General features: G+C 40.8%; 2 protein-coding genes across 5 annotated transcripts in view; one reads left to right on the forward strand and one right to left on the reverse strand.

Annotated features, from left to right (window-relative positions):
* Nucleotides 1–12,784: 12,784 nt before the first annotated feature.
* On the reverse strand, nt 12,785–44,638 carry G3BP1 (G3BP stress granule assembly factor 1). 4 transcript variants are annotated; one of them, XM_089528213.1, is made up of 13 exons: nt 44,500–44,638; nt 28,749–29,017; nt 27,117–27,230; nt 25,357–25,438; nt 24,692–24,865; nt 22,358–22,448; nt 20,263–20,356; nt 19,463–19,670; nt 17,927–18,028; nt 16,109–16,220; nt 15,521–15,646; nt 15,293–15,423; nt 12,785–14,318 (listed from the first exon to the last, which is right to left on the reverse strand). In XM_089528213.1, the coding sequence occupies exons 3-13, from the start codon at nt 27,209–27,211 to the stop codon at nt 14,112–14,114; spliced, it is 1,422 nt and encodes a 473-aa protein (XP_089384339.1). In that variant the 5' UTR covers nt 27,212–27,230; nt 28,749–29,017; nt 44,500–44,638; the 3' UTR covers nt 12,785–14,111. The 4 variants fall into 4 exon arrangements, with proteins under 4 accessions (XP_089384339.1, XP_089384355.1, XP_089384329.1 ...); XM_089528229.1 differs by lacking the exon at nt 28,749–29,017 and having other exon boundaries at nt 15,293–15,402; XM_089528203.1 differs by lacking the exon at nt 28,749–29,017 and having other exon boundaries at nt 44,500–44,637.
* A 20,178-nt stretch (nt 44,639–64,816) lies between these two features.
* LOC149321765 (copper transport protein ATOX1-like) overlaps nt 64,817–72,089 on the forward strand; it is a 16,810-nt gene continuing 9,537 nt past the window's right edge. The window contains exons 1-2 of the mRNA XM_089501948.1: nt 64,817–64,918; nt 71,032–71,107. Coding sequence (XP_089358074.1) covers nt 64,913–64,918; nt 71,032–71,107 — 82 coding nt within the window. The 5' untranslated portion in view covers nt 64,817–64,912. The remainder of the gene's footprint in view (nt 64,919–71,031; nt 71,108–72,089) is intronic.

Genomic DNA, 72,089 nt, shown 5'->3' on the forward strand with positions numbered 1-72,089 from the left:
AAAGCAACTGCTTCCTTAAGAGTAAACATTTTTACATCATAATAAACCTGTAACTTATATGAAGTACAGCTTGCATGCACATACACAGGGGGAAAAACATTCAGATGTCAATGGCAGATTATTTTTTTGGCTTGTAAAAATAAATTTTAAGAGGAAAAAATCTATTTCAGCAGTTTGAAGATGGAATGTAAATTTCTGTTAAGTGTATATAATAGTATATTTATTCAACCATACATTCATGGCAATTCCAATTAAAAACAAAAATAAACATTTTCTGACAATTTTGTTTTTGTGTGTTGCTTGGGGAGGGGCTATGGTTGTGGTACACCACAGAGTAAGAATTATGCACCCTTCACATACTGTCTGGCAAACTGCTAGTGACATATACGTAAGTTCACCTTATGCCTGAATCTGCCCCTTTCTTTTTTTCCCTTCCCTTCACAGCACGCTAATAAAATATCTTGACAAATTCTCACTCATCCACTGTTTTCAGATGCAATTTCTTTTTTCACTTGTCTTACAACATATGATCAAAACCAAACAGATAAAAAATGTTTTCACACTTTCAGGTTCATAACAGAACCATTTTCTAAGGTTATCTAAGGCTTTACAGATCAAACAAAAGCTTGTTAAATGGACAACTAATGTAGAGAAGAGTGGAATTGCACATTTCAGTTACATCCTTTGATCATCTAGTACCTGACATCATTCATCTCCAATGAAATTTACCAGGGTCTTTCAAAGACAACGGCCATGAAAATCCAGTCTGCTAGAAGTAACGAGAGCAAGGATCACTGACACCTGGATCAATGTTCTTCCACAAAGATCATATAGGGGAAACTACCCAAAACTGTTTAAGAAAAACCTCTCCTTGCCAATGCCCCCCTTCTACTGCATAAACATTAGAATGTGGAGGGGGGCTTGCCCAAAGACTAACCTGAGGAGGCTGAGCACTTTCCCTACGATGAACTGGTAAAATGGAGCACCAAGACTCCTATGTAATTGAGTCCCCTCAGTTATTGTCCATTAGCAGTGTACCAAATGATCAAGCAGCTAAGAAATATGAAGACAGGCATTGTCACTGAGCCCTCCCAAGAATAATAAACACTGCCTGTAAACTGTCCTATTACTTACTTGGGTGTAAGCAATACTGAACACAAGGAGATCACTTTTAAGTACACATTGTGTTTGTTGGTCTTTAAGGGAGGCAGCCACCAGAAGAAGGAAGGGAAGCAGCCAGCCACAAGGTAAAGCAGAATCTAGTGGGACAAAGAGAGAGAGGGGAGGCAAAGTCCATCTCAACCCCCATTATAGTCCCACGAAAGGAAAAGGGAAGCAGCCGACCACAAGGCCAAAGGAGAGATGAAGACAAGACAGAACAAGAGAGTCCAGAGGAAATGCAAAAAGAGCCCAGAAGACAGCTGAGGAAAGAAAGAAGAACATGAGGGGAGAAGGGAAACAAAGGGAAGGAGGAGGAGACGGGTAGAGAATCAACCAATTCAACAACAAAGGGGTGTGTAATAGGAAATAGCTATTGGGCAGCAGCAGTGGTGGTGGGTGTTACTAAAGAAAGAGAACAACAGTGACACCATAGCGAACACTTGTTAGCACTGCACAGGGAGGTGAAGGTAGTCCTCCTTGATTAACTCCCTCACCTAACAAACCCTACGATGAGACATCCCAAGTGATACACAGGCAGGATCAGAGCACTAACACAGAAATAGGAAAAAAATAAAGATAGTGAGAAAAGTAGTAGACATACTCAGAAAGGCAGCTGTAATCAGAAGCATCACTACACATAAAATAGGGACTTGGAATGTGAGAAGCATGAGCCAAGGGAAGCTAGACATAGGAAAAATGGAAATGGAACGCATGAACAAGGCGGTACTGGGGGAGAGTGAATTAAAATGGGCAGGAATGGGCTACTTTGAATCAGACAACCACGCAACGTTCTATTCAGGGAATGAAAAGACATGAAGAAAGGGGGTAGCTTTCACATTAAAGCAGTCATAGGATACAATGCAAAATCAGACCGAATCATCTCAATAAGGCTACATCGGAAACCAATGAATATCATCATAATTCAAGTATATGCACCAACCACAGATGCAGAACAAGAAGAAACTGATAGATTCTATGAAGGAGTACAGGAAGAAATTGACAACACATCAGCACAGGATGTCAAGCTGATTATTGGAGATTTGAATGCCAAAATTGGAAGCAAAGAGGAGTCAAAAACAGTAGGCAGATTCAGATTAGGCATAAGAAACAAAGCAGGTGCATGTCTGACAGATTTTTGTGAAGCCAACAACCTATTCATTGCTAACACAATTTTAATCCAACCAGAAAGAAGATTATACACATGGACATCAACAGATTGCCAACAGGAAAAAAACAACAAATAGATTATATAACTGGAAGCAAAAGATGATGAAACTCCATACTGGTGTCCAAGACAAGACCAGGTGCCAATTGTGGTACAGATCACATATTACTCATATCAAAAATAAGAACAAAACTCAAGAAGAAAACAAAACCAGTCATCATTCCAAAATATGATATAAACAATATCTCCATCGAATTCATCGATAATGTAAGGAACTACATTGTACTACTAAATATAATTGACCAAGAACTGGAAGAGTTTTGGTCTGAAACTAAGGACATAATAAAAGAAGAATGCAGACAGACACTTCCAATGGGCAAAAAGAAGGAGAAGAAACCATGGATGACAAGTAAAATGTTACAAGCAATAAAGGAAAGAATAGAAGCAAAAGAAAAAGAAGATAGGAACAAGCTAAGAACCATGAATGCAACAGTACAGCGGCTAGTGTGTAAAGATAAAGAAAACTACTACAATGAGCAGTGCAGAGAAACAGAAAACAACAACAGAAAGGGGAGAACGAGAGGCCTATTCCACAAGATCAGGAAAATCAAAGGAAAGCTCAAACCAAGGACTTGGACACTCTATGACAATAAAAATAACACAATTCAAGACCAGGAAGGAATAAAAAGGCCATGGATACAATACACAGAAGAGCTATATAAAAGAGATGACAGAATTAAGGACACATGGAACAAAGAGCTATATGAAGATGCACCCCAAATTCTAAAAATTAAGGTGGAAGCTGCAATAAGAGAAATGGTGAAAAACACGTCACCAGGAACAGATGATATTCCAATTGAGCTGCTGCAATCCACACTGACAGAGTTAACTATAGTGCTAACTAAGAATGTCAACAGATACGAAAAATAAAACAATGGTCGACAGACTGGAAACTATCAATATTCATCCCCATCCACAAAAAAGAAGACAAAAGATTGCAGCAACTAAAGGGCCATAGCACTGATCTCCCATGCAAGCAAAATCATGCTCAAAATTCTACAACATAGACTCCAACCATACATGGACAGAGAAATCCCAGAGGTCCAAGTGGGGTTCAGGAAAAGAAGAGGCACAAGGGACCACATTGCAAACATATGATGGATAATGGAGCACACCAGGGAAATTCAAAAGAAAATCAGCACATGCTTTATAGACTACAGCAAAGCCTTTGACTGCATAGATCATGAAATGCTTTGGAACGCCCTTAAATACATGGGAGTGCCAACACATCTGATAGTCTTGACGAGGCATCTGTACTCAGGACAAGAAGCAACTGTCAAAACAGAACATGGAGAAACAGAATGGTTCTCAATTGGCAAAAGAGTCAGACAAAGCTGCATCTTATCACCCTACTTGTTCAACTTATATGTAGAACATATTGTAAGAAAATCAGGCTTGGACACAGAAAGAGGAATGAAAATAGGAGGAAGGAATATTTATAGTCTGAGATACACAGATGACACCATAGTACTAGCAGAAAACCTCAAAGACCTGGAACAACTACTAAGAAAGATCAAAGAAGAAAGTGCAAAGGCAGGCCTATTGTTGAACATAAACAAAACAAAAATAATGACCACAGAGAACCTACACAAATTTGAATTAGACAATGCAGAAATAGTAAAAGAATTCTCATACCTGGGATCAAATATTGATAGAAATGGGGACTGCAGCCAGGAAATCAGAAGAAGATTAAGAATGGGAAGGACAGCTATGAAAGAACTAGAGAATATCCTAAAATGCATGGATATACAACTGAGCACAAAAGTTAGAATCATACAAGCATTGTATTCCCTGTTACTTTGCATAGATCTGACAGCTGGACAGTTAATAAGGCGGATAGGAGGAAAATCCATTCATCTGAGCTGTGGTGCTGGAGAAGAGTGCTAAGGATTCCATGGACAGCCAAAAAGACAAACAAATGAGCCCTGGGTCAGCAGGGTCGCCATGGGTCAAGACCAACTGGAGGGCAGTTAACAACAAATCTTTAAGGATGTTTGAGTGATAATGGATGGGAAAAGTGATTTCCCCCCCACACACACACACACATTGTAAGTCAAATAGGTAGAATAAATAAATAATGAACTGCCTGCTGATGTTGAGCCCCACTCCTTCCCCTCTCCTGCCTACCAATATGTCATCTTCATTGGTTTAGAAGAATGAAACATGAGTGGTATGTCATTAACATACAGATAAATAATTCAGCTATAGACAACCTCTTACAGCAGTTTCATGGAAATGTTGAACAACACAATATGGAAACCTTGCCTGTGGCTACTGGAATAACAATATCTCAATAGCATCTCCCAACTGCAGCACTTGTTAAGATGGCATTCACTGAACTGATATGTTTTCTTTATATTTGCCTCTGTGTTGTGTCATTTTACAACGGGGCTCCAACCAGCTCTAAAAGGAATTTGAATCACCAAGTTGCTAGAGCTTCCAGTTCTAGGATCTAACCATGATCTAGCACAAATACAGCTTCCAACTGTGCAATGGACAGATAATAGAGATTACAGCACTATGCTGCTTCAGTGGGAGAAGTTCCAAAGATCTCCTTTACATGAACCTTTTAAATATTGAGACTTCCAAGCAATTCTGGTCAAATTAGACACAGATGATCAAAGAATAAGTGGTTTTGCTTTTGCTTTGTGATTTTTGCTTCTGGAATGACCAACACTGTTGTAGTATTATGAGGTGTGTGTTTGTTTTTATGAGGATGTAGGAGCTTAAATTTGCATTTGAAAACCTCAGATATTTTAGGAATAAATAAATGAACACTAGTGAAACTAAAGGTCTGTGGGACACAAATATCCTTCCTAATTTATTCCAGATTATAAAATTCATGCATTTTATTGCGCATTATTCAAGATCATTTTGTAAAACTATTATCATATTTAATAAACCTTAAAATATTTCAGCTTCTTTCATTCACAAAGTTAGATCACATTCCATTACTCAAAAGTAAACAATACTATTTTCTATTAAACATTATGGATGCCCTTTGCCATCAAAGGTCTATGTATTCAGTACAAGAATAGGTTTTCAGCTTTCCTGTACCCTGTTTGTATTTTCAGCAACTACCCACACTTAGAATAGTATGGCAGGATTAAATGCACTATTTTGGACACAGCCTATTAGATACAAAAAGCTTTAAAAACTTGAGCAGGAAATGATTAAGCACCTCCTAGAATAGTATTTGTTCAGCCTTGCTCAGAGTGAAATGGGAGAGAACCAAATTCCAACTCAGATAAACTTTTGAATCCCACACATTATGCCAACAATAGCTGCTATTAAGTCAATTATGACTAAGATTTTTGCATTTCGATTTCCTATGGCCCTGTCTATTATAATCCCATCCACTCTAAGGTGTATAGAATATATAGTATGTGCTAATTCAGATAATACTTCATACACTGGATGAAACAGCAGTGGCTGTGAGAGTTTATTCTATCATAAATTTGGTTAAGGTGCCACAACCAACATCTCACGATTACTACCTTTCCAATCTTTTCATTGGCAAAATTTCAGACCCAAATTGTGCTGCTTTTTCATAAAAGTTGTCAATGGCTATTTATAATAAGTAACTTGAACTGGATTCTGCTTCTTTCCTCTGAAACATAACTCAGTCCAAAATCCTAACTGGTAAACAGACTGGCTTTCCATCTTAAAAGTTGTACTTCTGAATGAGCTAGCTTAAAGTCTTAACACTGTCCTCGAGTCCTCATTCTTTTTGGAAACTATTTTTTAAAAATGAGCAGAATCTAGCAGAATCTACTCAGGGTTGTGTTAACTCTTGCAGGAAAGAGATTCCTACAGGACTTCTTGATGTTTCTCTAAGTTGCAAAACCCAAGAACAAACATGATCACTATTTAGTGATGCACAAAACAATGAAATCCCCCCTCTCCATAATCACTGGAGATTTGGATGAATCATTAGATCATGCTTGGAGCTGGAAGTACCACTCTAGAGGAGTCTGGACTGAGCCTATTCCAGAAAGACCTGGCCTCTCCACTGTTCCTGAATCTAGAAGTTCTGAAAGAACAAAATCAGTATCTCTTTGTGAAGTCAAAGACTTTCATGGCCAGTATCCAGTTTTTTGTGGTTTTGTGGGGCTATGTGGCCATGTTCTAGAAGAGTTTATTCCTGACGTTTCGCCAGCATCTGTGAAATCTGAAGATGCCAGCCACAGATGCTGGAGAAACATCAGGAATAAACTCTTCTAGAACATGGCCACATAGCCCAAAAACCCCACAAAAAAATAAGCATCTCAAATTCTTGGTGGCCTTTCTTTCCTCCATATGGGAGAAGTGTCATCTCTTTTTGTCTCAATCAGTCGTTCACATTCTACAAACACAATTATGCTCCAAGATGCTCTCTTTGTTCCACTTTGACCATAGATGTGAGAAATGTCACACCAGGAGCTAGTAGCAATGACCAAAAAAGTGGTAGTTATCTAGACTGGCTGTGGCAATGATGGCACACTGCCATGGCTATGTTATTCATGTCATAAATGAAAGTTTATTGTGTGAGACCTCCTGGATTTATTCCAGAGGTTTCTCAGTGTTAAGGTCCTGCAAATATAAAAGTAGCCTTAGCTTTTGTAAGGATGGTATCTGACGAGTCACTCTCTGCTTCTCTTTGGGTGTCTAGGATTCTGTAAGGAAACAGTATCATCCCTAGCTTCAGACATCACTGACCCTGAAACTGAGGCAGCTACTAACGAAACCTTGAGTTTTCATTAGTTTCTTGGAAAGGCTACATAGCTTCATGATGATTCTTAGAAACAATGGGTTTTGATCATTCACTATGAATCAAGTCTTCAGTGGGGAGTATGTGGGGGGGGGGGCTTTCAGGTGGTCTGTCTTCCCATGGTCATTTACATTATGGACCTTACAATCTTTATTAATCAGACATATTGTGAACTGAAAATTTTCAGTGGAAGCTGAATTGTGCTATTTTTTTTCTTACTCCCAACTATGCAAAACAAGGCCTCCCAACTCTAAGATTCTCTGAGTCAGGACACCCTACCTTAACAGACTTGAGAGCTGGCATCTTATTTGCCAATTACCTTCCCTTTGCAGATACAGGAATCATACAGTCCTTTGAATATTAATGGACTGCAACTCCCATGAACAAAGAATACTGGGGATTGCAGACCAACATTTGGAGAGTTGCAGACCAATACCTCTCAGACTGTATTTCTCCTATCTCTGGAAAGTTTGTTCTTTACTAGTCCATTCAATGAACTCCACTCCTCATAGTTTTGGTCTTGATGATGTCAGCCTTCCCTAATTCCCCTCCAGATGTTTTTAAACTATTGATCCATTCATTCTTGACTACTGACTATACTGGGTAGGACTAGCAGGAGCAGTCCAGAACACCTGCAAGTCACAACATTGAGAAATGCCAGTAGGAAAACCCCCAGGGAGCCATCTAGTTGGGGTAGGGAATGGAAATGCAAAATTTGTATTGCTTTTAATTTTGCCTCCCTACAATCCACACATTGTTGAAAGGTAAGACAGAGTGTTTCCCCTAAGTGGTTTTCCCATATTCCTGGGCTGGGGACAGGCTGCTCCAGTCCCATAGAGGTCCCGCTCGATACTGCCCTACTGAGAAAAAAAAATCAGTTTAGACCCCCAAGAGGCACTGTTACTCTGTTTTTCTTCTTCCCCCTTTCACCCATGCCAGCAGGGATGTGGCAGCATGTTGCTGGATTGCAACTCCCAGTAGCCCCAGCCAGCCTAGCCAATGGGAAGAAACGCTGGGAGTTGTAGTCAAACAATATCTGGAGGATCACACAATTGGAACCCCAGCCCAGTGGGTTGAGGGTAAGCCAACCCATTATCTAAAAAGCAGACCTGAAAATATAAATTGATTTGTTAAAAAGTCCATGTGTTACCTTTCAACCCATTAAAAATTTCAACAAGTATAAATTTTGTTATTTTAATCTGTTAAATGCTAATATTACTTTTGAGTAACAATTAGCAGTTCCGTCACTTTGTTACCAGACTTCTGAGTAAATTTTAAATTTTTTAAACCGTTTAACAAATCAACCAATAAAGTAACAGCTCATAATCCAATTAACAGGAATAAATTATTAATTACACTAAACCTTCCAAACTATAGTGTGTGTGTGTGTGTGTGTACACACAACAACAACAACAAATTATGTTAAGTGGTCACAACACATTCTGAAATCTTAGTTGCTCCTTTAGAATAAAGCAAGCTGTAGGCCATGTCAAAGGAACAACAGTTCAAATGCCATTCTTTCCTAAAAAGATAGAAGACTGAAAGCTTTTACACAAAGAATTCATCTGATGCAGACTTTAAAAAGCTTATGCTATCAAAGTCTGTCTCTGTTAGCCTCAAAAGTGCTACAAGATCCCTTTGTACACTGAGAATATAAGAGTTGTGCTGGATCACATCAAAGGTTTATCTAGACCAATGTTTTCCTTTCGGTTGTCACTTAGATGCCTTAGAGCTGGGGAAAAGACTGAGCATGTTAAGGAGAAGTACTGAAAGGAAACATAAAAGTTTATTTGGATACAATTATAATATTTTGCAGGTGAAAATACTTTTTTCCTTTTCCTCCTGTTTTGCTGTCATCTTAAATTATTTAAGAAGTAACAGGAACAACACTCCCCCTCACCTTGCCACCTCAGACAAGCTCCATATTGCTTCCAATTCAAGATGGATCTAGTCCACAAGTGTTCAACAAAGGCAACCCAAGAGATCAATTTTCTACATCTGGGACACTTCAGGGCCCATACAGTCTGCCAAAATTAAAGAGAAAAAACTAGAATCCATTTTTATTTATTTTTTGGCCAGGGGAGGGGAGTATTGCTTAATGTTAAGTAGTGCAAGGAAAGCTGCAACCTACGTAAAAAATGAATTGCCACTCCAAGGAGGAGCAACTTTTCTTTTTTAAGCCTGAAAAAAAGCAGTCCAGTCTGGAAGTCTACAAACGTTGTTGAACACAAGAGACAGATATTTAACTGTGAACCACCACAGATACCATCTCATTCATATTCTACAACTAGGAAGACCAAAAAGAGAAGAAAACTGCTTATGAATAACCATTTGGGGAGGGGGGGGGAATTCTCCTGTTTGGTTTGTAACATCTTGCCTGATGAAGCCCATGGAGCTTCAAAAGCTTGTAACAAGTATATTGTGCATTTTAGTTGGCCGATAAAGGCACCACTGATGGATTTTTATTTGCATTTTTGTTAAATGGCCCAGACAGCTAGCCCAGCATGTTTTCTGTATTGTGAGATACCGCATTATAGCTGCAACAGGGGAACCATGAAGAGTGGCCTGTGGACTGAAACTTTAACCAAGGTAAAACATTTTTCTTCTTAAATTTGGGCTGAATTTGCATGTTCTACCTCTATACCTCCAAAATGTTCCTGGTGCAAAACCATGGAGACTTGTTGAGGAATCCATTGTTCTCTGCCTACAAAGAGGCCTGTGACCTCACTGGAATGGAGACATATTGCATTGCAAAAGAGGGGTTACTGTTGAGATGCAAATGGACCTTAGATTTCCTGGTTTTTGAAAATCTCCCTATTGCCCCATGGCCAGGAAGAGGGGGAGCCTGTCTGCACAAAATATATCCTCCCCACTATACCATCTTTACTAAGGATTGAAACAACATGCAGACATCTGACAAACATCTCCAGTTGTTTTTTTCTCTCCTGTTTGGTCCATAACATCTTGCCTGATGAAGAAGCCCATGGAGCTTCGAAAACTTGCAACTAGTATATTGTGTATTTCAGTTGGCCAGTAAAGGTATTACTGATAGATTTTTTTTGCATTTGTTAAATGGCCAACAGAGCTACCCCACATGCCATTTAAAAAGTTAGCTATTCAGTCACATAATCAGCTTCTGGGTGAACCTATACACAAGCACCTTCAGAACATTCTAGAGGAAAGAGGTTTTTTTCTCACTTTTGACAGGAAAAACACAACCCAGTATGTTGCAAATTCCCATCAACTCTAGCCACCATAGTCAACTATGGGAGTTGGAGTACAAAACATCCACAGGGGAGCAGGCTGTGTACGAAACTTAGACAGGAAAAAGGCTGGAGATTCTAAAAGTCTAACTTGAATTAATAAAATTGAATTTGGAAACGTGTTCTATTGCAGCAGTGGGAGCTGCAACGTGATATACTGAAACTGGGTCTAGATACTCTGACAAATTCCAATACTGGAGAGAGCTTTCTTAGTGGCAACTATAGATAGGTACTGAGGCTGTAACATGATATGGTATGGATGCAACTACCACACTGAGCACACAGCATCTCAACCCTGAAAATCAAAGGAACAGCAATGCTTAAAATTGTGCTACAGCCACAAGGTTGCAAGGATTATTCAGCTGATATACCCTATTCCACCCCTGGGAGCAAGAGTGGTATAATAGATCGACTGTTGTTGGACTAGGGCTCTGTAGACTAGGGCTCGGTTGTCAGCTTGGCTATGAAGCCACTGGGTGACCACTGGCAGGTCACATGCTCTTAGACTTAAGTCTTTAAACAGAGGTCATCTGTCGGGGATGCTTTGAGATTTCCTGCATGGCAGGGGGTTGGACTGGATGGCCCTTGTGGTCTCTTCCAATGCTACGATTCTATGATTCTAAAGGCAATGGCAAAGCTCCTCTGAACAAAGCTTGCCAAGAAAACCTCATGATAGGTTTTGCCTTAGGTTCACCTTAAGTCAGAAATGACTTGGAAGGCACACAATAACAACTATGCTACCCTATACCATTCCAGCCAAGAGATAAGGGTGGCAAGGAATTGAAAGATGAAGAAGTTTCATAAGTCTGGCTCTCATTATACAGATCAAGCCTTCTAGCCCCCTGCCTTAGGCAGTTTTCTTGCTATGCCTCTATATAGTACAATGATTCTCCCGCCAATCTTCCCACCCTCAAGATCAGATCTGTCATCCACCACCAAGGTTGCACTGCATCTCAGAGCTGCTGTGTGAGATCACAGAGATCAGACATCACCTCTTTGGCTCCAGCAATCACAACTTTGGGGTTGACCTAACCTAGATGATCAAGTCAGTCATTTAGCATCTAGTTGGCAGTGCTAGTAAGACATCTTTCCGATGTAAAAGTAACAAAAATGAATCAATTTTGTGAAGGAAACAAAATTAAGACATTTCATGATATTTTGAGATCTAGTTTAGTCTAGCCAGTGATCACAGAATCATAGGGTGGCAAGAGACCACAAGGGCCATCCAGTCCAACCCCGTCATGCAGGAACTCACAATCAAAGCATCCCTGACAGATGGCCATCCAGCCTGCGTAAAAACCTCCAAAGGAGACCACCACCCTGAGAGAATGTATTCCATTGTCAAGCAATTCTTACTGTCAGGAAGTTCCTCCTAATGTTTAGGTGGAATCTCTTTCCCTTTAGTTTGAATCCAGTGCTCTGGGTCCTATTCTCTGGGTTAGCAGAAAACACGCTCGCTCCATCCTCAATATAACACCCCTTCAAATATTCAAGCAAGACTTAAATAGATCAAGCTGTTCTATTTCAGTACAGTTGGCCCTCTGCATCCACAGATTCTTTATCCAGAGATTCAAGCATCCAGGGCTTGAAAACATTTTTTTTAAAAAACCAAATTCCAGAAAGCAAGGCTTGCTTTTGTCATTTTATATACGGGTTACCATTTTACTATGCCATTCTATTTAATGGGGCTTGAGTAAACATGGATTTTGGTATCCACAATTTCCAGCGGAGACCAAGGGCCCACTGTACACAGTACTAAGATTTTATATCAATAGAAGTATTCAATGAACTACAGAAGGATATGAAGCACATTTTTTAAAAAAAATTACTTACCCGTAACTGATGTTGTAAACAAATTTTACCAGTTCAACCCATTTTAGTGCCATTCATTGACACTTTCCTGTATTTAACAGTAAAATAATCTAAACAAACCTTTGTGTTTATTCAAATTTCAAGACCCCTAAATTTTCCTTATTAAATAATTCTGTAATGGTGCCTAAATCACAGACACATATAACTCTGATGCATAACTCTCAAATAACTAAGCAGTTCAAAGAGGCTTACGAACAGTGTTAAAAAAGACTTGGCTTAAGGTCTTTTGAAGTTTTGAATTAGTTCACATTATTGACTGCAGAATGTAAACATGACTGAGCTGCAACATGTCAGAAATCTGTCACCCATTTCATGTAATGAAGCAAAATGTTGATTAAACTCAACTGAAGAATATAAACCACAACACTAATTCTTTTCACTCATACCTACCCTAATCTGCTGGAATCAAGTCAATTTCTAAACTGGTTTATTGCTGCTGCTCATCCAGAGGCCATGCACACAGTACATTCTAGTCAATATATACTGCAGAAGACTATCAGGCACTCCAACAGCTGCAATGTTGTTCTGCATTTTATTTTGTTATTATATACATTCAGCAAAGACAGATGTCCCATAGCTTATCCAATGCCATGAATATACTCAGTGAAACATGAATATTCATCAAAACTAAGGATTTATAGTTTCACGCTTACTAGAATGGCATTTCAAAGCCAATGATGACTAACATCACAGCAACATACATTAAATGAACATGGCATACTGTAAAGATTGATGGTTTCATTTCCCGTAGTCACATAACTCTGGAAGGCACTCACTTTGGAGCTAATGGCATTGTCAATACATAGTTGGGCCTTTGAGCCTCCTCAAAAAGCATTATACAGTGTTACACATTTCCATAAGGCTGTTAAAAACAAAGAGGTGCAACTCTGTAACAAATGTCAATGAGGAAGCTCTGAAGGACAAATAAATTTCTTCAAAAATTTCAACATACAAAGACTTCAACATACTCCAAAACTGGATAAAGCAAATCTAGACTTTTTTTATTTTTTTAACAATTTGCCAAGACTGGAATGAGAGATAAATAGAAGGCACAACAATTTTGTTTTTGTTTTAATACAAATACAAACTAAACATGAAAAAACTTCCCTATTTCAATAAAAAAATTTTCACAAGTTCAGGAAGAGTGTTTTAAAGAGTCAAGTTATAGACATTTAAAACCTATCCCACAATCCTTGTAAGTGGTAAAACAGTAGTGAGAATTCCTTTTCGTGATCATGTACCAAAAGAAACATTCTACAGATACCCTTTATTCCACTTTTACAGCGCTACCAAGAAAAGGGTAATGTCGATTTTCAAGCCGCAACATCTCCAGATCCGTGCTGGATAGATCATAGGACCTCACTTCCTAAGGAATTAATTTATTTCCCTGCCCTTGAAATGTTTGTCACGTGCTAAGTTTTCCTACAGGTTCCTGAACACATGCAGCTGAAAAGGATAATTCCACTGACTGAAGCGCACCCCCGTTTCAGTAAGGAAAGAAAAAAGAAAAAAAGCGCCACGCATTCCATTAGGAAAAACCATTGGTACCAAAAAAAAAAAAAAAAAAAAAAAGAACCCAGTCCATATTTCTGCAGCAAGCAAGGATTCTGTTCTCTCTCTTTTTTAATATCCACTTTTTCCTGAAATATTGTTCCACAAAGCTGGAATCTGGGACAAGGACTAGGGGGAAAAAATCACAAAACCAAACACAAACAAAATGGGCCAAAATAGTATCAAACGTAGCAGTCTATAACAGGGTAGGGCCACATTCCAAGATACCCAAGGCTGAAATTCACAAATCTGCAGGAAGAAGGGTTTGTCGCATTATGTCATCCGTGAATCACTGACGTTGCCCAATGCCCCTTCCAGTGCCAAATCCTGGTTTCTGAGACATCCCTCCACGTGGAGGACCTCGGATCCCACCTCCCAGCCCCCCACGGGGGCCACCAGGCCCACGGGGTCTGTTGTCTCTGCGATCACCCTCCCTGGCTGCTCGTGTTTTTTTCTCTTCCACATTCAAGCGCACTTCTCCTCTGAACATGACTGGCTGTAAGAGAAAAGTGAGAAGTTGAAATCAATACACAGGTAAAATGACATTGTGACAACTCACAAAGAATGAAGAAGAATATATAGAGGTGAAGCCTAATTCATCTACACCTCACAAACCAGTAGGTGTGCTATGGACCATCTATTTGAAATATTTGTAACATCCATTTGAAGTATTTGTAACATATTTTTAGGTGAATTACCTCATAGTCCATTCCTACCTCATGTACAAATACACTCTCCTGTGGTTTATCGTTTCCACCTCTGCCTTTTCAATTAAAGCTAAGTAACTATGCTACCAAGGATCCCACATAATAACTAAAATGAAATGAACTTACCTAAAATGAATAGGTAAGTTAAACAATGTGATCTTGATAGTAACTGGGGTCCATTCCCAGCATCTTCTCAACAAAAGGAAAATATATTTTTCGTAATTTTCCCTTCCCCCTATAGGCTACTGAAATATACTGGACCTTTTCACATTTTTCACTATTACCATAGTATTTCAATTGGGCATTTTGTTTGTTTCTCTAGTGTTTTCTCTTCCTGAGTTTTGTGATATCCCTATATAGTTACTAACAGTAATTGCATATTGAGGTCCACTGTACTGCAATAGTTATTTGTGTTCAGAGTGTATTTTTTGAGCATTTTAAATAAAAATCTAGTTCGAAAATCTACTTATTAACTTCCTTTCTAACTAGAACTCTAAAATGGCCCACTGGCTCACACAGAATATGATTCTGTTTGAAAGACTATACATGAGAATAAGGGTATTATTTTGAAGAGAGCGAAAGAAAAACAGATTCTCATCTCCAAGATGCAGTGTTACTGTTTGTCCAAGTAATTAACTCACCATCGTCTTAAAGCAGGAAGTTTTAATTAAACATTTTTTCCTGCTTTATTTCAGAAAAAAATGTTAGTATCTCTCAGCACAAACTATGTCACTTAAACATGACTCATTTGAGCTTAATGTACCCTATTCCCAAGGATCTTCTGAACTGGTTCTGGATCATCAAACACCACAAATCCAAAGTTAGGGAGCTTTCCTCCACTGTTGATACGCAGTTCCACCACATTCCCATAACCTGCAAGAGAGTTTCCAAGTTCTTTGATCACACATTAGACTGCTCTACAGAAAAAGGCATGTACTTTTAGATACAATCCCCAAAGCCCACCCACAGGAAAGCAATATTTGTGACTTACTTTGGAAAAATTCCTTTAGTTCCGATTTATCCACATCATGGGGGAGGTTTCCAACAAAGAGCTGATGGCTGTCTGGGTACCTCACCATCCGTCTAGTTTCCATGTCACCCTGCTCTCCTTCCCGCACTTGAATTAAAATGAGACGGGGAAGGAAGGGGCGAGAGAGAAAAAATAATAGACTGCAGATGCTTCTTTTGTTAATTTGAACAACAGAAAAAGCACTTTGTTATTGCTGACTCTGCTATAAAAATTTTAATACAATCAGACAAGCAAAGTTCCATACAAAAGACATAACTTAATTACTTTATCCCCTTCTACTCACAAGCTTAAATCATTAAGATATAAGTGGTCCACAACTCATTTCTTTAAACTATAATGAAATAACCATATTAAACATTAAGTTGTGGTATGTGAGATGTCACAGCACCTGGTTTTATTTGGTGCAAAATTTTCCCTGCTGTTAAGGAACACTTCTTACTGTACAGAATCAAAAGCAATCTTTAAATAGGAATACATCTGTAGAAGGTAGAATATTTCACTTTTCATCTCAACACGAACTACACTTTTGTTACAGTGAGGTTTTCTTACTTGGTCTAGGGCCTCTTTGTGGGGGAATGTTCGTCCGCTGTTCCCTCACTCTCTGGTCCCGCTGAGGTCTCTGCGGTGGAGTTTGGGATTCTGGTTTAGATTCAGGGCGGGGCTGCAAAAATGCACCAGCACAAATATGATGAGCAGAAGTCAAGCAAAGCTTTATCTCAGAGAGAAAGGAGAGGAAACGTGTTCAAGAGTACAGAAGGAAGCGCTTCCTAAACTTGGCATGTCATTTTGCTGTGGGAGATATGAGGTAACTGTCTGGACAGGAGTCACAGTGGAAAAAGCTGCTTCTTCCTGACAGCTTTCTGTAATTTCTACAATAGTGCCAGTATGTTGTTGGTCCAAAATCCATGCAAGTGCTTCTTAAAATTCATAAAGGTGGCTGGCACTAAGCCAGGAAGTCTGTCAGACACTTGTGTGAATTGTATCAGTGACAGTGATTATATTCAAAACACTGAGCCCTTCCTTCTAATACTCAGAGTATCCACTTTGTTAAGAGTGCAGATTGCAACACTAGAAATTTCTGGTAATAGCCCATGAAGAAGGCCAACTGGTGACAAGTATGAAACAAGTTGAGCTTTTTAAGGTAACGGTTTTGGACCATCACACAGTATGTGGGACTTTGTTTCCTCGTACTCTCCTGTGAATACGTGCTTTTCAGTTTTTTGTTCTGATAATGCATCAACTGTCAGCCTTAGCCAACACAGCCAATGGTGAGGGTTGATAAGAGACTGCAGTCCAGCAATATCTAGAGAATCGGAAATTTTCTCCAGTCCTGACGTATTCTTTCATCAGGCTTCCTCTGATGATTTTAGAAATAGCCTAAATACACTGGCTGGCATCCTGTTCAGTAATTATGTTTTCATAAGCCTGATGTGTTGTTGTTGTGTGCCTTCAAGTCATTTCTGACTTATGGCAACTCAAAATGAACCTTTCTCAGGTTTTTTTTTTAAGTGTGTGTGACTTGCCCAAGCTAACCTAGTGGGGTTCCATGGTCAAGCGGGAATTCAAACCCTAGTCTCCAGAATCACAGTCCAATGCTCAAACCACGCCACCATGTTGGCTCCAGATGTACATTATTTTAATTACATTAATTCACTTTTGGTCATTGTGATAATGCAACAATTGTAAAATTAGCCCCCCAAACCCTACCTTTTAATCTATGCAGCCCCACCCCACAGACATTTCCAAGGCATTGAAAACCGAGTGGTGATGACCCCGCCAGCCTTCTTCCAGTAGCAGGGTGTGGTGCAGTAGGCAGTTGTGGCAGGACCCCAAATTCCTCTGTGGGGGGCTGTATGGCTTAAAAGCTAAGTTTCTTGGGTGCAGCATCAACTGTAGCCACAGAGATATAGCTAGGTTGCCACAGCTACGCTTTCTGATACCAGATCTTGGCTAATTTTTTAAATTTATTTATTTACTCTGCTGTTGCTTTTTTAAATGTTACAAGCTACCTCTGGACTATATTTAATGCAATAAAAAAAGAAATAATATTTCCCAAAATCATCTGGGTACTACCAAGGCTAGTGATGCAACCCCATTATTAACCATGAGCAATATCATTATGTATTAGCAGAAAGTGTTTGTAACATTCTTGCCAGAATCCCATCACATGCAATTAATTTCAACAAAAATGCATCTTCTTCAAGAAATGTTCTAACTAAAGGAAAGATGCTTGGCACAACAACTGATCATGCACTATATAACAAAAAGGCTACCTAGTGCTATTAATACAATCAGGCTGCAATTACTGTAATCTTAATTGTATATCACCATACTGAGATACATTAGCTGGTTTAAAAATATTGCTACCTGTGATGCTGGCAATTTGACAACATGGGGTGGTATGCCTGAAACAGGAACAGCTCCACTGGGTGGTAGGTTCTTACTAGTTACAGAAGCCCAGGATGATGTCTAACAGAAAGAAACAAGATCTTAGTTTACTACTTTCAGGTATCTGTGTTCTTCAAAATGACACCAATTATCTTCCCACATTAAAGTCCTAGCATCTCTCTACCAAGAATTCTACAGACATATTATTTATGCTATAGGTCATGTAAAGAAATTTGTTGAACATCTGCCCATCTTTTAGGATTTACCTCTGATAAACATCAACATCCCTTCAAATTATCCCCAAAGCTAGGATTTTCCAAAAGCATTTGTTCTTATTTCTTAGAACATCAATCAGCAGAAGGTACAAATAAAGCTCACCACTCTAAACTCAATAAAGTGGTTAACAGCTACAGCTACTGTCACTGTATAACCTGCAGAATATATAAACAGCCAATTGCTAGTCTTTTAGCACATCTCAATGCTAGACAAAACTTATGAACCCCAGAAATAGGAAGATTTTTGAGCATATAAATAACATACTAATGCTGAGAACAGGCACTTTAACAGCTGTATCCAAGAATGGCAACTCCATAAAAAGGCAAATAATAATAATAATAATAATAATAATAACAATAATATAATTTATTTATATACCGCTATTCCAAAGATCATAGCGGTGAACAGCAAATAAATACAACAATTAAAAGATCACAGACCCCAGCACCCCCAAGATACACAATATCATATCACAATAAAACAGTTAATACTTAAAAACAATTAAAACCATACAAACAACCCCATACAAATGGCTGAATAGATGGAATCCACCAATTACATCGCCAGGGGGAAAAAGATACCAACAGGCTCATGGGGGAAAAGCCTGGCAGAATAAGAAAGTCTTCAGATTCCTCTTAAAACCATCAAGGGTGGTGACTGTACGGAGCTCATGGGGGAGAGAGTTCCAGAGCTGAGGGGCCGAGACTGAAAATGCCCTCCGAGATGAATTATAGCGAGCATCTGGAACTCTTAAAAGATGTTTCCCACCCGATCTGAGAGTGCGGGGCGGATTGTATGGGGAGAGGCGGTCCTCCAAGTACCCTAAACTAAAGGAGGATCTTTTCAGCAGTTCTCTCCATGCATTCCCCCACACTCTCCCCAAATCTGGTCCAGAGGGTCCTTTCTGCCTAAGGATACTTACCATCAGCAGCATGACCAGCAATGGATGCAACACTGAAACTCTACAACTCAGGAGATATAATACAGCTTGTCCTACTGCTTTGTAATCATACAATACCATACATCTATATCTATAAATCTGTTTATAAAGCAATGTATCAACTACAGACTTTCTGGTAAAAAATAAATGCCGTTTCATCAAAACAAGAGCTGCATGATTCATATAGGTACAATCTTTTGACAGTTCTTGTAAGGTGTCTGTCACTTGACTCTTGATTTAAAAAATAAAAGAGTATACCCAAAAATGGAAGGACATAATGGAGAAAGTCACTATGTTACCCTAGAGTCTTCTTGTTGTACAGCAGGAACTGGATCTGCAGGAACTGGAGACGGACTCTTCTCTACAGTCTCCTCAGGAGCTGTTTCTTCTAGCACTAACTCTGGTTTTTCTTCCTGCACCTCTGGTTCAGGCTCCTGCTCAGGTTCAGGCTCAGCTTCTTGCTCTGGCTCTGCAACAGGTTCCTCCAACTGTTCCTCTAAGTCATTGCTGTTTATGGAAAAATATTTTCATTACAGGTAGCCACATGTCTCTACAGCATCTCAACATCTAGATACTCTGCTTCTTTTAATCTACATCCTCACTTGACAATGGTTTGCTAACAGTTTAAATCAGCAATGTCCCCTGAGGTCCTATCACTAGATCTCTATAAACAAAGTTGATAATTACTCAGTTTCTTAAACAACAATGATACACATGCATTGCCCCCCACCTGCACAGGCATAGCTGGATGCCTAAATCTCAACACTTCCTTTACCACAAGCTTTAAGAACTGACATGCTTTTCATTATGCTAACACTAAGACTGCAGTCACTGATGAACACTAACATAATATCAATAGTGCAGATTGCTAGGAACTGCACTTAAACATTTGAAGGGCTAAATCATTCCCATTCTACCATAAAGCCTTGGGATCAAACATTAACAGAACATTTCTATTAACTGTTTGCAGCACTAACACAGAAGGACACCACTGTTAAAACAGTGCTAATTTCAAAGTTAATAATGTTTTTCAAAGAATGGCTCACTCCCACATGTCATTCAGTGGCATAGTTACTGCTCTCTGTGCATGTGAATTTACCTGACAGACTGGTCATAGTAGGGTGATGAATCATCAGCAACTGCCTCAGGAGTCTGTTGCCTTTCCTCAGGTTCTTCTGCCTCTTCCTCAGATTCTGATTAAATAAGTAATTATTTTTTTCAAATGTTATGTACTGTGCTATGTTCAGAACGTACACTAAATGTATTTACGTGTATTAGGTCTATAGAATATATATTTTAAATTAATGTTTATTATATTAAAAATACATATAGAAAACATACACACAAATAGACACTGATTATCTTAAACTAACATAAATCTTCCTGAGCTCTGATAGTTCCTTCATTTTCTAATCTTATAGATAATTTTTTTACTTACTTATTCTATATACCTAGGTAAGTAGATTAGGTATATAGAATTTTTGAGCTAGCCTTCACTGTTCATTTGTTTTAACAATATAATAATCCAGATAACACACTGGAAATACTTTAGACATACCATATTATTCTCTCACAGTCCTAGCAGACCATCAGGAAAACTAATATTATCCTTCAAATGCAGGTGACAGGTGAAGCCAAGAAGGAAAAATTTGCCTATGGCCACTCAGTGAATTTATAAAAGGATGTCCTGATTTGTAGCTCAGACTATTAGCCACTATAGCAAATCAGTTCAAAGCAATATTCTTCCATTAGCTTGAGAACAGATTCCCAACTCTAATAGTTATATTTTATGCACTGAAAGACTTAATCCTGGTTCCAAAGCTCTTAAAATACAGTACAATGGGTACTCCCTGTCCAATAGGGTAGCTTTAGGATTTCAACCCTTTATAGAGATAATGTGCAGATCATTAATCCTATTTAGGATGACTGGGAGTAAGGAAATGGGAGACTGATAAACTGTTACCTGCTGGGGTTTCATATGCTAACAATCTAGATATCAGTGTCACTGTACAAGGCAGTATATCAATATATAACTCAGTACAGAGTCATGGTTTCAACTAAAACCACCAAATGTTTTATTCATTCCAATATAAAGCACACTGGAGTTCTATATTCTCAAAATGCATGTATGACACTACTATGTTAGAAATGACTACAGCTCCTTAACCAGCAAAACTTGACTGCATCTTTCTCAGCATAGCCATTGCTGCAGTATGAAGAACTAAAGGTTTTAGTGACTAGCAAACCTACAGATCATGACTAAAAGAGGAAAAACTTGACTGAAAAACCAACCAATTGCTCATAATGTTTTAGGCTAGGATCCAATGGGCTAAATCTGGTGAGAAAAGTGCTTCCTTCGGTAGAATTGGGACTATGGCCATCTTCCCTCATGGCAGCTACCCCCCCCCCGCCCCCACCACAGAAACCTGCTCTAAAGGATTGGGAAAACTTCAAAACCTGGGTTTGGGCCAGTGCCCAGGGCTGACAAGGAGAGAGGTGAAAATGTCCATCATGCTGATGCAACAGCACCAGTACAATAAGGTCTTCTGGTCAATTTTGCTATATAGCATTAATAAATTTCTCCCTATTCAATTCATAGCTACAGAATATCAGGCTGACTGGGTCAAAATGCTTTTTAAAGAGAGAGAGAGAAATTATACAGCAATCTAAAACAGCATGTTCCTATTCCTAAAGAAAGTATTACTAATTAAATTGAAATCAGCAATTCATAACCAATCATGGCTAGTCACAAGCTCTGACTAAATTCTTAAATTTGACTATGCAAATATTCAACTTGTGTATTGATAGAGGGAAGAGTTCAGATTTGGCTGATTAGACAAACACAACATGACATGTGAAAGTAGCAAAGCCCCCAACCACACTTCATAAGATTTTTGAGTGGATCTTATAATTTCAGCGATTTTTCAGTTTAATATGCAAGTAAATCAAATTGGAATTTCCTATTGGATTATCAAGTACAAAGTTCAACTTTTAGACTCCTTTGTCAGAAGGGATTGAAGCTTGATCTTATATTTTTTTATCAGTTTTGAGTGCTGGTAATGTTCTGCTGTGAGGAATCTCACTGAGCTGAGTATATATATACTTAGGATCTAATTATTCCAACATTTGGAACTACTCTGGAAGGAAATGTGCTGTTAGAATCAAGAAGTTATACATAGTAATATGAGATTTACCCTCTGGAGGTTCTGCATCTAAATCACCAAAAACTTCATCCTGGTAGCGGAATATGTCGTTATGCACATAAAACTTGTTTGCAACAGACCCCTGCAGATGACAAAAGTGAAAAATAAAATTTAGCTATTCAATCTGATTATACTTAGCAGTAATATGCTTTTGAGTTATAATTTGCCACTCATCTGTGTTCTGAAACAGTCCCAACACTGCTTTCCCAATCTGCACAATGCAAACAACAGAGGGATGCTTCCGTCACTGATTTCATAGAATCATAGAGTTGGAAGAGACCACCAGGGCCATCCAGTCCAACCCCCTGCCATGCAGGAAATCCAAATCAAAGCATCCCCGACAGAAAACAGAAAGATATTCTGGATATCAACGATAAGGAAACAAGATCTAGAGTACACGAGTTTTGGAAAGTACAGTTATGCTAGACTTAATACACCATGACAGTTCAGTACTGTCAAATTAAGAAGTAAGAAGGAAAGATTGAGATCATTCTGCCCTCTGCTAAACTGAAGGGCATGACTTTCTGGTGCTAAAGGGAAAACTATTCCTAATCTACTGAAGTGGGGAGGGAGAGACAGCCACAGGTTGCTCTCTATTTTGCACAAAATCTAGAAATCCACCCAAGCAAATGTTCTCCCCACTTCTATATTTTCCTGCAATTTTATGAACATTTTCATAAGATTGCATGCCCTCAGGCAGTCATGTCTCAACATGTCTGCAGGGGATTTAGGGTGTTTACCATGCAGGGTTAGCATTCTCCCACTATTCTCATTCTCTCCATCACAATTACCATACACACGGATAGGTTTTATGAACATACTGCATTTCAAGAACATTTTAAAAAACTCACTACGGAGAAAACAAGGAAAACTTTGTGTCTTTAACTCTGGTGTTTATGACTGAAGAGTCACCTAGAATTTAACCTAGTTTGCCTGTGCTGGACTACAGCTATTGGCAAAAATGTTTGCATTGCAAATGGCTGTGCTATAGTAAAAATAAATGTAACAGATAGATATCTGACACAGAATATGCAAGCACTAGAACTGGGAGGGGCAAGAGGAAGCAAATCATAATGTGGTATGTGAAGACAGGACAGGTGATTTATGTAGATTGTTCAGAATACTTAAAGCTGATTGAAAGCAGATTTATGTATTACCATTTAATGGGTAATACATGGGACAGGTGCACTGATGGCATCTTACTCCCAATGAAGAGGGGAAAGGGAAGTATGCAGGACCACCATCCCACACACAGAACAAGAAGCTCATGTAACCCCTTCCGAGATTCTTTCAGCTCCAGGGAGCAGAAAGGATGTAGAAACAGCAATACAATAATAATTTCCAAAGCTGTTAGTCACTCCTCTCCAATAACGTATTTCTGAGGAAACAGTAACTGAGCAAATGGCAGACAGTTCCAGAAGTTATATGGCATTCATGTCATGTAGACAGATTCAGCAAATGAATACATTTTGCAATGGCCCAGTTAAGGGTTGTTAAATTGACACAAAGCCCTGTCATGAATTTCCTCTTGTATGGCTGTCTTTGAGAAAAATAATTACAGTGTTCCTTTGCCTTATGCAGGCGATCTGTTCTAGATCCCCTCCCCCCCAGCATAAGGCAAGGTCTGAGTATGTTCGAGCCCCATTGAAAACAATGGGGCTCTTGCCCATTTCCTGTATGACGCAGGAGCACTGTATAGTATGTTCTCTATAAAAGTAGAAGTAAAACAGCTTACCTCTTTCCTAGATATCCAGGGCAATTAATACGTTCTAAATTAATTTTTATTGGATGAAACATTAAGTATAACTTATAAGTGAGCCTTCAAATTAAAAACATTGCAATAATCTACAATATTTACATTACTGAGAAACTATTTAACAACGGTGGCCCCATAGAGACAGGCCAAAATAAAGCTGCTTCGGGTCACTTTGGAGGTATGCTGTTTAAATGATGCATGCGTCCTAAGAGTCTAGAAGCTGCACCAAAGCTGTGCTCCTGTCTTTAGGAGTGGATTGTGGCTTTGCCATGGCTTCTGGACTCTTAGGACACGACATCATTTAAACAACATATCTCCAAAGTGAGCTGAAGGAGCTTTATTCTGGCCTATCTGTATGGGGCCAATGTTTCCATCACCAACAGCAAGGGTACTATCTTGGCTCCAAAGCAACAGACAGGTATTTCATAGTTGTTTGAACTCAAAAAATAAAATAGCGCCACGTATAACAATAGTCAATTCTACCATCCCCATGCCCTACAGTCTTGATACATAGCATACTACTTCATGCACATATTGCTTCACGTACATATATTTCCCAGGCTACATACCTCAGGGGCAAGCACAAATGTCTGCATGAATCTCCGCATTGGCTGAGTGTTATTAGAGAGTTCACCCATGACCTGTACAACAACACCATCATTAAGAGTGGCATGAGCATCCACGTGTCGGATTTTTGTGCGGCAATCCTTAAAGTTCAGTGACAGCACCTTCTTGTGGATATCCTAAAAAACATGTTTTTAAAAATATGATTTGAGGAGAAACCTAAAGGATTTAAGTAACAAATATGAGATGTAATGGGCAAGGTAAAGCAGAGAATAAAAATTCAACAAAACACAGGTCCAGCATGTCTAGACTCTTAATACATTTGATTAAGTCAACCTTTCCTACAATATATTTTAAAATTACTCTATGACAGCTTTTATATACTTTAATTAATGCCCTAACTATCCATGCCATCTTACTTCAATATCGTCTATCAACTACATTATATATTAAACCCATCCATTGGAAGGCATGCAAGACCCTATGTAAATTACACAACAGTAACATTCAAAGACTGGAAAATGGCCAAGAACTCCTCAAATGTTCATGCCGTTGCCCAGTTACTTACAATATTTCACACTGGATGGCCAGCACAAAAATCTGATCCCTTCCGATTCTCAAAATTGATTAATTGGTCAAATAATTTTACAGACATTTACACAATACATACTGCCTGCCCGTGGACTGCATCCGCTGGTTTCCCACTTGAATCCAGGCCACCATGGACATAAGAAGAATTCTTTCCATAAAACCTGTGAAAGGAACACTTTATATATATCATAGTTGCTTTATTTGGATGAATGCAAAGCTATTTCTGCAACTGTTCACTGGCAAAGAAATGTACAACTGGCCCTCTGTTTTCACAGGGGATCCGTTCCGAAACCCACCCCCCATGAAAACAGAGGCTCACACATATTCAAGCCCAATAGGGTTGAATGGGGCGCGCCCCTGTGCACACGGCCCAGGTGTGCACACCATTAAAAATAGCGGAGGTCGCCCCTCTGCAGATATTCAAGGTTGCAGATCTCAGATCCACGAGTTAAGAGGGGGCGAATGTATTTTAAAGATCGGCCTATACGACATAAAAAACAGAAACATTAAATGCCTCTATCACTCAGGCTGTAGCATTAATTAACTGCCAGGTCATAACAAGTAACTAGAAATTATCTTCAGGCGATCACATTTGGACAGATTCCTTAATTTGTTATACAATATAAGGCTCCTAATTTTATCTTTAAAATGAAAAAAGAAATTAATTCACTAAACATGTTCAGATATCTTATACAATTGTTAGCCAGTCCTTTCATACCAGAAGCCTCCTGCTGTTTTGCAAAAGAGCTCTGCCAATTATATCATTTTTTCTGTAATTCAAAAAACAATAAATTAAGATGATTTAGCTAGCAGATTGCCTTTGGAAAGAACATTAATCTCTATTTTCCTAGCCTAGAGGCTGAGTCATAAGGAAGAGGCTAATGGCACCTATTAAAGCTTCCTTAAAAGAAACCACCATAGAAACTACATTTGTATGGAAATGAAGATTACATGTAAACATAGATTTATTTTATTTTAAAAAGCACATTAACATACTAAAACTATGTCACACCAGATTCAAATTTTGATCCTTGATTCTCCAAATTTACATATCAAGTTAAAGAAAATGGAAACACAGAAGAGTATAAAAGATGTAGATAGCGGGCACACAATCCTTAATTGTCTAAACTAAGACAGTCCTTAATAGTCTATATTAAACTGAACTAAAATTTAGTCTAAACTAATTTTTCTTCTGTCATTAGCAAATCTGAAAGTGAAGCAGAGGCTATGATGAAATATCTACACTTGTCCCTCCACATTTCCAGGGGCTAGGGGCAGAAGCCCCCTGCAAATGTGGAAAAATCGTGAGTAACTTCCACCACCATGCAGAAGCCAGGTAAAGGGACAGGAGGGGGGGGGAGGACAAGGTGCCTGCCTGCTTTTTTCCCCCTCTGCCTTTCCATGCCTTTTACTGGCTTCAAGGAGTCAGTTAAAGGGACAGGGGCAGGGAGAAGCACAGGCACGCACTCTTCCTGGCTGCTCCCTCCCTCCTGGGCTTTCTTTTTTTCCCCCATGGAGAAAAACCTGAGAGGAAGGAGGAGGAGGAGGCCATGCCAAAGCGGGTCTAACATTTGCGAATAATCAAAACCGTAAAAGTTACGTCCGCAAATACAGAAGGAGAAGTGTTTGTTGGGAAATTGACCTCATAAAGTGTTTTAAATGTATTAATACTAATCTGCTTTTAAAAAGAAAAGAGGTGGCCTATTATAAGGAAAGAAAAAAATGAAGAAAACACAGGCAAACAGGCAACAATGCAAGTTTCAATTTATGCTGTTTGTTATAAACATTTTTCACTTTATAGCAAGAAAAGGAAAAAAGGCAAATAAAAGGAGACTTTACCTGTGCAGATAGTCTGGTGCCTGATTCAGCAGAGTATAATACTGCCTCACGAACTCCCGCCCAACAAGCAGGGGACTTGGCTTCTCCATCACCATTTCTTTGGTCAACTGAAAACTGAAGACCAAAAGTTTCAGAAAATGTGAACATCATGGTCAACTGACATCTAGATGAACTATAATTTCCTCAAATTTTTAAGCACAGCAGTACTAAATCAATGACAAAGCAGTAAGAAAATCCTCTTGAGGAATTTAAGAAGTGTTTAATGCCAGCACTAAGTCCTGTTTACCTTGTCTGATTTCAGAGTTGCCAACTTGAAATTCTCCATCAAAAAGCGGTAACCATGACCTCAAGATTACTCTTATACCATAAGCCAGTGGTTCTCATACAGCTGGGTGTGAGACTTGAAAGCCCTGATCCCTCCTCCTCCTCAAACTTTTTAAGTGTAAGATGTACACTACACATGTGTTTACATGATTTTGAATTTATTTAAATAAATCTATTCTATTTCCTCATAAAATGTTAAAATATGAATAGACATGAATATACAAAGGAAAAGCTGCACAGTAAACAACGTATTTTTATTCATTTACTATATCAGGGGGGAGGAATGTCTGCATATAGATGTAAAGGGGTTCATCAGGGTTAATAGTTTGAGAACCACTGCAGTAAGCCATCTCTGGGGGTTCTCTGCCCCCATTTACAAGCCACTTCCTAATAGACTTCCTAAGTGTGACAAAAAGCCTAGGGAAGCCTATGCAGATTCCAGCATGAAATTTGAGCAGCCACTGCCTACTGGAAAAGCCCCATGTGAAATGAAAATGCTACTACAGTATTCTCCAAACCCTAAAGAAAAGAAAACATTAAAGAAAACATGAGGAGAAAAGAGCGTCTCATTTTGCTTCACATAATAGTTAGGACAAAAAGCAGTGCAAATCCTTCTCACAATTCCTTCTCTACAGCCTTTTTCTTCATCTTACAACACAAGGGTTCCCTCCTTTTCATGTGGGCTGGCTAATCCTTCATTTAAAGATCTCTTCTCTCCCCATATTTCATCTTGCGACCAATACGTGAGGACCAAATGCAAAACACAAACTTTAAAAACCAACTCTGTAAACACACTAGAAAATAGAGCAATGGGGGGAGGGAGGAGTTACACAAAAAGCCCCTGGAATAGCAGAAGTTGAATATATCTTCTCAGTGGCATCTTTTCCCCAGGTAGCCTTTCCAGTAACATTAACATGTTTATTTGTAATTTATCTTTTCTGCTTTAAAAAAAAACAGGCTTTTTGTGCACATAAGCATCTCCCATCCCATCCAATTGCATATCACAATCAATTCTACAACAGTTCTCCAACATGTCACCATTCAACGTTTTAGCACAGCAACCCCTTATTAACAATGCACATTTATTTACAGAATATTTATCCCACCCATAACTCAAAACAGCTCCCAGGACAGATTACAAAAATGCAGTAAGACTGTTCTTCACCACAGGCTGATAGTTTTAAAGTACAAGCACAGAAAAGAGTGAGGGGGCTGGGGGAGGATGGACAAAAATTAGGTTTTACATCATTATAATGACACTATAATATTAATACTCCACCTCTTAACCCAGTTGTGAAAGAAAAATACCTGGCTGTTCTTCATCTGTGGCTAAGCAGAGGCAGCTGGAAGCTGTAACAAGGGGCAAGCAACAGCATCTCAGCCCAGATGAAGGGGTTCCTGCTGTTGCCTCTTCCTCCTTTCATGCCCTCATACATAAAGCTGAATTGGCAACACTATTCTCATCTTCGCCTCCATGCCAAAGATGAACACAAGGAGGAGATACTAGCTTCTATCTACTGACCCTTCCTGCAATCACAATCAGGGTTTCCAAGAGTTTGCACAGATCCAACAGTTCACTGTAAGGCAAAATAACAACTTATGTCAAACAGTCCAACAGTGTTATGGATGCTGCTCAATCACTATGGCTAAGCTTCACCCACAAAGGGAGCTGCTAACAGCCAAGCGTCTCACTGTTCCTTAGATAGGCAGAGTTTGTAGTGTGTACATTATGAAAAACAAACTGTCAAGGGAAGGTACGCATTTTCTTTGGCCACTACCATTTCCAGGAGGAACTAAAATGGGAGCAATCAAGCAAGTGCGCACCATATGCTGGCTCATTCTTTAGTGTGACAAGCACCGTATATACTTGTCTATAAACTGAAAAAATTATGCCAAATCCTGGGTCGATTTATATACAGGTCAATATGGCAATCCTGCTCAGAAAGTTCCTGAAAGAAATGCTGCTCACCAGCCCGTTCTCCTTACTTTGACAGAGCTGTCCAGACAAGAAGACAGACTGTGTGCATGTTTGTTGCTGGTTTGCTAGGGAGATTCAAAAGTCCTGGTGGATCTGCAAGGAAAGGGGGTGTGTTTTTTGTATGTGTATGTGTTGCTAGTTTGCTAGAGAGATTCAAAAGTCCTGTTAGATTTGCAAGGAAAGAAAGTGCATTTTTCTATGTGTGTGTATGTGCACATTTGTTGCTCGTTTGCTAGAGAGATTCCAAAGACCCACTGCATTGGCAAGGAGAGAGAGTGTGTGTGGTGACTGGTACTTCACTGATGCCCTTGTTTTGTCCTTTACACCCTTTGTTACATGCCCCAAATTGTACCCTTTGCCTTATCAAAACCCCAAAATTGGCCCCAAAATTATTCAACTTATACATGAGGTTGACGTATAGACAAGTATGTACGGTAAACATGTTGTATGTAGGCAGCAACTGTACTCATGTACAGCCTGTTCTCACTTTTACCAATGCCGAGAGGTCAGGGGATAAGCCCAGACAAAAGTGCAAGGCTAAGTATGCATTAAAGATAGGGATTCAATGCTAAGGTGCTGGATTTTCTAGGTGCCTCTCTGGCAGTCTGAGGTGCTAACTGCAAACTAATTTTAAAAGAGACATACTACTGTGAGGAGGGCGAACTGGCACAAGTATCTTTGTTTCTACCACAGAAATGGAATGACAGGCAGGGAATGTCACATTTATTTATTTGTTTGCTTGATTTACATCCTGCCTTTCTCCCCAATAGGGACCCAACATGGCTCACAAATAACCCATTTTAATTTAGTTTGGCAATTCCAACATTTGTGGTAAACAAACTTTACAAGTAAACTACAACTTATAATGAATCCCAAATATTTGGAAAAAATCAATTATGTAAATTCCAATCACCAAAGAAAGTTTGCAATGATATATGCAGCATACTAAAATACCAAGAAAATTAAACCTGCATCTCCTAAATACAACCAGGGGGCACCTCATATATATGATGCTGAAGGGATAGCCAAGACATTAAATAAAGGCTTTTTCGCGGTCCCACTACCATCCCAGGCTCACTTGGTGAGGACACGAGAGAGCCTTCTCAGTGGCTGCTCCCACCCTGTGGAACTCCCTTCCACAGGAGACTAGGCTGGCCCCCTCACTGCTGGCCTTTCACAGGCAAGCAAAGACATTTTTGTTTAAACAAGCCTTCTGAGATCTGGCAGGCTTGGTTTTTATTGGGAGATTAGAGGATTGGTCTTGGATTGCTAGTTTTAACTTTGTATGTTTTAAATTTTATATTTGTAATTTTTATATTTATACGATTTTAATTGTACAATTTTAATTGTTGTGTTTTGTGTATGTTAGCCGTCTTGGGTCCCGCTTTGGGAGAAAGGTGGGATACAAATAAATAAATAAATAAATAAATAAATTTAGACCTGCACTCAGGAGTTTATCACACCAGGCACTTCCCGTCACCCAATCAACAAACGGGGCAGAAGCCTCCATGGTGTGATCGTGCCTGGCACTACAAAAGAGAAACGGAAGCGTTTCTGTCATGGAATTGCCAGGAAAACAGCCCTTTTTTATTAACGGAAATCCTGGCGATTCCATGACAAAAACGCTTCCATTTCCCTTCAGTAGTGCCAGGGACACTTTTGCCCCATTTTGATGACATTTGGGTGACAGAAGCACCTGGTGTGATAACTGTGCACTGTAGCAATTAAGATCAAGGCAGCACACAGATTGTTTTGTTGTTGTCAACCACCATCTAGTCAATCTTGACTCACAGATTAGAGGTCTACAAACGCTGAGTAAGCTTACTTCCTTCTCCATGCAGGCAGAGATACTTGCCACACCTCTGACTGGATCTACTTAACAAAGAAGATGACCATGGAAATACAGCCTAGATTACTAGGCAATTGCAAGTCACATAGTTTCCTTCACAGGTGTCCAGGCTATTCCCCCTCTTGATAATGTAAAGCTTACCTGAAAGCCAATCATAACCCTAGCTGCACAAGATAGGAAAACATTTTTGAAGTCTGCAGTATATCAAACATGAGAAACAGGCTTCTTGAGGTCTGACAACTGCCCAAGCAATTGTCAGTTCATAGAAATAGCCTCACCGAGATACTGTAACTGTCACCATCAAAGCAAAAAGATCACCAAAAAAATATAACTGCAGTTGGCAAGTTTAAGTTTTCTCTTACACAAGAATGTGTACTATAATAAACAATGGCTCCCATTCACTGTTAGGACATAAGTAATTAACATTTTTACAATGGCTCCAAATGCTGAAATTTATATAACCTAAAGAGCACCATCTACTCACAAGATGAAGTTACTGGTGGGCATGGGAGCAATATTTAGATAAAGCAAAAAACAAGGGAAATAAGACTTCACAGGAGTCTGATTACTGCCCCATGGAATGCAGACTGATGAGAGGGTGGAATCCTGAAGAGACTGCAACACTTTCTTGCAGGTGCCATACTAGTACTTTCATCAGATCTAGAAATAACTGATATTCTTAGCACAGAGAGACTGTTTGGCTCTTCTCTAATCTACTTCAATAAATGGAAATATTACAATAGGTGAACTCATCAAGCTTAATCATTTTGGAGGTGTTGTGTTGGCACTCATTTCTGGGTAAAACTGCATTTAATTTTTGTCCCCCTTGAACATGGGCTAAACTGGAGGCTACTGGCCAATGAACTGAATCCAACCTTTGCTTGCAATGTAATGCAAGCGTTTGACTTAGACATTCAGAACTATGTCATCCCTTTCTATGGTGAATATGACACCCTGAGGCTTGGGATATGGATTTTATGTAGAATCATAAGAGTTGAAACAGACCCCAAGAGCCATTCATTCAAACCCTCAAGCACAATCAAAGCACTCCCAACAGATGGCCATCCAGGCAATTTAAAAACATCCAAAGGAGACTCTACCAGTTCAAACCAGCATATTTAACTGCTGAACAGCTCTTACTGTTAATATGTTCTTCCTAATGTTTAGATGAAATCCCTTTTACTGTGGGTTGCATCCATTGTTCTGTGCCCTACTTTCTGGGGTTGCAGAAAACGAGCTTGCTCCATCTATCTATCATGCCACACTTTAACCTTCTTTTCTCCTGGATAAACATACCCAGTTCCCTCAGTTGCTCCTCATAGGGCATAGTTTCCAGACCTTTCACCATTTTGGTGTCCCTCCTCTGTACCCACTCCAGCTTGTCAATGTCCCTCTTGAATTGTGGTGCCCAGACCTGGACACAATATTCCAGGCGACACATACAACAGGCATGGTGTACTCCTACAATAGATATGAAAGCACAGAAAACAACTAGGAAAATTTGTGGGAGCAGAACACAAGAATTGTTCCCCTTACTGAAAATTTTAATGTAAACAAAGGAAAAATTCCAATGAAGCATTTTCTCTTTTGAAATAAGACAAGGATTTATTCATTCAAGATTTATTTATCTGGTGGCTGTTTCCATCTTCATAATAGGAACAGGCGAACAAGCATTCATTGCTTCTAACCAACTACTGCAAAAGCAAACTGTGCGAGTCCTCTATCTGTCCAAATTAGACATTTGTTTATTACAAAGTGTGTGGCTTCTTTATTCATTTTTCCTACAAAAATAAGATACATATGCACAATGTATAGCAATGTTCATACTTTCATTAAAAGTTATAGTCACAATTTAGTTTATACAAAAGTAAGAGCCTTTTATTTTTAAATTTCCTAAGTATAGCAAATATCACCATTTTCTGTATTAAATAAGCTATGAGGAGGGTATTAAGTTCTCCTTTATTTGATATTTATGGTATTTCATCTGACCCAAGCAAGTCTACATATTGGGTTAAAGAAACATGAACATATTAGGTTAGAGACAACAGCTCCTTCCAATCACAAGAGGGCCATAGATGCCATTCAGCGGAGGCTCTAGCTTGAGGAAGTGAACGAGTGCTGCACATTGTCTACAACAGTGGTTCCCAACCTTCCTAATACCGCAACCCTTTAATACAATTCCTCATGTTGTGGTGACCCAAACCCATGAAATTATTTTCATTGCTACTTCATAACTGTAATTAAATAGATGTTTTCCAATGGTCTTAGGCGACCCCCATGAAAGGGTCATTCGACCCCCAAAGGGGTCCCGACCCACAGGTTGGGAACCACTGGTCTACAATATGCCTGATTCCCTTTCAACCCCCAGATCCCATGCTGTTCCAGTAGGTCCCCCCAAAGCAATTTTTCACACAAAAGCAGGGGGATGTTGGTAAAAATTTACTTTTCTCCTTTCTTCCAGCAGATTTATTTGTAAACAATTTCACTAATGAGCAGTCTGGATTTAACCCATTATAAACCCTAAGCTAAAACCCACTAAGCTAACAACCCTAAAACTGGCAAGCCCAACAGAAGAACCAGAACCAGGCACTCAGTACATTTTCACCTCATGAATACAATGGCTACAGCTTAGCTTTAGTTGCTAAGCAACTGGTTTTACAGACCTGGAATTCAAACGCTTTGCTATCAATCATTAGGTGGAGGAACTCCTAGAATTAGGATCCCAGGAGTGATGTTTAAACAAATACAAAATAGGAATTCAATGGCATAAAGGATGCTTTTCTAGATATCACCAATATTTATCCAAAGCAAAAGTCTGTGTTATGATCTGGAACCCTGACCAGCAAGCACACAGACTTCCTTTCACTGATCCCATCTCTTTTAGGGCTTTATCTTCTTACTTTCTGAGAAATAAAAATGAACTATGCATGTGCAGGTATCATACAGCTAAGAAAAACATAATTTCAATTATTGGTTCTCTGCTGTTGCTTTGACGATAATGAAAAACATTAGAGATACCAAATAGCACTCTTTTGCTGTGACTCCTGCTATTTAGGCTAATAGCAACAGCCATTTCACCTTGAAAATCAAGGCATTTATAAGCCTTAGTACAGGTCCAAAATTAAGGAATTCAAACAACAAAGAAAAGCTTTGTAGCACCACTTAACATGCAACCCTATACATGCCTATCCAGAAGTAGGTCACACTGAATATAGTGGAACTTAGTCCCAGGTACGTAGGCAAAAGAGTGCAGTCTTAATTGGTTCTATTACTTGGGTTTTAATTCCAACAAGCAAAAAAGAAACCTTGCGTATTTTTTTACATATTCCTCTTTGAGGAAAAGCAAAATGTTTTCTCATCTGTAGCAACTCAACTGACCATAAGTACAGATTCCTCTGCACTGTATAGGTATTTCACTTCAGCATGTCATAGATCTTCTTTAAAAGAAAGGGAAGGAGGGAGGGAGGAAGAGTAGTAAACAATATGTACTGATATTAAATACATTTTAAAAATAGCTGCTAGAGGTATCCAAGCACTGCTAGAGAGTTAATCTCTGCTTCCTAACAAGGCAGAAACAATATTTTGAAAATATAGTATTCAGCAAACTCTCAGAGGCTAAATACCACTCCTCTCTCAACTGTAATGGCTAATCAATAGTTTTCATTATTAGAAGAATCATACAGTTGGAGATCATCTAGACAACCCCCTACTGATATATCAAATCCACTACCACAGAACCAATGATAAGTGGACACCTGGCTTCTAATGAAGAAATTGCTCAATACGTTTTGAGGCATTCGTCTGCTGCGCTTTAACATACAAGACCAGGTCCCAGTGGTGTTTGCCCTGGCTTCTAATGAAGCTTATCTCATAACAGTGGTTTTATATAGTTTCTACTGTGTACCATAACAAGAAACACAAAATGACTAACATATATAGTCAACTATAAGTCGACCTCGTGTATAAGGCAAGGGCAGGTTTTGGAAACAAAATTATGGGTTGTGATATGACCTGTGGGTAAGTCAAGAGTGAAATTTAGGGCCATTTAACAAAGGATGTAAAGGATGGAGCAAAGGAAAACAATGCCAAAGTACTTAGAAAATTCCAGGAGGCATAACTGTTTGCGCTCATATTAAAAGCTGAAATGATGAGAGAATAGAGAGAAGTCAGTGCTTCCAGGATAGATTACTCTCTTACTTTTCACCAGGGGATAGTTCCTTTTTATATATAAGAGTTAAAGTATAATACATTGACCCATAGTCAACTCAGGTTTTTGGGGTCACTTTTTTGACTAAAATTTCTAGACTTATACATGAGTATATACAGTACTCCATTTTAATGGCATATGAGGTGATGAGAGCCAGCATAGTGTAGTGGTTTGAGTGTTGGACTGTGACTCTGGAGCCCAGAGTTTGAATCCTTAAGCCATGGAAAATCACTTCATGACCTTGAGCAAGTCATACTTTCTCAGCCTCAAAGGAAGGCAAGAGCAAACCTCCTCTTGCCAAAAATACAATGGTGAGTCTAAGATCAACAACATGTGGTAACACAAGTGTGGTCAATACTTCCAGAGATTTTACAGATAAGCAGAAAGTATTACAAAGTAACTTTTGACTTACTTTGTTCTTTTCTCACTAAAGTATTTTAAACTCTCTCACATCAAGAAACACAACTAAAATCTCATTTAACTAAATAAACTAGGAGCATAATAAACAGTTGGATATTCAGAAATTCTAAAAAATGAAAAATGCTATTCAGCTCTTGCACTTACAATATAATATCAAAGGATGCAGAAACACACACAGGGGAGATAATTAGAGCTGAAATTTCTATGGAGAACATGTTGGCTTAGGTGCAACTGCTTTAAGGCACTGTTGGGGTCATCACCAAGCCTCCTGGTGTTTCTCAGGCCCAGCAAGATCATAGTATTGATTGCTGTGCTATAAAAAGCAACTTCTAACTCAAAATGGCACAACCACCCTTTCCTGAGAAAGGAGTCTGCTGAACTGGGCACCACAGCTAGAAATGATCCTGAAGAGTCAACTCCCATCCCACCCCAATCCTGTCTTTCTGCAACAGGAAAGCCAGTATGTTTGTGTTTTATCAGTTTGACCCTACAGTGATGACTTGGACTCATAGTTAGTTAAATATCCCATGGCCTTTCTTCCAAGCATGGGAGCTAGGATAGCCACACAGCTACCAGGACAATCTTCACCCACTACTGTAACGTCAAAGTTTGGATGAAACATAGTTATTCAACCTTCTTAAATAGATGAAAGGCCCATACTTGCCACTAGATGGATTGTTGGAGTTTTGAAGAGAACTTGCTTCTATATTTGATTTGCTTTTATATTTGATGTTTTTAATTTGTCTTTTCTTTTCTACATGGTAATTTTATCTACTCCTTTATTTAATTGTTATTATCTTAGAGTGTACGCCTTGGGCAGGCTTTTATATACTCCTTAATTTTACCAACTTTGTACAATGCTGTGTATAATTACAGCGCTCTAGAAATAAAGTTTAATAATAATAATAATAATAATAATAACTATAGCATGAGGAAATGGGAAGCTGAACAGAAGGAGGTGTACGTGAGTTAAAGATCTGAGGTTCTAATGGGCATCAGGCATCTACCTTCATACAGTCTCCAGCTTTGCTTAGGCAAGAGAAGTTCATATGCCTCAACTCCTTTCCCCTGGTCTTGCTGTTGGCTAATGGTAGATGCATACAGCAGAAAGCCAAGGCTTTTTGGCATAGAGCATTTTAAAGCATTATAGTATGTTGTAGCTGATTCCTGCAAACTTATGCTTATCGAATGATTCTTCTCCAGTTACTGTCACACAGCCTGTCCTACCCTACAGGCTTCCTGTAAAGATTTTAAAAAAAACCACAACCACCACTACCATATATTTTATCTTGCTAGAAGTCTTAAAGGGGTATAATTCAGGTAAGCAAGGGTGCAGACAGCAGTTTTACTTTTCTTTTGGTCAGGATTCCAATAGGCAGCAGCAGTGATGTCAAGTGACTGACCTAGACAAATCATTATCAGATTATGATTAAGCATATCCCTCAAGGGTGAGGAAGGATTTCTGAATTCCTCATATTTATGAATCTAATTCCAGAGTACTCAGGAGTATAGCACAGGAGTTGACATTCAGGTAGAGGTATACAATTTAATGCTAACCTGGGATAACCAATAAATCCTACTGAAGCAAAGTGGAAATGTTAATTAATAAGGCGATAGCAGCAAACACTTCCTTGCTTGTTCCACAGCCTTTGACACTCAGGCCAAATCTGACTAGGCACTTTTGCTCATTTTGTTTGTAACAAGTGTGACAATCCAGAATCTATACTGAAATATCTATTTGCACAACTCACCTATAAATGTTAACAGTTTGTCATCACAAAGACCAGCATATAATCTAGACTCTTGTTCACCAAATCTGGTAGAAGTTTCACCAGAGCAAACTACAAATTAGGGTAGCAAGAAAAATACAACCCATCTTGTGCCAAAAATTGCATAAGGTACCCTTTGCTGGACTTAAATGTTCTTCTTCCACTAATCCATCCCCGCTATTCTGGTGAACAAGGTATGAATCAGCCTTTCAAAGTGATCTGAAAGCTGTGGCCAATATAAATACAACGATATAATTTAATGAAGATACAAAGTAACATATTCAACCTGTGTTATAGTAAAAGCACTGTATTATTAATGCATTTGGACCCAGTGCAAGTTACTTAATCAAGGGGGAAAAGTTGAGGTAACTACTTGATATCTGTTAGCATGACATATCTGGGGGGGGGGGGTCTTAATTACTCTACCTGTTTTGCCTCCCACTTCCACCTTGAATTGAAAAAAGAAAAAGAAGAGGACTTCCAACCTGGGGAAGTTACCTTCCTTGAATATACAGTGTGTGTGTGTGTGTGTGTATGTATGTGTGTGTGTGTGTGTGTGTGTGTGTGTGTGTATATATATATATATATATATATATATATATATATATATCCTTCTATCAAGCCCTGCTTGAAATTCCTTACTTAGGTGAGCAAAACATCTTCTGTAGCTAGGGGGAAGGTTTTTTTATAGCAATAGATGCCCAGTACATTCACATTCTCCCTGCTAAGCACAGAGATCTGTCTTGACCTTCTTTATGACTTTATTTTTCTGACAGATTCCTGAACCGATTAGTAGGCATTATGAGGTAGGGAGGAACTTGAAGCAGTCATTTGATTTAAATCTGTTAGTATTATTAGTTTTAAGCATCTTAATCTCATAGCAAGATGGTCAAAACATGTTTAATGTATCAGTTTTACTGTCAAAGTGAGAGGGCTCCTAAAACCAAGGTTTGTTTTTAAAGAACTACCACCAAGGAAGAACCAAAAAGAAGGTAACACAGCAACTATGTATGGGAAGACAGTGCTCCTAACACAGACAGAAAGACCAAATAAATGTTCAAGAATGTTTTTTTCAGCTTAATGCACCTTTACTCCAGCAGCTGTGAAAGTACTTTGCAATACAAAAAAAAAAAAAAAAAGAGTTCATCACCCTCCAACAGAGCCTTAGGCTGGGAATACCATTTTTATGCTCAGCAACCATGCCCAATTCACAAGCTGACTTCCTTATATATCACACCCCTAAACCTAAATTTTCCTTCTAGTAGAAAGTACAGTGAAAGTAAGGGGTGCAGTGGCTTAATGGTTAAGACGCGAATTCTGATGGCTGGAAGATCAGAAGGTTGGCAGTTTGAGGCCCGAGTGCTGCATGGTGGGATGAGCTCCTGTCACTAGTCCCAGCTTCTGCCAAACTAGCAGTTTGAAAGCATGCAAATGCAAGTAGATAGATAGGTACCACTTCAGTGGGAAGGTAACACAAGGTAATTTGGTGCAGTCATGCTGGCCACATGACCACCAGAGCAGTCTTTGGACAACGTTGGCTGGCCCTTCTACTTAGAAACGGAGATGAGCACTGCCCCCTACAGTTGTTTATGACTAGATATTCATGTCAAGGGACTACCTTTACCTTTTTTTTACCTAGAAAGTGCACAAATGTACAACTGTACGCAGATATCTACACGAAAGCAATACATGTAACCAACAGGCACAAATCCTCATACCTTTTACTTCAACTTTTTTTTCTATTCAATTGATTTGGTCTCTTCCACAAGTCCTCAGGACAAAGATAGAGGTTAAAGGAAGGGAAGTTAGACCTAGTTGGTTCAAACATATCAATCTAATCAACATTTACTATACTGAAACTTGTGCCCACAAGATCCATCCCTCCTCAACATGTGCTGCATCCAGGGGCTGTTCAACCATATTGCTACATTAGTTTGACTGGGAAACTCTACCTTAATACTCTATGTTACAGACCTGGATATGAAAGCAGTATGAGTCTTACCGTGTTCAAGCCAAGAGATACTGTAACACAGACGACCACTCTGCCCCACATGCTATCAGGACCCACTCATGCAGCATGGCATGCTCTAGACCCTGCTTTCTGTATATGGTGGGAAAATGGTGGCATGGGAACGGAGGAACTTCCTACTGTTTCACTGTCAGGGCAGCTCATTTTTTGGTTAGGCTTAGACTTCTCAAGAGCCATCTGCTAAGAATTTGCCCACCACTTTAGTTATAAAATTGCTTGGATTTGTCAACTTGGATGCTAAAGTTGATACACACCCAGCAGATATAACTCTTCCAGTGTTGACACTTTTAAATTTGTGCAACCCAAGAATGTAAATAGGACCCTCGAGAGAGGCAAGAGCAATATGTCTACTAGAACCTTCTCTCTGGCTTATAATAAACAAACCAGAGGAGGACTAGTTAAATGGGTGATTAATGCTTCTTAATAAGGCATAGTGCCAACATCTCTTAAGGAAACTGTTGTAAGAACTCTTCTGGAAAAAACCTTCCCTGGATCCTACTATACTGGATTACTGAAGGCCTGTCTCTAACATTTCATTATGGGGGCAAGATACTAGAGCATGTGGTGGCTTCTCAGGTCCCAGGGTTCCTGGATTAGGTAAGATTATCTAGATCCATTCCATTATATTTCAGGCCTCATTATGGGGTGGAGATAGCTTTCATGACCTTAGTGGATCATCAGTGCATGAAACTAGACAAGGGATGTGTGCACTTGTTGGTTCTGCTGGATCTCTTGATGGGTTTTTGATATCATCAACTAAGGTATCAGTTGTCTCATTGGGATGGATGAGGTTTGGAGGTAGTGTCCAACAGTGGTTCAGTTCTTTCCTGGAGGGGAACTCTCAGAGGATGCTGCTGGGAGATTCCTGTTCGACACCTTAGCCACTGGCAACCCAAGTCCCTCAATGTTCTGTGTGCTATTCATTGTAGGTATGATACCAAGGGAAGCTGTCCTGAGTTTTGGAAGCAGGTGCCACCAATATGCTGATAATACCCAGCTCTGTTACTCCCTTCCACCTAATTACAAGGAAGATGTTTCTGTGCTGAACAATCTGCAATGAACTGGATGAGGGAGATCAAACTGAAGTTTTATCCAGACAGGACATGTGCTCCTGGTCACTCAAAAGGCAGCTCTGGGAATAGGGATTCAGCCCTATTCAGGTTACAATCTTCATGAAAATTCAGGTTTGCGGTTTGGGTGTTCTCCTGTTTGGCCCTAAGCCTGAAGGCCCAGGTTTTAGTTGTAACCAGGAATGCATTTGCACAGTTAAAGCTAGTGTGCTAACTTTGCCCATTCCTGGAGAAATCAGGGTTTGCATCCTTCTGAGGTTGCTAAAATGAGTATCCTGCTTGTTGGGGGCAATTAGCTTACACACTGTAAATGGCTCAGGGAGTGCTTAAGTGCACTGATAAGCAGTATAGAAATGTACTTGCTATTGCTCTTCCCAAATTTTTATGTGTAAAATTTATACATGTGTTAAGTTAAATAACTTAATTAAACAAATCTTCTAATTTGAACAAAGTTATAAAATGTACATGAATGTGTGAAGCAAAATTCACACATGAAATAAAGTATTTTTATTCATTACATGACATCAAGGGTGTGTGTGCAATGTCTGCATGTAGTTGCAAAGGGAGAGGGGAGTCCCAAGGCTAAAAAGTTTGAGTGCCAGTGTACTGTACAAATTGGATTTACCCAAGGCATGTGTTACCTTGGCTGCAGGTATAAACTGAGAGAATTGGGGGGGGGGGGGCAAGAGAAAGAAGTGAAAAACCTCCACAAACACAAAAAAGCTCATTCTGCTGACTGAGATGAGCCTGGGCAGGTATTGAAAAGTAGTGGCTCCTGAACTCTGGCCTGTATACAATTGCTGTTACAATGTATTTTCCACTAATTAGGTACAAACATTACTAGCAAGAAGCATCAGAAGCTGCAACTAAAAGAGAAGATAAGTAACATTGAGCAACATTTCAGCACCCAAAATTTGTGCACATGCTTTGTGCAAACAGGGGTACCAACCCAATTGATAGTTAGCACTGTTAAATGCCTAATGGAATATTAGTCACCACACTTCCCCTAGTCATAACAATTTAAAGGCACATGTCAGTTTAGATTAGGCTTTCCCAACCTTAAGTCCCCAGGTATTGTTAGACTGCAATTCCCATTTTCTCTGAATAGTAGTGAGGCAGAGGTGGAGGGGAGTCCAAGATCTGTTTTAGTTGGTGGCAGGGAAAGTGAGAGTAAGACCTAAAAACACTGCTTAGGTGCTACTGAATCCCTTTTGCAAAACTACAACATTGGGAAGTATACCTGACTTTAATTGGCTTTGAACAAATACTTATCTTACAAATACTTACTCTATCAAGTACAATCAGAAAGTTGTAATATTCTAGAATTCTTGTTATAAAAACAAGCATAGGTCCTATTTTTGGAATCTATAGATACCAAAAATAACTAGTCTAGATAATATTTAGATTTTATTTTCACTATTAATTCATTTCCTATGCAACTAAACAGGCAGAATCCCACCAATGCCTGTACATCAAGTTAAAGGTTTGATGTTAAAATACACTGCAGGCCAGTTAAGTGCTTTGAAGAGACTGCCTAAACAATGCATTGCCATGTCACCCTTTAGAGCTACATTCATGTTACTAGCACCCATATTTCTCAATGAAATTAAGGGTAATTTAAGCATAACAAAGATGGCACCCATTTAAAGAAACACAAACTGACAGCTCTCGCAACAAACTAAAGAAGGCACCTTAACAATTATTCCTGTTCAGTCAATGATTTACCACAGCCTTTCAAGACAGCCTAAAATGGCCATTCACGGCATGGGCATGCATCTAAAAAGCTTAGCAGGCCTGCCTGCATTTCCTAACCTCCTACTGTGTCTGTGGGAACACGACAAAAATAGCACAGGCGGGAAGCACTGCCCATTGCTACAAATACTCCGCAGCAGAGTCTAATGCTGCCACCTGACACAAGTGCATACACTGGGCACAACTCTCACCTCATATTTTGCTTTTAAGCAAAAACCAACACCTCCTGAAAAATCTTCCCAAGGCTACTCAAGTGACCAAAACTGACACAACCTGGCCGTAAGCAAGGACTCGGAATTATGTTCATCCGCCCCCTTCAATGTGAAGGCTGACCTTGACAAGCGTCCTCATTTATGCACCTCGTTAGTAGGAATGCATAACAGTACAGGTTTCGGCCTGGTTTTGCAGGGCTCTCTAGGGCTGTTTCAAAATATTAGCAACCAATCTCTGGAGCAGAAGGGGGTTTTGCGGCTGGCTGTGCCACTTCGACAAAGCTAAGGAAATCTCCATGTTATAGTCTGGTCCTGCCTGCTGCTGTTGTGTGCGCCAACTTGGGGCAACCCTAAGGCAAACCTATTATCATTGGGGTCTTCTTGGCAAGATCTGTTCAGAAGGGGTTTGCCTTTGCCTTCCCCTGAGACCGAGGAGAAAAATCCTTCCTGCCCAAGGCGAGGGAGAAAGCTTGAGGTCTAGCTGGGCTTCTTCCACTTCCCTGCCTTCCCCAAGCTTCCCCTTTCCCCTCTGCTGCTGAAGGGGAGGAAGGGCTCCATTGTCCTCCGACTGTGGCTGTTCCTGCAAAGGTGGACGGCTGGACGAGGGGGAGGCCCTCGCCACTCCTCCAGCCCCTTTCCACTCTTTCGGGGAGCCTGGCGGGGGGTTCCAGGGCAGGGTGACCAGACACCGCCTCTTCCTCCTCCAGGACCTGTCCTCCATCCCAGCCTCCTGTCCAGGAGAAATCTCAGGAGGCCCTCCATTTTGTGCATGGCTGAGAAGCACGAACCTACATCCCCACCAGCGTCCTTGGCTTTTCTTCGGCCATGTCCCACATTTTCCTCGCCTCCAAGGTCCTCTCTGGCAATGGAGGCGTATCTGGTCACTGGGGACCTGGGCAGATCATGGCCTAAAGAGTGGAGTGAGCCCCCTTCCTTCCTTCCTTCCTTCCTTCCTTCCTTCCTTTCTTTCTCAGGGGCCCAAGGTAAGAGAGAAGGGGAGAGAGAGAAAGGCCCAAAACACACTGCAGTTTGGGACGGCTTCAACTGCCCTGGCTCAACGCTAGGGAATCCTGAGACCTTTAGCCTTCTCTGTCAGAGAGCTCTGGTGCCATCATGAACCACACTTCCCAGGATTCCCTACCATTGAAACAACGCAGTTAAAGCTGTCTCAAGATGGATTACTTCTGCAGAGTGTTTTGGACCGAAGAGAAGGCGGCGGAGGCGGGCGATTCGGCGCTGGAGAAGGGCCAGCATCCCGAGGCTAGTTGCGGACCCCATCGCCACCCAAACCCCAGCAATAGGAACCCTAACCGGGATCCCTGCCCCAAAGGAGGGCCAGGCGCCGTGAAATGTTGGGCCAGGACAAAAGCCAAGGCTAGGGACGCCACTGGCGTAAGAAGAGCCCACGCGCCTCATCCTGGCCTCCCTCAAGAGGAAGACATTTTGGGATCCCTCCTGGGCTGGGAAGCGGGGACGGAGGCCTGTGTCCTGGAAAGGGAGGAAAGAGCGATCGAGACGTGACGCCGTGCTTCCCAGTCTATCCCACAACTAACTCCAGCTCCCAGAATCCCATAGCCTTGGGCCAGACTAAGAGTTAAAGCGGTGCCAAACCGGGTTATTTCTCCAGTGTGGGCGCAGCCCTGTCTCTAGGAGCCGGTGGTAGGTGCGTGTCTATGGCGACGGTGACGACGACAAAGACGCCGCGAGGCCCTCGTCGTCGCCGCCATCGCCGCCTCGCGGAGGACGCCACCCGAGGCCCCCATCCCCACCAACCTGCGGGCGAGGCGGAGATGGACGAGGAGGAGGCGGAGGCGGCGGTCGTTTCACTCCGCGCGATGCAGACGAGCTCAAGGAGACGGGAAGCACCTCGCGCAACAGCAGCGTGCTCTACCGCCGGCTAAATATAACCCACCGCGCAGCCTAACCCGCTCGCACAAGGCTAACCAATCAGAACGAATCCCACTCGTCAGCTCGGACAGCGATAGGCCACCCTAAGGATCGTGGGCGGGCTGTATTCGGAAAGGCAACCAGAGTGGCCAATGACGATCCGGAACGACGTAAAGCCGGGTCTGGAAGAGTGACGTCCGCCCTAGCCAATGGAGATTGAGGGAAGGGTGATTAAGGCAGTGCCGGGAGCCGTCGAGTGGGGCGTAGGCCAATGAGACGACGCTCCCTACCATTATTAGGATAGAGGTTTCCGTGGAGGCGTGGCCAAAGGTGCCCGCCAAGGGTAGCTGCGCGGCGCAGAGGGAGCCCTAGGAACCGAAGGCGGGAAACCCCGTGCTCGGAAGGGCGTGGCAAAGGTCGGCGAAAGACCAATTGCGAAAGACGTTGGGCCGTGATTGACAGGACAGGAGCCTAAGTGGAACCTCTTAAAAGGGAAACGCTGTAGCACTAGCAGCACACAAACACACAATAAACGAGCCCAGTGCTCGCCTCCAGTTCCCTCCGCCGCTTCCAGCTGCGCATGCGCTGTTAGCTCCTTGTTCCCCTGACGGATTCGCACTCAGCGCCCGTGCAGCTCACTCGCCCTTTGCTGACCTTGACACCACAGACCTCCCATCTAAAATTAGTATGAAAGGCAGAGGGAGCCAAATGCTCGTCTGACACCAGAAGAGACAACGTGGTCTAGTGGTTAGGATGGCTGCATCCACACTGGAGAAATAACCCGCTTTGGCAGCGCTTTAACTCTTTGTGTCTCAGTGCTATGGAATTCTGGGAACTGTAGTTTCACGAGAGCTCTGGTGCTGCAAGAAACTACAGTTCGCAGAATTCCATAGGATGTATCCGTGGCCGTTAAAAGCGATATCAAACTGCATTAACTCTGCAGCGTGGATGCTTGTGAGGTAGGCCTGGATCCTCGGCAAGATTTGTTCAGAGGAGGTTGGCCACTGCCATCCTCTGAGGCTGGAGAGTATGTGACTAAGGCAAGGCTGTCGTATTGGGCCATATCTTGAGAAGAAAAGGCTCACTAGGAAAGACCATAACGCTTGGTAAAGCTGACGGCAAATAGGAAAACGGGATCTGCCAGATGGATGGATTCAACCAGAGAAGCCACGGCCATGAATTGGCAAGAGCTGAGCAGGACAGCTGAAGACAGGGTGACTTGGAGGTCTCTCTTTCATAGGGTCAAAGTTGACTCAAAGGAAGATAACAACAGCAACAAACACAGCTTCTCCAGATATCTTAAGAAAGGGTTATCATTATGTCCTTGCCACATCCGTTTCTTAGCTATATTTATTACACGCCCTGTTAGAGCAATTTATTCAGTAATACACCTCAAGTCTATTTTACACACAGATTTTGAAGTTTCATTAACATTTACAGAATGCCATTGCAGACAGGACTGGGGCCAGGGCACAATCAGACACTTTTCCTGCCAGACCTGGAGAAGGTTGAAGCTCTTCTGGTTACACGGATCAGACAAGTACAGACATTTCCCACCTCCATTTTATTTCAAGAAATCTGCCTAAATACTCTCAAGGCGCATGGTCCCATCTGACCTTAGAAGATATGCCAAGTCAGGCCTGCTTTCATACTTGGAGGGGGACAACCAAAGAATACTAGTTGCTGTAGGTTGTATTTACAAGGAGGCCCATGGCAAAACTACTCTTGATATTCCAAGATGACTAAAGTTGGCAGTTGACTTGACGGTATATGCACGCACATTATCACACAGTAAGGGTCAGACCACTCATAGCTAACTCATTTGTTTTCAACATCCTTGCATAGTTACATACCTTGCAATGCGCAGAGGATAGTGGACATGTGTCAGATGAGAGGTGCACAGACTGCATCACAAAGTCTTTTTAAAAAGTGATCGTTCATATCCAATCCCTGAAAGAGAAATGAAGCGTAACTCATTAATACACAAAATAGTTCTGCCAATCCACATTTGTGCCAAGTACATATATACATTTCTGAACATTTGCCTTTTTCACTCTCCACTTGTATCTTAAAAAGGAGTTGCGGGAAGTGTCATTTATTCTGTCACATAGAAGAACTAGGATGTAGTTCTATGTGGAGTTCTAGGATGTAGTTCAGGATTTCTGACTGCAAAGTTTACAAACACACCTTTATCCTGCTGGTGTTATGCTGTCTTGAAAGTCTTAAAGATACAGAAATCCATACATTCTACACAAACCAAGAGAATGCCATATTCTGTCACCAAAACAGATTCGACGGTTAACAAGAACTATTATGTCAGCTTTCATAGCATAACCCCCCCCCCCCATGAAAGTCTAGAAATTTTAGTCCAAAAATTGGCCCAAAAAACCTGGGTTGATTTATCCAGAGGTCGATGCAAGTACTGTAGTTTAATTCTTATTTTAAAAAGGTGCCATCCCTTTCTCTGAGTAGACTGGTGAAACGTTTAGTGGTGAAAGATTAGTCTGTCCCAGGAGCGCCTAAAAGGAGGATGAACTCCCTCAACTTTGTGAAGTCGAAGGCTTTCATGGCCGGCATCCTTAGTTTTTTGTGGGTTTTTCAGGCTAAGTGGCCATGCTGAAAATGCCAGATGTCACAGATGCTGGCAAAACGTCAGGAGGAAACTCTTCTAGAACATGGCCACATAGCCCAAAAAACCCACAAAAAAACTCCCTCAACTTTCTCTGCCATTTCTGACCTTTTTGAATGCCTGGGCAAGAAAGTGTTGATGGCAGTAGCTGTTTGGATTTGAAGGGTTTTAATAAGATATCTGTGTATGTTTGTCATCATTTCTTGATTAAAATCAGACAAAGTTATCTCATTAAAGTTAAAGGATATAGTCACAGCTACTGCAGTTGGCATTTTCTTTGCCTTGCTTGTGTCTGGTCACCTTTCCTACATATCACACAGCCATAAATTATTATAGTTTCCTCCTCATCAATCCAACCTTCAGGGTGAGCACAGTTATGCCTGCCAGAATTTTCTAATTTCTTTGGCATTGTTTTCCATTGCTTCATCCTTTATATCCTTTGTTACAGGCCCCTAAGTTTTATCCTGGACTTATCCACTGGTCATATCAAAATTCAAAGTTTTGACCCAAAAATCTGTCTTCGACTTATACACGAGGTATATATGAAAATTGCTGGTAAAAACAAGTGTTCCCAAGGTGGCAGATCCTACATCAACTGTTCATGGATACATTTCCAAATTCTGGTCATAACCTGTCAAAAATACATGAACAAGAATATGAAGTGATTGCAAAGCTACCTTATTTTTATCCCGAAATCAGTCCCATTGTGTGTCTGCATCTGATTAAGTGTGCATAAAATTGTTACTTCAGTTTGAGATAACCTTGATCCGACTTCAAAGACATAGCCACATTACTCTGCATCAGTATGCAAAGGGAAGTTTCAGCACCTATGAGGCTAACTGAGAGAAAGAAGTTTGCAGGATAAACTTTCATAGACTGAATCTACTTTGTCAGATGAAGATCTGATTTATCACTAAGGGGAAATCAAGAGCCTTCAAGTAAGAGGCAGTATCATTTTCTCTGGAAATAGATTAAATGCTTCATTTAAAAGGGGTAGTAACACTGCAGAGAGCCTCTTGACTAGCTGAGCCACACACACTGCCTGAAATTCAAGACGGGGTTTCAGCCATAATCTTTATCCATATTTACTCTCCAAAAAAGGCTCAGTTAAACTTGGTGGAAATTGTTGTATACATATTTATCAGGCTACAAGGCCGAAATCCTAAACTAGAAGCAGGTTTAGGGAAAATCACAGGACTTAATTTTGAATAAATATGTTCAAGTTAAGCCATAACCTAAGATTCTTGCTATCACATTCCTGTTCTGAAGCACAGGGACCCTGTGCACTCTCATTAAGGGATAAGCTCCCTTGAACACTAACAAAAATTATTTCTAAGTAAACATGAACAGAATTGCGCTTCCACAGCCTTATCTTGTCAGAGATATTATAAATCAGGGTGGAATTGTGCACCCTGCCGGCTGACTGTAGTTTGCTAGGACTCCCTGAATAGCTGGCAGGAAGCTCTCCCTCCAGCCCTTACACTGTATGCATGTCTGTGCCTTCAAGTTGCCTGTCAACTTATTGCAACCCATAAATTTCATAGATTTTTTTAGGCAAGGAATATTCAGTGCTGGGGGAAAATGGCTCCCAAACAGAATCACAACCCCAAAGCCTTTGGGGGTACACTTATCCATTAGAAGGCCATTTCAAAGGGGGCCCAGAGCATTGTGAGAAGCAAAGTAACTTTTTGACCACAATAATGGGGGAACCTCAGATCTTCCATATCTGCCCAAACTTTTTTTCCAAAAGAAGGCATAACATTATGTTATGATGGTAATTCAACTAGGGCCAGTTTCTCTCCTTTAGTGATTCAACTGACTTTCACATTGTTTTACCATAATGGGCATGTCTAAATGGTTTGTTGTTGTTGTTGTTGTATGCCTTCAAGTCATTTCCAACTTATGGTGACCCTATCATGGGTTTTTCTTGGCAAGATTTGTTCTGAGGAGGATTGCCATTGCCTTCCCTGAGGCTGAGAGAATGTGACTTGCCCAAGGTCAGACAGTGGGTTTCATGGCTGAATTGAGGAATTAAACCCTGATCTTTAGATTTGCAATCAAACCCACAGACAACTATGCCAAAGGACTTTCCCCTGGCTCATTCCATGCCTCTGCTGTGGATGATGAGGTTAAGTGAATTGAACATAACAAGAATGTGTTTCATGCCACAGGCCAGTAACTTAGAGCAGCCAGAATGTTTTAAAGGTGACTGAAAGGAAGCCAACTTCCCAGATGCATTGCCACCCTACTACATGCTCTTGTTATCACAATACTAGACAATCAGGTCTACTTAGTTTTACAGCAGATTGAAACAAGTATAGGGACAGATATTTAAAAGCAGTGTTTCATGCAGTAGCTGGCTCACTGCTGAACCACTGGCTTTCTTCTCTCACTAATTTCTCAATGTGGACATTTCTGATGGAACTCAGACTTGTGATAATTCATGGATATGGGGCCAGTATTGGTATGCAATATCCCTAGGCAGCCACTAAGGTGCTTGTTACTGGCGCCTGCATTAGCAGTGACCCAGATTTAAAACTCTCCACCACCTCCATCATAGTTTCTGCAGGGCATTGTAAGAAGTATGAATGTCCACTTTATCTAGACCAGGGGTAGGCAACCTTTTTGACCCGGGGGCCGGGTTGGTGTCCCCCAGACAATGGGGGGGGGGCTGAAGCTTAAAAATAAATAATTAAATAATATAGGACAACATTTTCAAATGTAGGACACATTTTTTAAAAATGGAGGACATGCGAAAAAATTTGATGATTTTTAAAAAATGTTAATAGAAATGCATGTTTCTTAGGCATGATCAAAATGGAGGACATTTGGGCATCATTCCTAGACAGATGGCAGAAATGGACTTCCCTTTCTTGCCAAACCCCCCCCCCCCATTCCAAACAGCACATTTCAACATTGAACATGACTTTACTTAACATGGCAATCTCTTGCATATTTTAGAGGCTTGTTGCATAACCAAACTCTTTGGGTTTCACACTGAACATGGGTTCACATGGCTATGCATATTTAACATGTCAAGGTGGTTTCACAGTTCTTGTACCAAGTGTACTTCTCAGAAGTGTGTACTTGGTCAAGGGCCTGTGGTTTTTCTTCACTGCGCATGAGTTTGTAAAAATCACAGCAATTTACATTGGCAGCATGGCCGTGCCTCTGAAGCTGGCTCACATCAATATCACCATCACCATCATCATCGTCGTCGTTAAAACAAAGCAGACCTGTAAAAATGGAATGGAAATCCTCCTCCTCCTCCTGTTCCTGTTCTTCTTCCTCCTCCTCCTGCTCCTTCCTTCCTCGTCCTCCTCCTCTTCCTCTTCCTCCTCCTTCCTTCCTCCTCTTCCTCCTCCTCCCTTCCTTCCTTCCTCCCCCCTCCCCCTCACACACCTGCGCTGGAGGCCAATGGCCCCACGTGCTTCCGCGACAGGCCAAAGGCCCCAGGGAGCCTTTGGCGGCGGCAGTCGGCGGCAGGACTGAGCTGGGGCCGGTCCCAACAGCTCGGCGGGCCGCATGTGGCCCGCGGGCCGTAAGTTTCCAACCCCTGATCTAGACCCCCAGCTATTCAGAACATAGTTGCTGCCTGCCATAATGGCAAGAAAACCCCACCAGGAGCCTTCAAGAGTAAGGTCCCCTTAGATATTTTGAGCCAGCACAGTGTAGTGTTTTGAGTATTGGATGAAGACTCCAAGAAACCAGGGTTCAAATCCTCACTCAGCCATGGAAATCCACTTGGTAGCCTTGGGAAGTCACTCTCTCCCATCCTTAGAAGAAGGCAATGGCAAATCCCCCTCTGAACAAACCTTGCCAAAAGAACTCTATAACAGGGATGCCATAAATCAGAGCCTACTTGAAGGCCCATAACAACAACAAGAAGACATTTTACCAAGGGGCATTGAAATGGCCAGGCTTGTGTACAAATGTTTTATGCCTTTCAACAGTTACATAAGAAGAAAATCCTCAGTCGAACTTTTACTGGCATGCAGATATGTTACTACTGGGGAAAGCTCTGCCTGTTTATTTTTGTCTACCTCACTGCTGTTAAAAATCAAGAGCCACTTCTGTTAAACATGGAGAAGTGAACCCTACTGTCAGAACTAAGAATGAGTAAAGACCCCTCTGCTTTTGGCATAAAGCAAGAGACCAGCAAAAGGACAGTTTAGTTTCACTCAGGTTTCTAAAAAACAAACAAGTGCACAGTACTTGCAGATGAGAGTGTTAAAAATATGCCTTTCAAATCCAAGACAAGCTCAAGCACTTTGAACAAGAAAGAAATCTGGTAAAATGACAGGAGGATGAAAACAACAAAAGGAAAAAAACAAACAAAAGAGATGGGTTAGGAATGTTACTAGGACCTCAAAAACCTGATGGGGGAGTGGAGAGGAAACTAAAAGTTGTAACCTAAATCCTATTGTTAGTCCCAGCTAGAAAAGTTCTACTGATTCAGTGAGTCTAAAGTGTATTTCACTATGGTCCCAGTCATTCACTGGACCAAATTGGACTTCATACCCTCTAACATTTCACAGATGAAAACCAGGAGATATGTGGCTAAGCAACATGAAAGTGTGGTCAAAATGGCAAAGGTTATTAATGAGGGAGAACATTGTTGTATGGTCTAAGTGCTGTAACCCGCCTTGATCTTTGGAAAGGTGGGCTAGAAATAAAATTTTATTTATTTATTATTATAACAGACAAGCTAGGAGAAGATGCAGCAGTTTGATTTTGCCTGAGTCTACTGGGGTGGGAAATATCCCCCCTCCTCTCCTGCCTGCTCAGTTGAATAACTCAATTTGCAGCAATTGAACTAAGCTGAGGACAAAGGAGTAAAGTGGGAGGGAGAAAGTGGGACATTTTAAAAGCAGCTGAAAACACTGGGTGACAGAGGAATAATCATAACTGTCCCTGAAAAACTGGGACTGAAAGAGGGTATGGGATTTAGGCCTATATCAGAAGCTCAATTCAATGTATAGAAGGTGGATAGAAAATTGGGAGGCTGTCTGTGTTTGAACCATAGTGACCAAGTTTGTTTAGACAGCAGCTCTCTAGAATTTTGAAAACATGCATACAAAGCAGTTAAGTAAATTCTAGTTGCAAAGTAAGGCCCCCTTTGTATTGAAGGTACACTGGAAATTTTGAGTCCTCTGAACAGCCACTGGGGAAAAGTAAGTCAGGATCTACTAGTAAATCTTTGGATTATTTGTAGTAAAGTAGCAAGGATTTCTGACTCTCAATTGTGAGAATTAACCTTCCTCCCACCAATGCATACAGCTGAAAGCTTGGGGGGAACCAGGCTCCCATCCAAGTACTAGCCAGGCTGAACTTTTATTATTTTATTTTTATTTAGGTATTTATATCCCACCCTTCAGCCCTAATGGCTCTCAGAGCAGCTTACAATTATTATTTTTAATCAGACAGTTCCCTGCCCTCAGGCTTACAATCTAAAAGACACGGCGGATGGCAGTTATGGAGGATGGAGTCTCCTTCCTCCAGGCTAGCCCTGATGGAGCTGGTCCTGCCTGGTGTACTCCCTCTCAGGCTGGCGGATGGCAGTTATGGAGGGTGGAGGCTCCTTCCTTCAGGCTAGCCCTGACGGAGCTGGACCTGCCTGGCGAACTCCCTCTCAGGCCGGCGAATGGCAGTTATGGAGGGCAGAGGCTCCTTCCTTCAGGCTAGCCCTGACGGAGCTGGACCTGCCTGGCGAACTCCCTCTCAGGCCGGCGAATGGCAGTTATGGAGGGTGGAGGCTCCTTCCTTCAGGCTAGCCCTGACGGAGCTGGACCTGCCTGGCGAACTCCCTCTCAGGCCGGCGAATGGCAGTTATGGAGGGCAGAGGCTCCTTCCTTCAGGCTAGCCCTGATGGAGCTGGACCTTCCTGGTGTACTCCCTCTCAGGCTGGCAGATGGCAGTTATGGAGGGTGGAGGCTCCTTCCTCCAGGCTAGCCCTGTTGGAGCTGGACCTGCCTGGTGAACTCCCTCTCAGGCCGGCAGATGGCAGTTATTGCTTAACTTCCACGATCAGACAGGGTCTGGTGCCTTTAGGCTATTTAGGGCCTAGTCAATTCTGGTACTCAGAAAAAAAAATCCCAGTGGGATCAAGATTCTTTAAATCTAAGCATGCCCCATTGGGTAGATCTTGAGGTTCAAGTAAAACAAAGTAGACCCCACAAGCCTCAGGTCTGCTGACCCATATTCTAAACCCCTTTGTCTTCTGTGAGGGACATGCAGCTACTGAACTGGCATTTTGACATCTTCAGCATTTCATCCCCTCTCTTCTGCCTAGCTATTTATAGAACGGAACTGCATTGCAAGCTGCCAATTCATAAATCAGCAGCATGGGTTGGCCCTTCAGCAGACATTATATGTAATAAGTGGCCAAGCAAAAAAGATTAATTTTAAATCACCTGAGTCCACTGGCAGTAGTAAGAAATGAACTGAATGTGCACCCACAAGCAACAGCAAATTACTTAAAGCAATTCTCTCATCAAGACCATACTGAGCCAACTCTGATGACCCAACACACACACCTTGCTTGTGTCCCAGACACCTGAACTTCCAGGACCCCACCTGACAATCAATCATCTTATCCCTCAATTGTCTGAACAAAGATGTGAGTGAGCATGTGAGTATGGTACAGCTAAAACACAGAGACTCTACATCTGGTCTACACAGTAGTTTCTTATGGTTCCAGTCAGTGGAATCAAGGGATCTGTTGTCTAGTGGGCATTTTAAATGCTCTGCTAGAGATCTCTAGGACTGTAGTTCAGGAAAAGTGAAATAAAGCTCTGGCAGACAATCTTATGTAAGCACCTCATCAGATGACACATCCTAGGATTTTGTAGGATGGAGCCAGGATAATCGAAGAGGCATGAAACTGGCATAACTGTGAAGTGCAGATGCATGGTTTTATGAATGGTCAGAGTTAGCAAAGACCAGTAGAGAAAGAAGTTACTGATCCCTACCTGTTCATACTGAGTCCTCTTTCCTCCAGTTCCACCCCACCCCCAGAAAAAAAATCCTTCCAGGGGATTTGTCACATTAGAAAGCTGCAGGTCCCATTCATTGCAACAATGTATTTCCAGCCCAAATCACAGTACTACCATTAATCCCACCTCTAGGCCCCTTGAAAAGATCTGCTAACACAGTGGTTCCACATAACTAGCAGAGGTGCCTTCCTTTTATGGGCAGCTGCTTTATAAGCAAAAAAAGAAAAGAAAAACCAACAAAGCTTCCCTCATCGCTGCTTCTCCACATCAGAGAGAGGGAAAAAACTTCCCTGACAGGTTGCTGTCTGCTGTGCAGTTATCAAGTCACAGATCTTTTTGCCCATTGGGAGAAGAACAATCCTAGCCAGGAAGTTGAGTCAATAATGGCTTTCCTCATAGCAATCCAGGTGGCATTGCTTTATTAGCACAAAAAGTAGAAGATCTCTCACCCTCACAATGCTACCCACTTCCACTTTGCAAAACATCTCCATTATGATTATATGCAGCTGAAGAGAACTCTGACCCTTTTGTTTTAAAAAAAGAAATAAAATGTTGCCAGCTTTTAAACATACACCCCTAACTGTCCTGCTTTGGCAGGGATGGCCTCATTACCCCTCTGTAGTCCACTTTCTCAGCTGCCTTTAAAATATCCCAAGTTCTCTCTCCTCATACTCTCACTTTCCCCATGGTCTTCAGCTTACTTCCATTGCTGCAAACTGGGTTCAAAGTGCAAATGTAAGTTGCACTCCATTTACTCTCCTAGCTTGTGTGTTCTTCATCATTAATAAATTTTGACATCTTAGCCACAGTCTGATTTTCTTTGGCCACACATACCCCACTTTTCACCTGTGAAATTTTGCATGTTTAAAATATATTTCATATTTTTAATATTTACAGCTTCACAGACATTTCAGTTTCTACAGATTCTAACAAATGTTCAAAGACAAGTCTGGACTGTTGACAGAAGCCAGGGTTGAAAAACTGGACATTTGCCATGGCCCCAAAGTCCTGTAGTAGGCCAGAACTGTGCTGCCATTTCCCCTCCGCAAAGAACATCCAAGCAGATCAGGCGGTGGTGTTGTGTGCCTTCAAGTCATTTCTAACTTATGTTGACCGTATCATGGGGTTGCTTGGCAAGATTTATTCAGAGGAGGTTTGCCTTCCCCTGGGGCTGAGAGCATGTGACTTGCCCAAGATCACCCAGTGGTTTTCATGGCCAAGCTAAGACTCAGAATTATTACAGTCTGCATAGCCTGACTCTTTCAGATTATGCAATACCATTTACATTACTGTACATAAAAGCCTCCTCACAATTTTGAAGCTAGGTCTTGCAACTTGTTTTGTTGCTGTTGTTGCAGTTGTTTTAGACCTGGCCATTTATTACTCTTGCGTATTCATCAGGTAAGAGTAGATCATTTTTCAGTTGTGAGCAAAAGAGAGATAGGTCCCCTTTTGAGGCATTCCCAGTTCTTGCACTTACGGTTAATATATACTTAAGGTTAATATATAATTCATTACGTTGTATAAAATAACTGTTTAACCTCCTCCTTCCCCTCTCCCCAATTAAAAACTATTTATACTCTGATCTTGCACTCTGTCTGTTTGACTGACTATATTTATGACTTACCTTCATTACATTCTTATGCCTTAAAAGAAGGTGCTATATTTTTCTTATCCATATTTATGAATTAAAAGTTTCAGGTAATAAAAGTTATTATCCAGACCAAAACAATTCCACAAGACATTTAAAACCAAACAGAAGGTACAAGTTTTTATCCTTAGTGTTATCTCTCTCTCTCTTCATGCAGACAACTTTTCATGGAGACTTCATTCATTTGGCATTTCAAGCTAAACTCTTTAATTACCAACATTTTTTCATTGCTATTATTATCCTGTATCAATTTCCCATTCCCTTTATATTATAAGTGCTCTTAACAATTCAAGTACTACTGAAGTTCTACCGTTAATCCATCAAAGAACCATAATTTAGTGTTAAAAGCAGTATTCTCAGCATTTGAAGCAATTACTCAACTTTTCCCAGAAACTGCTATTCAGATCTCTAGGTGCGGCTGGACTACAGCTGTCACAAGCCCTAGTCAACATAGCCAATGAGAGTTGCAGTTCAGAAACATCTGGAGGACTACCCAATTCCCACCTCAATCTTTTAGGGTGTTTTATGCCTTTTCAGAAAATAGGTCACGCATTACCAAAAAAGAGGGGCAAGAGAGACAGGCAGACTTCCATATGCTAATACCTACAGATGAATCTTTTTTTGGGGGGACTTAAAATTTAAATAGGAATGGAAGATATCTCACTGGACATGCTCTGTTGGTTGTCCAATAGATGCCAACTATTAATGTATATTTTCAAGGCACCCCACTCTTTCTTCCTAGGATTCTTGATCTTTGAACTAAACTTGGACTAGCCAGATCATCAGACTACTATTATCTATACAGCAGGCTCCCCAGTCACCTTATTTATATCTGTTCCATTCAGGATGAATTCCTCTGATTGGTTCTTCACAGCTGCCAGCAATTAGGATTAGCTCAAGAACTTTTGCTACCTGAGGACATAAAGGAAATGACACCTCTCTATCCTTCCCTACCTTTCAAGGTGCATAGTACTCAAAGCTAGCCATGTAATTGTGGTAGAGGAAGGAGAAGATGCCATGAAAAAATAGAATAATAATAAATTTACAATTGGCTTTCCTTTCATGATACCCCAGTTCTGTTGGTTGAAGTGGCTGCCCCATCTTGCCCAGTTGCAATAAGTTAAATCAAACAAGCAAATTTTGAGAGTAATAGAACATCAGATAGCAAAAATACTAGTGATGTGAATATTCTAGCAAGTGTGATCTTGTGTTTAAAGTTAGATTTGTGGGAGAGCAGGGTTTTCATTCATCCATGGAAACCCACTGGGTGACCTTGGGCAAGTCACATTCTCTCAGCCTCAGAGGAAGGCAGTGGCAAATACCCCTCTCAATAAATCTTGCCAAGGAAACTCTATAATGTCACCATAAGCTGGAGTCAATTAGAAGGCCCATAAACAACAAAACAAAGTGTGACTATTCATAATACACACACACAAACATATATACATACATATATATATATATATATATATATGTATGTGTGTGTGTGTGTGTATGTGTATATATATATATATATATATATATAATGTGAAATCACAGTTACATTTGCCTTTTTAATGGCAGGTGCTCAGGGGGCTTTACTAGCTTTATGAAAGGTACAAATTCAACCAATGATTTTTTTCTTGGCAAAGCCTCATGCACTGATAGTAAAATCCACATTTGCTGAATAGGGGCCTTTTGCACAACTCTCAAAAGCATGGGAACCCTGCTAGAAAAGAGGTGGCAATTTTAATGGAGTCCAATGACTTCCCATATTCAGTAAGACTTGCATATTGGTCCTGGCCTGCTCCCTTTAATACAATACAGCTACATCCAAAATTAAGCAGGTAATTTTTTTTTTCCTGAAAAGGAGATAAATGGCTGAAGATGTTTCACCTGTGCATAACTAGTCACCTTTATTCTGAAATAATCTCACACTGAGAGTAGACACCTCAAGTATTTTCAGGATTTCAGGCATGTTACACATTCCTTAAAGTTTAATGCAAGCCCACATTGTACTCTGAGATCTATCAGTCAGTGGGATGTCTTCATAAAATGGATAACATCGGGTTGAACAGTGTTCTTATTAGATTTCTGAGAAAAATAATATGCAGCCCAAGCCTGTGAAATGTATGAAGGAATTTCTATATGGCTTTACATTTCAAATACGCCAAAGCACTTTACAACATTACGGTGTGAAAAACCACAACATACCATAAAGCTATGTAATAAAACTATAAACAGCCATGAAACAATAAACCAATAAAATAGTTAATTAAATTCACTTGGGGGAACTGACAAGATTAGTGATCAGGAAAATACTTGGGCAAACACAGGGATGAGTCAAGTGATAACTTTAAAAATAACTAGTTTATTTTACCAGAAACTTTTGTTGACTCCTTCCCACTTATTCAGATGGACATAGACGGACAGTAGATCGGAATCCAGAAAAGCTTTTTCACTAGTCTTAAAAAGATACCACCAGACTCCTTCCCTCTTTTTATAATGAAACAAGCGAACACAGCTGTTTCTCTGAAAATGGACAAAGAAATATTCAGGTAGCAAGAAAAACTCTCTATATTGGGAGCCCTCCACAGAGTTCTTCTCCAGCAGGGAGGTCATTCTATCTGATGGGTGCCATAACAGAGAAGTCCCTCCTCTGTACTGTCAGCAAGTAAAGTTCACTAGGTTGTGGTATCTCCTGCAATAAGACTATATAGCAAAGAGGGTCTCTAACATAGCCTGGTCCACAGCTATTTAGGGATTCATAACTGCTTTGAACTTTTAACCACTTTGATGCATACATACAGTAAAGACATATTTTGGAGGTAGGACCCAAGTCTAATATGAAATTAATTTATGTTTTGATAGGACCCAAATCTAACATTTATGTTTTATATACACTGTACACACATAGTCTAAAGATAAGTGTATACAATATTTTAAAATAATTCTTTTTGCATGAAACAAAGTTTGTGTACATTGAACCACCAGAAAGCAAAGATGTTACTATCTTAGCCACCCATGAAAAACATTTCGGTTTTTTTGACTATTTTGGATTTCAGAATTCTGGATAAGAGAGATTCAACCTGTAGTCCAAATATGACAGATAATTTCAAGGAGGAAACAGTCTAGGGTTTGTTTTTTGAGAGGAGATATTGAGCACCCTGCCCCACTCCTATTCTAGGGTCCATGCATACTTCTGTCAATGTCACCCCCTTCTCCACATCTAAGACTCAAATAATGTCTTGGCTGCAATCTGCATTCAAACCCAGAAAACAAATAGATATAATGAAATCTGTTCAGGAAGACATAACAACACAACCTTGTGTATTTTTATGGGAAGTAAGTTCCTTTCAATTCCATCAGTCTTATGCTCCAGTACGTATATTTAGCACTGAGCTGAACAATGTGATCTTATGCATGCCTACTTAGAAATTATTCCCAGTAAATTCAGCAGAGCATATGCCCACAAAAGACAATTTGCTTTCCTGAAGAGATACATAGTACCAAAAGCCAGCCAAATTACTTTGGCATCTGAAGCAGTAAATAAAATAAGTGCTGACTTTTCATGATCACTCCAAACCAAATCAACAAGGTGTATCTCAGTTTCATTTTGCATAGTGGTAAGGCCAGATATAGGACTGCAGCTTAAGGTACCTAAGCAATGAACTGCTCTCATTAAGCCATTTATAAAGTGTAACTTTTAAATAAGTAGTCTAAAGCAGTACTAGAGAGCCAGTGTGGTGTAGTGGTTTGGGTTTTGAACTAGGACTCTGGAGACAAGGGTTCAAATCCCTGCTCAGCTATGGAAACCCACTGGGTGACCTTGGGTAAGTCACCCTGTCAGCCTCGGATAAAGGCAAAGGCACACCCCCTCTGAAGAAATTGTGCCAAGAAAACCCCTAGAGTTGCCATAAGTTGGGAATGAGCTGAAGGCATACAACAGCAACCAAAGCAGTACTATTCAAAGTGGTGATACACAGACCAGTGCTAGTTTATGAGTCATCTGCTAATTATTTGTTGTGCATTTCCAGGAAATTATGCAGATACAATAATAATGTGGAACAAATATGTTTGCCACATGGGGGGAGGCTGCCAATCTGGCACATCAGATACTTTGAGAAAAACCGTGTAGTGGAGTATAGTTGGGTCTCCCTCCCTAGAGGTCTTTAAACAGAGGCTTGATGATCATCTGTCTGGGATGCTTTGATTGAGATTTCCTGCATGGCAGGGGGTTGGACTGGATGACCCTTGTGGTCTCTTCCAACTCTACAATGCTATGATTCTATGAACTAAGGCAATGGTCCTCAAATGGTGTATCAGAACCCCCAGGGGATGCAAAATTTTCTCGGGGTGGGGTGAGACTTGGAAGCCCTGATCCCTCTTCCACCTCCTCTTCCCAAACTTTTGTATGTGTAAAATTTGCACATGTGTTGAGTTAAATAAAACTGTTCTAATTTGAACAATGTTATTTCATTACAAACTGTTAAAATATGACTATACATGAATGTGCAAAAGAAAATATGCACACTAAATAAACAAAATATGTTTAATCATATAGTATGTAGAGGAGTGGTGCATTGTTCACATGTAGATGTAACAAGGGGTCTCAAGAGTAAAAAGTCTGAGTACCACTGCACTAGGAAATAAGATGTGGTTAGTATCACAGATCCAGCAGATGGCACCAGACACCCATCCTTGGTCACTTTGGAGATGGTGGTGGTAGTAATATTTATCTGTTAAACAACAAGAACTTGTGGCACCTATATGTTTTGCTATCTACCATCTCATTTTAAAAAGAGATTAAAAGAAGTTGTAGTTATATAGTGATGACCATCACCATCTCCACTAAAAAAATTAGTGGTTCAGATTACATCATTAAAATATCATGTTTTTAAAAATAATCTCCTAAATGGTTTTAACACCTTTACCTGATGAAGAAACCAAGAGAGCTTTGAAAACTTGCATTATGTATTTGTGTATTTTGATTAGTCAAATAAAGGTATCACTGTTTTGTGGATTCTGGATGTTATTTGTACTTTGCTATGTGGCCAACAGGGCTATCCCTGAATACATTTCCTGAGCATCATTAAAAATAAATTTTAAAAAATCATTAAAATCATAACTATGGAAAATTTACACAATAAAACCATTAAAACCACCAGTTTATAAACATTTAAACTATTTCAAAAGTCACTCTGAACAGTGAGGATGGGAACTGACTGAAGGGAATGTAGTCCACAATTCAAAAAAATAAAAACGTTTTCATGGCGAAGATATTCTCAAGAGGCCCTTTCCTTAAGATCTTATCCTCTGGACAGGTTCATAACCAGATAGGTAGTTAATCCAGGCCCCAAACTGTGCAGGACTTTAATGGTAAAAACAATACTTTGAACTAATCTGAAAAGCAAGTGCCGTGGTTGGCACATGCTGCAGCCATAGAATTGGAATACATAATCCCTGAGATCCTTCTGTTCTGAATGTTTTTAAAACAGTTAGCTTGATTCTCAGTATTTCTCACCGCAGCTGTAGTATTTGGGGGAAGAAGAAACCTATATAATAAAATATGTTAAACCTATAAATGATGGATTGGGGGGGGGGGGGCGACAACTTCAGATGATCAACAGGCTAATTTTGTTCCAAGAATCATACCATGGACAGCTCTCTCACTCCAAAATATGGGATTTCTCTATATTCCCCCCAAACTAGAATAAATGTAAGGTAATTTCTGGGTTTAAAAATGCACCACAAAAGCATGTAGACACCACAAAAGCCTGTAGACAAGCAAGTCCCTCCAGCTTGCTTTAGAGCAGTGGTTCCCAACCTTCCTAATGCCGCGACCCTTTAATACAGTTCCTCATGTTGTGGCGACCCAAACCCATGAAATTATTTTCATTGCTACCTCATAACTGTAATGAAATAGGTGTTTTCCAATGGTCTTAGGCGACCCCCATGAAAGGGTCATTTGACCCCCAAAGGGGTCCCGACCCACAGGTTGAGAACCACTGCTTTAGAGGAAAATCACCACTCCCAGAGCATTCCAGAAACATCAGTTTTCCTTTTTGATATTCTCTCTCTCTGGCCTGTTACAGACTGCCAGAATAAAGCTGCTTTGGGTCTCTTTGGAGATATGCTATTTAAATGACACATGGGTCCTAAGAGTCCAGAGGTCGCACCAAAGCCACACTCCATTCCTAAGCACTGGAGTGCAGCTTTTGGTGCAGCTTCCGGATTCTTAGGATGCATGCATCATTTAAACAGCATACCTCCAAAGAGACCCGAAGCAGCTTTATTTTGGCAGTCTGTAACAGGCCAATCTCTCTCTCTCTCTCTCTCTCACACACACACACACACACACAGCAGGGCATTTGTAAAGAAATGATTCCTGGGTGCCCCTTCTTCCATTCAAAAGTTTTGTGACTTGAAACATCTTCACTACATACAATCTTAACATTTAGATTTTGTTGAAAGAGTGTGTTTTAAAGGAGAAAGTCAATTCTCCTTTTTGAACAACACCCCCGAAACCCCAATACATTGTAATAAATTGTTCCTGAGTATCCATTCTCCCATTCAAAAGGTTCCTAAGAAGAAGTTTCCCTTGTATATACAATCCTAATATTCAGATTTTGTTGGAAGTTTTTCCCCCTAAAGGGGAATGTACAGAGTGTAAAATGTCAGAGAATCTCAATAATGTAAAGAGTTTAAAATAATAAACACATCAACATCCTAGCAATTTTTATTACCCTTCCCCCCACCAGAAAATACCCAAATTAAAAAGAAAACAAATCCTTAGAACCCTTAACAAAACTTAGAAAAAATAGTTTTAAAAAAGACAATTGATCTGAACTAAGAGATGTATTCATGGATTTATTCATTTTACTTTTATATTTGGTTTGCAGTAACTTGTAGAAGACATTTGGAAAGGGGTGAGAATGGCACAGTTCACTCGTGATGTTGTATGTGTCCATCTATCTTCAGTGGCTGTTTAAAAGCCAGGACTGGGTGTCCATTTGGACACACAATTATCACTTTTAAAATTCCTTCCAGGAGGGGCACTGAGAGGTTCTCAGGAAGGCAAAAAACATGGTGACGGCCATGTATTGTTCACCCATGGTGCAAGCCTGTTCAGGCATTATTTACATAGCTAAATGAACACATTGGCCAGAACAGGGCCACAGCAAGTAGTTCTAGTTCCACTCTCAATGTCTCACCCACAAGCATTCTATCGTTCCTTTTACTGACATTGATATGTTCATGGGAGCTATAACATTTTTACATATACAAAGTACAGAAAGAGATGGTGGTAACACCCTCCTATTACCAGCTATGTGATGCCCAGCATCCTGATGCACAGGTATACCTCAGTGGTGATTCCCACTACCTTTTAAAGCGGATCGCAAATCGGTTTGAACCGGTTCAAATAAACCTGGTCCCCACTTGAATTGATTCGGAGAGGGGGGAGGCATGCGCTAGACCCATTTAACTCATGTCTTTTTGATGCTGATGTTTTCCACGCCTTTTCTGATAAATCGATTCTGTGCAAGTGTGAACCAGATGCGGATCAGGATCGGTTTAAATTTGCCTTTCGGCTAACTGGAGCGTGTCCATTTTGAACCGATTCATTCGTGAACGTGAACCACAAGTGGCTTATTTTACAGGGGGAAAATGCAATTGGGGCAAATGTAGTGGGAAGCACGCTGCGCTGTTGAATCGATCCATCGATTCAGATCGCAAACCGTTTTTTTTGTAAGTGGGAATGAGACCTCAATTACCAAAGTAGATGTGTTCATGGGCATTCTCTCTTTAAAAAGCAATTTGGTACTTGAGGCACAAATAACTTGGAACAAAAAGAGGTAGGTTCCTACAGTAAAAAAAAGTTGAGCAATTCAATATGTTTCAACAAACTTTTTACTCAAAAGTAACAATATATGCATTTGAAATGAAACCACTGGGCCAGTTAAGCCTTGCATAATTAAAAAAAAACACAACTTTCTAGAGACCACTGGAGGTGTCTTTCAAATTTCTGGCAGGGATGATTTTCTTTCATCAACCTCCACTTTTGGTTTCCATTTTGGTGGCCAAATTTATAGAGCTATGCTTTCTAGTGTAAGCTGGGGAGACAGGCTTATCTGCTGTCCCTTTTTCTTTCTGTTTTGTTTTTCATGGATGCTGACTAAAAAATCCAGGGGAGATGCTGTTTACTTTGCTGGTCACACACAGCTACAGTATGATCACCTTCAGTCAATTCTTCCTCACATTAAACTTCATTTCATTATTTACTGCACAATTTTCCTCCATTCCATTTATCTGCAGCATGCTGGAATGGGATTCTGGAGGCAACTGCAATTGACCTTGCCTGTTGTAATTACTCATTTTGACATAATAAATTCCCTCTTCTAAACAATCATTAATGGCATAGAAGCCCTGTCCTTTACTTCATCTGGCAGCCTTAGCTGAGGCTGCATCTGCACTGATGCGGAAATAATGCAGTCTGACACTACTTTAACTAGTGCTAGGGAATTCTGGGATTTGTAGTTTTCTGAGATATTGAGCCTTCACTGTCAGAGATGGAGAAATCCAGTTTGAGACTGCTTTAACTGCCCTGTAGCGTTGTGAGCTATTAAGCCTTCCCTGTCAGAGATGGAGAAGTTCAGTTTGATACTGCTTTAACTGCCCTGGCTCAGTGCTGGGAAATCAGGGGAACTATAGTTTATTCTGACAGAGAAGTATTATTGTGTCACAAAACTAGAATTCCCAGAATGCCCTAGCATTGAGCCAGGGGCAGTTAAAGGAGTCTCAGACTGGATTATTTACTTGTACTGTAGGAGGAGAAGCGCCTTGCTGCGCCTTCCAGCCCCACTAATGAAATTGCTCCCCCTAGCGGCGCCCAGCAGGAACGGCGGGCCTTGGGCGTTCCTTCCTTCCCGCCGAAGGGAGGGAGGGAAGGCGAAGCTCCGCCCCCTGCCTCAGTCGGCCTTTCATTTCGCAGAGGGAAGAGGCCGCGCCGCTGCGTTCCGGGGACCAACAATAGCAGCAGCAACGATGCCGGTGGGTGTTTCTGAAAGATGCCCCCCGGGAACACAGAGCTGGAGGGAGGGTTCCGTTGGGGACGCAACGTCACAAAGGGAGCTTTGCTTTCAGAAAGAGATTATTACTATTACTATTATTGTTATTATTATTTTGCTATAGCAGATTCCTGGGCCCATTTTATTATATATATATATTATGTATATAGCAAAATAATATATATATATACACACACACACACATACACTACACACAGACATATGTGTGTGTATATATATATATACAGTATGTCTGTGTGTGTGTGTGTGTGTGCGTATATATATATATATGTGTGTGTGTGTGTGTGTGTGTGTGTGGCAACATTTCTCTGTTGTATGCCTCCAAGTCCTTTATGGAGACCCTAAGGCTGTGGATCTATCAGAGGGTTTCTCTTCCCAAGTTTCTTCAGAGGAGTTGGGGGGTTGCCATTGCCTTCCTCTGAGGCTGAGAGAGTGTGACTTGGCTAAGTGGGTTTCCGTGGCTGAGCAGGGATTCAAACCCTGGTCTCCCAGTCTGGTTTGAGCCCTGAGTCCAAGACTCAAACCACTGCTCCACGCTGTCTCTCTAAAAAAGAAGAAGAAGCTTGCATCATGTATTTTGTGCATTTTGGTTGGCCCCATAAAGGCATCGTGCTGGTTTTGGTGGGGTTTTGGATGCTGTTGTGCTTTTGCTACTATGGGGCTATGTTGCCTTAAAACTGTTTTTAAAGACTGTGGGCGCTGAGGTGTGTTCTGAACATTTTAAAAAAACCTTCCCCTTTCACCATTTGTCAAAAACCATGTTTGCTATTGGCGTCATTAATAGTTCAAATATGGCCCCAAAGTCAGCCCAGTTAAACGTTTTAACTGCAAAAAGGTTGAGCTGCAGTGTGTCAGTCCAAAATGACATCTGTTTCAGTGGATGTCCATGGGTGAAGGTTCATTTCTGAGGTGCCATATAGTTTTTTAAAATTATTATTATTATTATTATTATTATTATTATTATTATTCATATCACGCACCTTCTCCCAAGGCTGGGACTCAGGGCGGCCTTTATTACCTCTTTTCGTGCCCCATGAATCCTAAAAGTCAAGATTTGGGACATTTTGTTGGTTTTGAAGAGAAATGTTGACCTGTTACAGACTGCCAAAATAAAGCTGCTTCAGGTCTCTTTGGAGGTATGCTGTTTAAATGATGCATGCATCCTAAGAATCCGGAAGCTGCACCAAAGCTGCACTCCAGTGCTTAGGAATGGAGTGTGGCTTTGGCGCGACCTCCGGACTCTTAGAACCCATGCATCATTTAAATAGCATACCTCCAAAGAGACCCGAAGCAGCTTTATTTTGGCAGTCTGTAACAGGCCTAAATTTGTTGTTGGGTGCCTTTAAGTTGTTTCTGACTTCTGGCAACCCTAAGGCAACTCTATCATGGAGTTTTCTTGGCAACCACAGAGGAAGTTTGCCTTTGCCTTCCTGAGAAGCTGAAGGGCGTTACTTGCCCTAAACCACCCAGTGGGTTTCATGGCTGAGCCAGGAATTGAACCCTGGTCTCCAGAGTCATAGTCCAATGCTCAAGCCACTATGCTGCTTCTACACTGTAGATTACTTTTAGGCAAAAAGTGTTAAATCATGAGCTGCAAGGCCTGCCTGAGCTATCCTCACAGTGAGCAAGAAAGGCGAAAGAGCTCCTTCCAGAACTTTGGCGGGTTATAGACCGCCGCTTTGAGGTGGTCTGCCGCCGCCGTTTGCTCCGTGCGGGAGCCGCAGCAGCCACACCGCGCGGCTCCCGCACGGACCGAAAAAGAAGCTCCAAAATGGAGCTTCTTCTTGCGGCGCCTCTGTGATGTCGCGAGGCGCCAGGGGCGCATTCACGATGTCACAGACGCCGCGACACGTTCGGACGCACAGCGTCCGATACGTAAAGATGGCGCCGGCCGTGTGGAACGGCCGGCGCCATATTGTACAGACAGAGTCCATATTAGAGCCAGGGGCGTCTAGAAGAGACGCCCCTTTTTTAAAATGGGGCGTCCTGCAGATGTCCCAAGTGCCGGTCTGTAACCGGCCTTTGTCTTGTTGTTGTTAACTGCGCTCGAGTCGATCTCGACTCATGGTGACCCTATGGATGGGAGATCCTCTGTCTTCCACTGCTCTGCTTAATTTCTGCAACCACAAACCTGTGACCTCCTTAATAGAGTCCATCCATCTGGAATGTGGACTTCTCTTCCTACTTCCCTCCACCTTTCCCAGCATTATTGTCTTTTCCAATGAGTCCTTCCTTCTCATGATGTGTCCAAGTACAACAGCCTCATTTTGATTATCTTGGCTTCCAGGGAGGTTTCCAGATTGATCTGCTCTAGGACCCATTTGTTTGTCCTTTTGGCTGTTCATGGGATCCTCAGCATTCTTCTCCAGCACCACATCTCAAATGAATGCATTTTTTCCCTATAATCTTTCTTAACTGTCCAGCTCTCACATCACTGGAAGGGATCAAGACTCAAGGTTGCATGTACAGCTTAATTTGCTGTAGCATTCACAGTTTTTGGCTTACAAACTCCAAATCCCCCAGCTGACATGACCATGACTGCAGTTCCAATTGGCCATGCTGACTGGGAGATTTTGGGAACTGAAGTCCAAAAAAATAATGTTTACAAACACTAGTAAGATTCAGCTGGCAGTCTGGTTGAGTTTTTGGTTATAGAATGAGAGGAAGCACGATCTTGACCTCAGGGGGAGCAACATGTCTTGGGCTGGCCCTGAATATGGAATTGAACTGAATCCTTTGAAAAATATCAGGAGTCTGGCTTTTCTTATGGCATGAAGGCTTGTGTACATTTTTGACTCTACCATCTGCAACACATATCTAAGTATCTGGCTTGGATGCCTACTGTATCTCCAGTTTCACCCCTGTGAATTGCGTCTTTAGTGGTACGAGGAAAAACCGGTTAGTCATTCAAAGGCTGACTCTTTATTCCCAGGCTGCCCTGTCTACTCTAGAATAGTGCACAGAAACCCTCAGCTTTCTTGGGGTTGGTCTGTTTACCAGGGATGCAGGTTTTGCCAAGTTTTATTAATCCCAAACTTATTTATGATCCACCCAGAGAAAGGACAGAGTATCATTAACCTTTCTTACCTACCCACTTCTTGTTGTTCAGAGACTGCAAGCAGAACATGAAGAGAACTTTAGGGCTGTAGGCAAAACCTTCAAACTAAACTGCAATGATTTATTGATTGTGAAAGTGCTCAAATATAACCTTCAGAAATGTACATACATTGTATATCTGTCTTTTCCCAGTCATATATGAAGGTTAGATTGTATACCTTAGAAGAGCAATCAACGTTTTAAAACTGTTTTAAATTGTAAGCTCTTTATATTAAAGCATAGGGCTTTGTTTGTTTAGTTTTAAACTATGTATTAATTTTTGTTCACAATTGAATGCAAATTCAATCTATTTTCCTTATAATAGTTCAGTTAAAATTGTTGTTGTCTTCCTCTGAGGCTGAGAGAGTGCAACCTGCCCAATGAGTTTCCATCCCAAAGCAGGGATTTGAATTCTGTTCTCCAGAGTCATAGTCCAGCACACAAACCACTACTACACCATGCTGGTCAAAATTAACACTCAGCCTTGAAAACCCACTGGATGACCTTGGGTGAGTCATACACTCTCACTCCCAGGAGACCCCATGATAGGTTCACCCTTAAGGTCACCATAAGTCAAAAACTACTTGATGGCACACAACAATAACAAAATTATATCTACACTAATATCTCACAATTAGGGGTCCTCTGTCTTAAAAAAAACCAATTTAAACACTGCTTTTAGGTTAGCAAAGAACCAATGTACTGTACTTTGAGGAATCAGTGTACTTTGGTGTGATGGCATACAGAGTTAACAGAGTTGATACAGGTTGATTCTCCCTTATCTGGAATTCCAAAATCCGCAATATTCAAACATCCAAAATTGTCTACATGGGTGGGTGAGATAGTGCCACCTTTGCTTTCTGATGGTTTAGTCTGCACGAACTTTTTTTGCACAAATTTATTAAACATACGGTGTAAAATTACTTTCAAGCTATTTGTATAAGGTGTCTATGAAACAAATGAATTTTGTATTTAGATTTGTCTCATCTCCAAGATATCTGATTCTTCACATAAATAATAATAATAAAATTTTTATTTTTATACTGCCCTTCCATAGATCAGGGCGGTTGACAGCAAAATATCAAACAACATATACATCAGGGTTAAAAACAATTACACACAAACAGAATAAAACCCCCGTTAGCCAGTCCTCTTTGCCACAGAAGAGGAAGGGAGGCCCACTGGACTTTAATCGGGGAATGCAAGCTGAAATAGAAAGGTTTTTAGGTCCTTTCTAAATTGGGCCAGGGAGGTGGCCGAGCGGAGCTCTGTGGGCAGCGTGTTCCAAAGGGCCGGGGCGGCGATGGAAAATGTCTTCCTCGCGGTGGAGGTCAACCTAGCCCCTGGCACCATAAGTAGTTGCTGCCCAGATATTCTGAGGGTGCGGGACGGAATGTACGGGGAGAGGCGGTCCTTCAGGTATCCTGGGCCCAAGCCATTTAGGGCTTTATAGGTCATCACCAACACCTTATATTGTGCCCGGAAGCGAATAGGCAGCCAATGCAGATCTTTAAGCACCGGTGTAATATGGCTGGCCCTGGAAGTTCCAGTGACCAGCCTGGCTGCCATATTCTGTACCATTTGTAGCTTCCGGGTTTGGTATAAGGGTTGCCCCATGTAGAGTGCGTTGCAGAAATCCAATCTCGAGGTTACCAGATGCAAATACAGGTATTCCAAACTCTGAAATCCTTCTGGTCCTAAGCAGTATGGATAAGGAATACTGTATTCAACTTACACTAGGGAGGTAGAAAATGACATGTCATCATGGAGGCATTGTGGTCCACATACAGGAGACTGAACATGCTGGATATGACATCCAGCTTGGATTGTGGCTGTAATGTCAATCTTCCTCAACTAGGATCCCTCATCTTTGTGGGGCTGCAGCTTCCTATATCCATGAACAGTATGTCCATCAGCTATGCTGGCTGGAATGATGGGGTTTGTAGTTCAAGGAAGTATATACCAGGTCTACCAGGACAATCCAGCTGTAGTTTGCTCATACCTGTAGCTTGGACCATTTACTTTCCATAAAAAGGAGGCTTTCCTTTTCAATATATTAAAATAATTCTTTGTTCAAACAAAATAATCTCTTGCTCCTGTAAAGGTCTGGGGCTACAGTTGTTTCTGAAACAGATGTTACAGCCAGGTAAGTTTTTGAGAACATGTTCCCTTTCCTTTTTGGGAAAAAAAATTACTTTGTGTTACTGGTTGGGAATAAGATTAAGGCAACACAGAAAAGAAAGCAAAAATGAAACAGAAAGTAACAGTAATAGAAGGAAGTATCAGAAATGTTCTAATTTCTTATAAATGGTTATGCAATTGTGTTTAGGAAATGTAAACACAATGAAGAACCAATGGAATTTGGCCAATAAGCTTTTTTCCAGCTGTCAAAAGTTGTTCTGGCCACTGAAAATATTCTTAAAGACATCTTTGTTTTGAACCCAACATTATGCTTGTTGTTATGTGCTTTCAAGCTGACTTCACTTATGGATATCCTATCGTAGGGTTTTCTTGGCAAGATTTGTTCAGAGGGGGTTTGCCATTGCTTTCTTCTGAGGCTCAGAGAGTGTTACTTGCCAAAGGTCACGCAGTGGGCTTCCATGGCTGAGCAGGGATTCAAACCCTGATCTTCTGGAGCCTTCATCCAACATCCAAAACACTATACCATGTTGGCTAGCTATGCTGTGGAGACATAATTAACAAGAATCTGAAGTTGTGTTTTGTAAAGATTTTGAATGTGCTGAACATGACATCCAAAGCAACCTTTGATGTTAGCCTGCAGCATCTTTCAGACATGTTATGCCAGAGCTCCCATCATCCTCATCCAGCATGGCCAGTGGATGAGGAGGGGGAAAGTTGTATTCCCACCAGATTTCAAGGGCAGTGTTGGCTACTAGCTTGGTTTTATTTCATAGTTGTACCATTGCTGCACAAAATCTCTTTCAATAACTTTTCTAATCTTTCTTCTGATGCTTTCAGAAATATGAGTTCTTCGTAGACATGACCTGTGAAGGGTGCTCCAATGCTGTAACCCGTGTTCTCAACAAGCTGGGAGGTAAGTCGTACTTAGCATACTCTAGAGTCTGAGCCCTTGCAGCTTGTTGATATTGTAAGCAGAGGGTGAAGCAAATGAGATCCTCTTGCTGAAAGGGCAGGTCACTGCCATTTGAATTGTTCACCAAGCTGATGTTCCCCTCAAATATTAGGCAGCCAGTCTCTTGCAACGTGGATTCCTGTTATCAAGGCACTGCTCTAGAATGTGAATTTTTAAAATCTTGTATATTGCAGTAGTGTCTTGCTTGCATATCATATTCATTACACCAACCTGCTTTAATTTAAAACAGGGATAAGAAATGTGTGGCTCACCTATTACCAGACTGCATCTATCATCCTTCACCACTGGCTATATTGCCTGTGGCTTTTGGGAACTGCAGGCTGACAACATTCCCCACCCAACATAAAACTTGTTCTTTGTACTGAAACCTTCACTTCTTTCCCTGTCGTAACTAAGGCAGCAAGCAGCTTGTTGAATGCCGCTTTACTCCTAATGTAGGTAGTCAGTCAGTAACTAATTATTGATTCTTGACAAGTTGTGTTTACTTTATATCCCATGAGTCTTTGAAAGAGGGTTGATCTCCTTTATGATGAACAAGCAGATTTCCTCTTCTAGACTGTGCCATTTTAACATCAAATGCTTGCTCCTACTCACTGATGGTTCCCTGTAACTCTTGGTTGTTTCTACAGGAAGAGATCCAAGCCCACTACAGTCCTTAACTTACCTGGTGACTAATCACCTGCCCAAATGATGTTAGGTTGATTTTTGTAAGACTTTGAAGGATATCCACAGCAAGGACAATTTGGCAAGCTAAATTGCATTGAAATTCCTTCCCTGTAATTTCCATATGTTTCTGTAATTCCAATATGATTCAGAAGCATATGAATTTCCTTCTGTGAATAAGCATTAAGAAGCAGACTGTATATAGGTGTAACTACCTATGTGTAAGGTAGGAGTCATAGAATTAAACGGCTGATATGCA

The sequence above is a fragment of the Sceloporus occidentalis genome, unplaced genomic scaffold (assembly GCF_023333645.1).
Source record: "Sceloporus occidentalis isolate IW3139 unplaced genomic scaffold, rSceOcc1.0.p SCAF_1, whole genome shotgun sequence".
Lineage (NCBI taxonomy): Eukaryota > Metazoa > Chordata > Lepidosauria > Squamata > Phrynosomatidae > Sceloporus > Sceloporus occidentalis.

What these genes read in the sequence shown, in the direction of transcription:
- G3BP1 (XM_089528213.1), bottom strand. Translation starts at nt 27,211, where the DNA reads ATGGTGATGGAGAAGCCAAGTCCCCTGCTTGTTGGGCGGGAGTTCGTG. An exon ending in ATGCAGTCCACGGGCAGGCA is followed by an intron (nt 24,866 to 25,356) that starts GTATGTATTGTG and finishes CATGTTTTTTAG; the next exon opens with GATATCCACAAGAAGGTGCT. An exon ending in TACAACAAGAAGACTCTAGG is followed by an intron (nt 18,029 to 19,462) that starts GTAACATAGTGA and finishes TCTTTCTGTTAG; the next exon opens with ACATCATCCTGGGCTTCTGT.